Here is a 60,599-nt window from a genome sequence, read left to right as displayed (position 1 = left end):
CAGCAGCAGGTGCGCCGGGAGACGAGCGAGGAGGACTCGACAATGATGAGCGAGTGGAGGCAGACATGTGAGCGCGCATTTTCAATTTTCAATACATTCTCCAAACTGGCTCGTTACTTGAGCAGCGGAGGTTGGTGTCGCACGCCTCTACCCACGGCGCACCTCTCTCTCGCTCTCTCACTCGCTGCCCCCTCCCTCCTGAGATGTGCAGGTCCCGGTGGCGTGTTTGCCGTCGGGGGGGGCAGCGCGAGAGGTTGGTCTATCCCTCCGCAGGTTCACCTTCAGAAATCTTGTTACGACTTTTACTTCCTCTAGAATAGGATAAGAGATAGTGTCTTATTTTGTGTGCCTATAGTATAGTGGTTATACTGTGGTTTATTAATGTTCTTGGGCAGACACAAGAGGCACTTGTTTATAGTTAATTAGAAGTTCAGATGCACTGGTCCATTACTATTTGAACCTCAGCATCTAGGGTTCAAAATTGGTAAAATTATACATTATATGCATATTGTTGTTGTAATTTTTCAGTCAGTTGAGATAAATCTTGAGGAGAAACATTTTGGGTTGTTTTGTGTCTTTATAGACCTACTATAAAAAGCACTTTGCATTTTTAATTTTAGTTCTTGTACTTTTGATACTTAAGTACATTTAATATGAGCTACTTTAAGACATTTAGAAGACATAAGTTACGTCAATTTAATGGCAGATGTGCTCGGCTAATTATGTGGGCCGGTCTGAGCCAAAAAATGCCCGGGCCGTTTTGTTCTCCCAGTCCAGCCCTGCTCACACTACACCGCTCCTCCGCTCCCTTCACTGGTTACCAGTGGCTGCCCGCATCTGTTTCAAGACACTAGTACTTGCGTATACTGTGCTGCGAACGGATCGGGTCCAGTCTACATCCAGGACATGATCAAACCTTACACCCCAGCCCGTCCACTCTTTCTGCATCTGTCAATCGGCTTGCTGCTCCCTCACTGTGAGCTAACCACTCAACAGAATCACGACTGTTTGCTGTCCTGGCTCCTAAATGCTGGAACGAGCTCCCCATTGACATCAGTACAGCAGAAAGTCTACACATCTCTTCCAACTTCAGAGTAAGAGTAAGAAGAAGTCAAAGAAAAATAAATAAAATCTTTTTAGTTGCACTTACATGTAGCACTTTGTAGTTCGGCTTATTTGAAACAAACGTACGTACTTGATTCTTGTTGTTCTGGGTTTGTACCCTCATGATCTTATTGTAGGTGGCTTTGGATAAAAGCCTCAGCTAAATGTTACGCAATGCTGCAGAAACTCACTTCTTCCTCCTAATGTACTCAGACAAATTCATCTTTGCAGTTTCTGAGAAGTTGACGTACTCTCTGAGTTTACCAGAGCCATAGGTAAGATCCCTGCCACTGTTCTTCTGAGGTAACATGTTTAAACAGTGAGTGGAATATTTGGATCAACTTAATCAAAGCAGTGATCGAAAAGGAGCAGTTGGATTTATTATTGGGAAATAGTGCATATGTTTTAAATCAGTATTCTCAACATAACATTAATTTAACTGAAAAGCTGAGAAATGAGCGGCACACAGCATGGAGACATGTTTTTTTTTGTTTATGACTTAATTTATTTTTTCCATTCACTTGTCTAGTTAAAAAATCCACTTACTTTGACACGAAGCCTGATTATTTCATTTTAATTTGCTTGGAACATTGCTGTAAACGCTTATATAATAGTTGTTATTCATTTGAGCCTCGAGAGCCCCCTGTGCTTGGAAAAAATATGAATTTGAGGAACAAGAAAACCTGGCGTCTGCAGTCAGGCTGTAATGCCTGGACTGATGTGAATGATATAAACTGTGGAGCCGAACCCAAAACAGTAGCTTTGAGACTCTGTGTGGAATCGATCCAAAGAACTTTGTGCATTCCCTCTTTTTTTTTTAGCAGGTGGTGGTCGTTTTACCTCTTTCCATCCCTGGCTACAAAATGTTTGAATTTGATGCAAGTCTCTTTTTTTTTTATTCTTCCACCCCCTCATCTGCAGTTCCCGGGTGTAATGGTTAGGAAGCAAGGTTTGGCTGGCAGATTGGGAAGCAGGATGGATGGAACTACTGTGGTCAGCCTTGTGCCGATGAAGTCAGCGTCTGGGCCACATTAAAAACTCCACCAGGCACATGCACTCACACAACAGCCACATTCCAGCCAACATGTTCCGAACACATGAACGAGTTATCGTTAAAGCTGGTGTCCTTTTGCATTTCCTGGAGGCAGATATGTTAATGAGGGAGCATCGTGGGTGGTTGGCAGAGTGTGATTGTCTCGGTGACGTCATCATCGGCTGCGTATTCCACAGGCGGCAATAAGAAGCCTCACACAAGTCTGTGAAGGGTAAACATCAGTCCAACACTCACTGATGTTCTTGGCAAGCTGTAACCTCATGTGTGCAGGAAACATTGTCAAGCAAGCTGAGAAGAATGATGTCAAGGAGTATACCACACAATGTGCTCGTGTTTTTATTGCCCCTCTGAGAGTGGCGATAGCTGTGAGTGCGTCGCTTTAGCAGCGCTTCGTGTTTGTACGGATGTGTGTAATGCAAGTCTCCATGAGCTCATGCAACCTCCGACTCCTCCGCACCAAGTGTCAGCCTCTATTGATGCTTTTTTTTCACTTCTTTAACACAAATGTAAAACGTCAGAGCCCATGCATTAGAAATTACCAGCTCTTAAATACACAAAGTGCCCCCTATCATCGCCTGTGTGCCATGCTTACCTTATTCCTCACTTCCCTTTCTTTCCCCCTGGCCTACTTTTTTTTTTTTTTTTCTTTTACAGATTTTTAGATATGTATGTTTTCCCTGCTGCTATGGCAACAAGTAAATATTATCATCACACCCCTCTTCATCTGTGCACAAGTAATTTCCAGCAGGGCACAGGGTAAACCTCTGTAAGAGTTTACTGCAAGTGAATGTTGATTATCACATTTATTGGCGGCACGGCCAGATGAAGAGGGAAACTCGATGTGTCATCTGGAAAGTATACGCTTGTTTCATACATTCGTCTCCGTTCCTCGAGTGTGATGTTGAGAAAGTATGTGCTAGCAGATTCTGTTAATGGTTTTAAAACATGTTGCCAGCATCTTTTATATTCATACACAGTCACTCCAGTGTGCAGCCTGATTGCATTTGCATTTTTGGCACGAGGGGACCCTCACCTTGTTTGAATTAAGAAGGAGGTAGAGGTCAGGCCGGCTGGAGCACCAAGGAAGGTTGAGGTGATTGGATCAGTCTTACCATTACTCAAAGCTTCCTTATCTTCAGTTATTGATTCTGTGCCAAACGATTCAGAACACTACACTTTTCTAACAATGAAGTATATTTGTACAACAGTGTCCAGTATTTACTTATTGCCTTACTCAAGGAGTCCTGACAGGCTCTCCACATCCTCATTAGTTCACCATCACCACATCAAAGAATTACTCAACCTCCCCACACTTATTTACAGACAGTGGAGTTATGACCGTCTGAAGCTGCAGCATTACTCATATTCAATACTGGTTTGAATTCCAGTTTGTGTTGTTCCATCTCAGTGACTCCATGTTTGTGCAGTGTCAAAGAGTTTTCTTCGAAATTTAATATAGCTTTTTGGATGAGCGATGCATGATCTCATGTCAAGTTTTTTTAATAACATGTTATGTTAGTGATGTAACTTGGCAAATCAGTGAATCTGCTCTTTCGTAGCTTGACGGATACGTAAAGTTCGAAACACTGAAGATTAATTTGATTTCCAAAAACGGTTTACCGTGATTGATCCCCTGTAGGTGAAATTCAATTGGATACAGTAAAACAAAAATGGAGTATCCTGGGGGGAAATGTAATAAGAAATAAAATTTGAAACAGAACCCCAACTAAATAAGATCATAATAGGAATAGTATAAGGAGAGACGTATTCTATACATGTGCATTATGTCAGTGAAATACAGAATGTTAATGTATTTGTGCAATCTTGAGGAATTGTAAAAGCGCATATCAGCAACTGGACTTTATTTCCTCCTTGCTTTTCTATGTACACTAGACCTGGATGACTGAATGTCCCTTAAATCCAGATTCGGTTGTACATATGCAGAAGCAGAAGCAGAATTCTTTTAATTGCCAAGTATATTTACACATACAGGAAATTGCCTTGGTGTGGTTGGTGCATTGGACATAAAACAACAATCGGACATAAAACAACAATGTGATTACTGTGATTCTTGGTTTTACAACTTAGACTAAAGTAACATTGTGCAGTCTGATGGATAATGGCATGAAGGAGCTCTTTGAGGTGTGTGACTGAGTGAGTCTGTAGCTGAACATGTCTGTGTTGACTCAGCTCAGCACAGAGAGGATAAAAGGGGTTGTCCATAATAACTTTCAGCTTTTCTCTCATCCTCTATTATCTCAACTGCAACATCACTCACAAATGTGTTTTCTAATACAGATACCAACACTAGACATTAACGTTTGAAGCTGCATTAGTAAATTGTTTGGCAATTTGTGGTTGAATAGTTTTTTTTAATGAAAACAAGTAAAATGTACACACACAATATTTTCACGAATATCTGCAAACTTTACATTTTACACATTTAATTTACACATAATACATAAGTAAATTAACAGCTACAAAGTTTAAAATCATTTGTGAACACTTCATATGTTAAATATATATTTTTTAACCCAATTTGATAAACCTCAGGATGATAAATGCGTCACCTGACCTGATAAATGTAAAGCTTTTTTCCCACATCGAGTCATGTCATTGTTGTCTCTAAGTCAAAAGTCAACCCTGTTTGAATGACACAAATCTGGTACTTTTACAGTTTCACAATGTTCGATATGGATTTAGTCAGACTTTCCGAGACAGTTACAGAAAGAGTCATGGTATGTGTGTGGGATTTATCATCTGACATGTCAAATTAGACATCACAGGAATTTATACATAACAGGGTTCTGTTAAGCTGCTTGGTTATTATGTCTCCAGCGCGGATGAAGAACAGGTTTGTAATCATACCATTTGACCGATTTCCAGCTGTTTTTGCTAAATATGTTTTTCTTGTGTCGTTCAAAAAGCTCAAAACAGCTTCTCTTTGCATTCAAACCTGCAGCTGCCGAACTATGTCTGGAGTTATGTCGCAGCTTTTGGAGCATCACATCCTAGACTGCTGTGATTTGTAGGCACATTCTTTGTCAATACTTTGTCATTTTGTATGCACCTAACCATGGTTGTGACTGGATTTGCCTACTCTTGTAACAGAAAGGGGTCCATGTCCGATATACACGTTTTGTTCTCCGTGCTTCCTAAGGAAAAAATGTGGCTACATCAATGCTTTTACAAACTAGTTGCTAAATGTGTCTTTGACATTTGGTACCGAGCACTCTTTAGCTTTAGAATTTAGATTAATTACGGGTCAGAGGTGAAGGGAACCTCACATCTGGAGACAGTTGTCTGTGAGTTCATCAATAGGAGCGACACCTTTCGAGGTGCATAAAATAACTAGTTCCAGTCTTCATATAAAAATGATGCTTGGCACAGCTGGAAATGTTTCCTTTCTAAGTGTATATGGCCTATGAAGGGCAACAGATCTCAGACAGACTGGAGGACAAAGGGAAATGTTTGCCTTTGAATTGAAGAATTCTTTTGTTTGCGGTTTTAATTTGTGAATGATTGTTCTGCTCTGAGCTCCCTTGCTTATACTTACTAATAGGCAACAGTGTTGTGCTCATTAGTAAATGGAGCACAGCGAGTCCCCATTTCTCCTGACATCCTAACTGTGTAAAGCAGTAGGGGAGATGGTAGTGGGAGCCATCATGCAGCCGTAAGCATTCATTCCCACTAATACTTAGTGTTTTATAGAAGAGAGGAGAAGGCCTGCGGTCTGCCTTACAGAACACACATGTGTTGCAGGGAATCTGCAAAGCTTTATAAAGCGTTAATGAATGAGGAGCCTCCAGTTTGGTGAGCTGTCCTGCTGTTTCTCTCAGAAAGTAACACTTGCTTCTTTTTCCCTTCTGTTAATGCGATTTTTAAGTATTCGTTGCCACTGATTACGCAGTTACATCCTTGCATCTGTTTTAGTCCTAAAATCAGACCTGCTTTGATTATTGCAGTGATTTTATAGATGTAGATCAGAGTGTTCTTTATTAACTCCACATGCAGCATCATCCAGAAGGATTCAGTTTAATAGCTGTATGTTTAGAAACACCGTCATCAGGAAGTGGCTTTGGAATCCTGTCTGTGTAATGTTACTGAGGAAATGTCTGTCTGTCTGTCTGTCTGTCTGTCTGTCTGTCTGTCTGTCTGTCTGTCTGTCTGTCTGTCTGTCTGTCTGTCTGTCTGTCTGTCTGTCTGTCTGTCTGTCTGTCTGTCTGTCTGTCTGTCTGTCTGTCTGTCTGTCTGTCTGTCTGTCTGTCTGTCTGTCTGTCTGTCTGTCTGTCTGTCTGTCTGTCTGTCTGTCTGTCTGTCTGTCTGTCTGTCTGTCTGTCTGTCTGTCTGTCTGTCTGTCTGTCTGTCTGTCTGTCTGTCTGTCTGTCTGTCTGTCTGTCTGTCTGTCTGTCTGTCTGTCTGTCTGTCTGTCTGTCTGTCTGTCTGTCTGTCTGTCTGTCTGTCTGTCTGTCTGTCTGTCTGTCTATCTGTCTGTCTGTCTGTCTGTCTGTCTGTCCATCTAGCCTCATGATAGCAGTGGAGCATGTGGATGCTACTGTAGATTATCTGAGCAACAGTTTTTAACTAACAAGAATAATGATAACTGTTTTGGATGAGCTAATATTACATAAACAGGAAAAAACTAAACAACTCCGGGCAGCCTGAAGCATCAGCAGACACCCTCTCCTGACCCTTCTCCATTACTGACTTCAGAGAAACAAAGATCAAATATTTAACTTTTATAACAGATGCAAAACAGTTAAGCTCTTCAGCTTTCGTCTGTTAAAGAAATAAACAGGGTTTCAGGGGGTTTGAAGTTTTGTCATGAAGCTGCTCACCTCTTCTCCAGCAGCCACGTGTCTCTCTAGAAAAGTGGGGAATGTTGGAATTCCCTCCTGTAGAGATTGAGCTGTTAAATATTGTTTGTGTTTTTTCTCCTCAAGTCCAACAGTTATTACAACCAGCAGTGGCACATGGCACTGATGACATCACTGGAGGAAAAACCTAAAAGCCAGACCATGGTTTTACTGCAGTTAGCAAAGTCCAGTGATTCATGGTGATTTATATGAAGTCCTGTCTTGGGCGGAGGACGAGTCTTAAACAGTCTTGATTTATGCACAAGACCAGAGGCTCAGTCCTGTTCTAGGATTACTGTAGAAACACATTTACTGAAGCAACACATTGTCACTTCATATGAAAACAGAGCAGGTTTGTACTGATGTAAGACAGTGGTGATGAATATATTTCAGTTTGTCTACGTTTGGATCACTTCTTGTCTTACGTTGATGAGAAACCCTTAGGGTACATTTGAGTGGAAGAACAGAACCTCAAAAGATGACATCACTGAACAATTCCTGCGTAGATGAACTCACCAGATCAGCCAGAGAGACATCAGCAGTCACTGAACTTTTCATTATGTCCAGAGTGTAGCTCACTACCCAGCCTGCCAAGGCCTGACGGGTTGGGCCGGGTTTGGACAAACATTTTTGAGCGATTATCGGGTTCAGTCACGTCTGCTGACGCATCTCCTTGATTTTTTTTACACAGCAGGAAAACACCGGGCTCTGATCAGATACGGACATAAACAAATAGAACGACCTTTGGCTCGGGTTTGGATGGTTTTCTCTCGGGGTTGAACAGTGAAGTGCGACCTGACAGAGCCACATAGTGTAAATAGCATACATCCTCTTTAAGTTGTGTGACAGTTTACTGGATGTGCAACAAGAAGTCTGTTTTTCTGAAGGTTAGTGTTGAGGTAAGCCAAGGTAAAATGATCTAAAAGCATCTGGTTGGGGTTAGAGAGCCGTTCATCAATCTAACTTTGTGCACCCCCGCCCTTTGTTATATATCACGTTGGCAGCGATATTGGCAGCAACAAAAAGCTGATGAATGTTTAGTCAGGTTTTACCCAAGACTGAACCAAACTATTGTATACGAATAAAGTAGACCAAAACAAAAGTGTTGTTCATTTTATTTCTACAAATATTTGACACTCATTTACAGCAACAGAGGAATATTTGTTTAATCTGCAAAAGTAATTTAATCTGTGAGCGTGACATGGTTTTCAGATAACCTCCCTTCTCTGATTTGTATGATGACACATGTTTGAAGACTGAACAGCAGCTCTTCCAAATGTTATGTGTATCACCACGAATGCAGAGAAGCCGCCCTGCAGAATCTGTTAGTGCAGTCCAACAGTGTTGTTGTGTTCTCTTTGAAACACCAGCACCACTCAGAGCAGTTGAGTACATTCAGAATAGTTTTTTAAAAATATTTTTTCCACATGATAAAAAAAAAAACATTAGAAAATAGTACAAAATCACATATGATAGATTTAAACACTGTTGCTAACTCGACCGCTACAAGCCACTGTTACAACGTGCCACTGAAGGGTTGTCTGGCAGATCCTTGTAAGACCACACCGTCTGTGTCAGGAGGCAGTGTTGTGTTCAAATGACTTCAATAAATTAAAACAAAAGGGGGAACACCAAGCAATATAATAGGCTTGTATTTCCAAGAGTGGGCAGCGATCATACTTTCATATGAGAAGGAATCTAAGCTAACATACAAAATGACAGATAGATTTAGTTACCTGATGGAAACTAAATAACGTCAGTGCTTGGTTGATATTACATTTTTTTGGTATTGTGCATTTTCAGATATTGATGAAGAAAGATACACTTTAGGCATTTTCCCAGTTGGAGCATATGGTCAATAAAATATGAACAAAAAATGTTCATCCAGCATGTTTGTCAGTTCCGATGTCTTCAGTTGAGAATGATCTGCTCTATAATTTATTCACTTTTCCCACTGAAGGCAAAAAAAAGGAAGGTCTTTTCCCTTACTTTTTTCATTGACTTATAAGTCACAGAACAGGGGGTTACTCATCTTCATGAAATCCACTATGTCTTTCTTCTTCCTTTGCATGGCCTAATGTGTCCAAGGCACTGGGATTTCTTAGGGGAACTGCCTTGTGGGTGGCAGGTGACCAAGGGGCCACTGGGGGGGGCAGAGTCATCTGTAAAGCAGCACAGTGGCTCAGTAGGGGTACGATGAGATGGAGATGTAAATGATGAAGATGCTCTGGTAGGTGATGCGGCCCTGCAGCGAGATGGTGGTGGCCTGCACCTTCAGCCGCACAAGTCCCGCTCGGTCCAGAGGCCTCAGGGTGGAGATGATCCCCCTGCCGCTCTCGTCTCTGATGCCAAACACCCGGCCCATCACTCCCGTCTCTGATTGTTGCTCAAGTATGGTAAAAGACGTGCGATCTTGCAGGACGCCTGACTCCGAGAAAGCCGACAGTCGGACCACATTGTGATTAGCTGGAATGCCAGAGGGCACAGTGAGCAGCTTGTATTGCAGGAGCAGAGGAGAGCCGCCTGTGGCACAGTCCAAAGAGCAGGGCCTGTAACACGTCCTTTAAAAAAGGCAACAGGAAAGAGAAAGTTGTCACTGCCAGGTCAGGATTAAAATATCTCGCAGCTCCTAGTGTTTTTTTAAACACTCAACAATACACTGCAGTCATGCAATTTACCCAGGGCTGGCACCAGTCTGGAAGGAAGCAGGGCAGGGTGTATCCAGGCACTGGTATCCTCCTCTGGTGTTGAAACACATCTGATTGTGTCCACACTGGATGCCTTGTTCTACACACTCATCGATGTCTAACGGTAGAGACAGAGGAGAGGTTTGCTGTGATCATGTAAAGTAACAAACTTAAGTTCTTGGTTTGTAAAGGGTTTAAATAAGCTCTTACCTTTACAGCTCCTGCCGTTGGGTAAGAGCTGATAACCCGGGGGACACAGGCACTGGAAACTGCCAATGGTGTTCCGACACTCGTGTTGGCATGGCTTCCTGAGCAGACACTCATCCACATCTGCACAGGGAGTGATGAGACTTAGAATTAATATCCATTCTGGTTCGATCACAAATGGTCAGTGGGAAGTTTGCCTGTTCACACCTGCTATTGAAATGTGTCCTGAATGTTTCTCCTGTGACCACCTTCGATCGGATCTCACTCCCCTGCACTATATGCAAATAATCACGACTGTCATTTGTGTTTGTGAAGACCAGTGAAGAATATACAAATGTGTCAGAAGTCACCGTGTTGTGTGTCGGCATTAGAGAGAGAAGTCAGCCTGGGTTAAATGTATCTCATGCAGCGCTGCTCTGAAAAAAGATTTGACCAGTTCAGGAACCTAATCAATCAGACCACCTCAGGGTGATTGGATCTCAGGACTCATATTGGTGCGTTCACACACACAGACACACACACTTAGTGCTGACCACTTGTGATCGGATCACTCGGGACGGATGCTAGTACCACATCTGTACGGGTTCAATGACAGTACGATGATTGTTGGGATATTAAAATCTCAGCTTCTCTGGGTCTGTGAGTGAAAAGGATTATGGAAACAGCACTCTAAACAAATGAAAGGAGGGTGGGGGCAGGAGCCGTTTGGGCCAGATATAAGGCCTTTACACAAATTATTAATAATAACCTTTTTCTTCTTAGTGTTTAATATTGAAATTAGCTAGAAATGTGTGTGTGTCAAAACGCTGGTCAGTCTCACACCTGTCTTGATAAAAGGTCTGAGTGAGATTGTTATGGTTTAGTTGTTACAGCCGATAGAGCATGAACACAATAATCTTTACTCAAGGCTAGTTTATGAAACACAACATCGAACTACTAGGGTAGAGAGAGTTGCCTAGCAACTATCAGAGTAGGAGCGTGACTGGGAGCGGCTCCTTGTCACTTCCTAGATTCCAGTGACAGGAGGCGTGGGACTACGCCTTTGGACCAACAAGGGAGAACCAAATTGATTTGCGGTGACACCCCTCCATTATTTTAACCTATCACATTATACCTACTGTTAGATTAAGATTAAGATTAGGATACATTTATTTGTCCCAAACACATGCACAGACATGCACAAGCACACTCATGCAAGGAGGGAAATTTAACCTCTGCTTTTAACCCATCTGGTGCAGGACACACAAAGCAGTGGGCAGCCATGTACGGCGCCCGGGGAGCAGATGTTGGGGGAGTAAGGTGCCTTGCTAAGGGGCACTAGACTGGGTAGGGAGAATCCTCTTGGATTTTTGGACAGATCAATCCAGGTTCGTCTTTTTGTTGTTTCTCCGTTGAGTCGAACCAGAGACGAACCCGAGACCTTTTCTGCCCATAGTCCAAGTTTCTGCCACTAGTCCAAAGCCTTCTGTTCGGCGCCATTATTTACTCCCCCGTGCTAACTGATTTAGCCAAGGCTGTGCATGAATTCCCATAGCTATGCTTGTAAAACTTTCATTGCTTCTTAATAAATACTTGAATTAGACCAGTCCGGCTCATCTCTTATTTAGGATAAACGAACACGCCGACAACATACTCTACTTGTTTGTTTTGAATACTGCAAGTGTGAACTCGTTTGGATGCACACTCACCAACACACGTCCCGTCTCTGTTGGTGTAGCCTGCAGGACAGCTCTGTCTGGTGATGCGAGACGCTCCGTGAGAACGAGAGAGGATTGGCCTCCCCAGAGTCGACACTAGCTGCGGGCGGACTCTTGCCCTGACTCTGGTCCCATTGGTGAAGGTCTGCCCTCTCTCCAGCCCCGCACAGGAGCGTCCATCCCCGAGCAGCACAGTACCGGGGGGGCACAGGCACCTGAAGCTGCCAGGCACATTGCGGCACTGGAAGGCACAAGGGTTTGGTGTCTGCTGGCATTCGTCAACGTCTGGAAAGTAAAAAGAAACAACACTCATGTTGGTTGTGCTCTTCCTCAGAGCATCATTGTTGAGTTGTATACCAAAAGAAGACGCAGCAGATATCGTACCCAGACATGGAAGTCCTACTCCTTGTGTTCGATATCCTCTGGAACATACACAGCCGTAACCTCCGATTGTGTTCTGACAGATCTGAGTGTAGCGACACATGTGGCTTCCATCCTGGCACTCGTCAATATCTGAAAAAAAATGTAGTTAATAACAACTAAACAGCCAATCAACAAAAAACAGCATTTATTTTATCTCTGTAAAAAAGCAGTTGAGAACATTGTTGAGATGTCCCAGGTGCTGTTAGGACGACAGTTTCCTATATGTGTTGCCTCCTGTTATAAAGAGGATCTTTGTTTCGTCCGTCAGAAGTTTTGTCTCATTAACAACTAACAGACTTTTCAAAGCGTAGTGGGGGATCAGTGGTGACCTCTTGCTGTTTCGTGTGCTTAAACCATCCTGTGAAATCTGATCTGGTGTTATGCAACTTAAAATGCAGCTTGATGTTGTTAGAAGCTTCCAGTTTAAATCACCAATGGTCTCGTTGGCTTTTCCATTCTATGTTAATGAAAGGAAAAAAAGGGATGTTTTGAGGTTTGAGCTTCATAGGCTGAGTCTGGTGCTGATGTCTCTGATGGATGTGGAAATGGTTTATGTTTGGTGGAAAAGTACATTTAGCAGCCTGTATGAAAACAGAGTGGATGTATGACAGCTACTTACCGCTGCAGGCTCCATTGTCTGCTTTGGTCATGCCTGCCGGACAGCTGTCGAAACACTGGTATCCTCCCTCTGTGTTACGGCACTGCTGGTGAGCCGGGCAGACGTTTCTCATGCACTCATTGATATCTGTAAAAGTGCAACCAATAATTATGTTGTCAGGGATAATATTCCAGTTTGGATAAAATATACTCCGTAACGTACAAGTGTGGATTGATAGGTTTGAATTGCATATCCCTGACATTTGTATAATATCTTTAACATGTGCAAGTTTGAATATTGAGCTGACTGACCTATGCAGCGATGTCCTGACAGCTGATATCCAGGGTGGCAGATACAGCGGAAGGAGCCCAGAGTATTGAGGCACTGATGCTGGCACGGTGAGAGAGAAGACTCCTGGCACTCATCCACATCTGAAACGTACAATTCACACGTCAGGCTTAATAAATCTACTCTTGTACGTTATAAGAAGTGACGTTTTTCTACAAATATTACAGGGCAATAACTGAGAAAGGGACAGTGAACAACCTCCACAGTCGGAGATAAGTGGTTGTGCCTCCATATGCAGTGTTGAGCAGACGGTTTAACAGTGATTAACAGTGACTTGCCTTCACAGCTGGTTCCTGTGATGCTGGGCTTAAATCCTGGGCCACACTTGGCCTGACAGCGATACGTGCCCACTGTGTTGACACACTGCTGGTTGTAGTGACACATGTGTGAGCCCTGGGAACACTCATCGATATCTGCACGGTGGTATAGAAACAAGAAGTCAAATGTTGAGGTAGAGGATCAGATGGAGACGAGAGCTGAAACTGGGACAGTGTCATAGATAGGGTTGCAAAGGGGCGGAATATGTATATGTTTACAGACGATTCCAATTGTTTGGCTAACTATTTATATCTCTGGCATTGCATTAGTGTTTTTTTACAAACTTTTTTCTCATCTTATTCTACAGAACAATGCCACGTGCACTCTCTCATGTGTGGAGGCATTTCACCCCATCCAATGTAGAAGGAAAGGCTGTGTACATTTGAAAATACTGTGCAAAGACCTATGTTAAGAATGACACAACGATGCAGAAGCATATAGTCAAGTGCCCAAAGTTTCCTCAGGGCTCAAATCAGCCTATGACAAAACAAAATGTTTATATTTATGTCTGTATATGACAAGGTAAATACAGTTAGTATAAATTACCCACAACATTTCCAGTTTATTCCCGTATATTCCCGTATATTCCCGTATATTCCCGTTAATTCCCATGGAAAGTTTCCAACTTTGAATATTCCCGGAATTTTGCAACCCTAGTCATAGAATACCTGGTAATTATCAAAAGACAGGTCTTTTTGTCTCACCTTGGCATGTGTTGGTCTCTGTAGAGATGGTGAAACCAGATGGACAGGCGCAGGTAAAACCTCCCATGATGTTGTTACAGGAATGAGAGCAGGGAGTCTGCTGTGCACACTCGTCTTCATCTAATGAGAAAACATTTGATAATAATAAAAGTGGCACCGTGACAAATGTTCAAAGCTAAATGTTGCCAAAAGATAAATGAGATCCTAAAGAAAGGAAAGCAGCATACCAGCACAGTAGGAGGCGGTGTCGAGAGTGAAACCTTTCGGGCATGAGTCTCCATAACCGTCTGCAAACACAGAGTCCTTTCAGTGTCAGTCGTGTCAGCATTTTAGAACCAGGCTCTCATGTAATGTGGTCATAGTTTTTAAATGATTCTAATGTGTTCCACAGACCTGGTATGAGTAGGCTGGCAGTGATGTGGAAATCCAAAGTGAGAGTAAACATGTTGTAGACGCTGTTCATCCCAGAGACCTTGAGCAGCTGGAGCAGAGGGCCCTGGCGCTCCTCCTGGTCCTCGTAAATAATGGTGTGATTACAGCGGAGCACCATGGGGTTTCCTCCTCTCTGGTGGGTCTGCGATGACCACGAGTACAGCTGCCCTTGGCCCGTCTGCACGTATGACTCATCAAATTCCTGCAGGACACGAACAAATTCTGAGAATTAAGGACAAGTCAACAAATTCTCCATTCAGAAATATCTCAGGTCTCTGAGCCGTGAACAAACCTGGAGGCTCAGATGAGAAGACGACAATGAAGGAGGAACAAATCCGTTAACTACAATGTCGATGAGTAAAACTCCCTCAGAATCCACCCCCCGGGCCACGTGAGTCAGGCGTAGGATCTCACCTGTTTGAAGAGATAAAAAGGAAATAGTAAAAAGCTCACTGATTTACAAGCAGGGGAAGCATGGTGAAACTGGGGTAATAGCCTTTGTGTGTCAACTCATGCATATCAGGGGAAGTGAGTGCTGCCATCTGCTGGTTGTTTTGCTAATTACAAATAAGTATAAAACTCACCAGTCTCGAACTCCAGCTGGGACTCCTGTCTGAACTGGCCCTGAGTGAAGGAGTAGCCGTTTCTGGCATCTCCGCTCTGGAGCACAGTCGTCCAGTAGATGGGAGTGAACACAGACACCAGCACCCCCAGCAAAGGACCTGCAATACAACAGCTCAGGTTCTTTTGCAGCTCATGGACATACTAAATAACAGATGGATTATATCCCAAAATATATGTAATATACATAATAAACATGCTCTTACTTCTTTTGTAAATATCTATTACCTAAACTCTCTGCTGATCACATCTGCCCATAGAGGTAATTAAGAAGTGGAAACAAAACATGCTTTTACTTTAAACAAACTGCATGTCTAAGATTTATACCTCCGGAGGTTATAATCACTCACCCACGCTGGGAGGTATGTTGTCGAGGCGTGCCTGCAGAGTGCTGCTGGCTTCTTCCACATTGTCTGAGATGTTGGCCTCCAGGAAGGACACGCCAAACTCCCTCTCATTCACCATGCCGATCAGGCTGCCTCTGGTCTTGCGAGGAGTCTCTCCTGTCAGTCGGAGTTTACAGGCACTGAAGTCAGTCATGTAATTCTTTCTAGTCGAGTAAGTTTAATGTCTTCAATAAATTCAAATATTAGGCTACAAACTGGGCCTTGTTGCTCTATTTTTCTCTTCATCTGTAAAGATATATATTTAGATATATAAATTTTATTTTCTATTTTAAATTTTTGATATTCTATTTTATTGTTATTCTATTTATATTATTTTTTATTCTATTTTATACTATTTCTATTTTTATTTTATTTTTTTGGGTTGAAATTACTGAGCATTGCTTAAAGAGAGCCTGTGACCCAAGTACTCCATTGACAGTGACTGCTTCATGTTATCTCTGTGCATTTGACAATAAAAAATCTTGAATTTTGAATCTTGAATCTTAACGCTACTTGTGTTGTGTTTTCAAGAGAAATGTTATTGAGGCCTGTATATTTTGTAATAAATCCGTGTTTTCTTTCTCAATACAAATATTAGCACACTCGGTAGTCATTTGCGTAAGCTACACATTTGTTGTAGTTTTACCATACCACCTGATCAGAATTTATCTCAGTACACTTGCTTTGGCTGTGAGAATTGGCCGTGGATAACTCTGCCTGGAGTTTGAAAGATAATGTTTCCATGGTTATTTTGTCTTGGGTTCTTCATCTTATCTTCTTTTATGTTGTTAGTGTAAATAATTTTGGGAATGTAATATTCCTTCTCATTTGTCATACTTGATATAGGTCTTATAATTTATTAATTATGGTCTTAAAAAGATGTTCAATTATCCTAAATATAACTTGTTGAAACCTGCAGACACCTGTTACATATGAAGTAATAACAGCCATGGCTGACATAGGGTAATATGCCTTTAGTGTGTGTATTCTGTCTGTAAGGTAAAGCTCATAATGACTTATTTCATCCATACACACAAAAACATTCAGTCAGATCTTATAGGATATGGATAAGACTGTGATAATTAAATCATATTATGTAGTTACTCAGTTCTAAAACACACAAGCAATGAAATTGTGTATATAGACAATTTAAAGAACACAAGGACAAAAATGATTTGCACCTGGACAAAGACCAGCATGACATTTCCTGGAATCAACACTGGGACCGCTGCATGATCGGCCCCCATTGGCTGGTTCTGGCTTGTTGCATGATCTGATTCGTTCTTGGAAACCTTGTCCACAGGTGATGCTACATGGACTCCACTCCTGCCAGTTAGAGTAGCCTCCATTGACTGTGGAATGGAGAAGACAGCATAACAATCATTAGACTCTTTGAGAGCTACCGACTTGTGTGTATTGATTCATTTCACGTTTCGTTAAAGTTGTTGTTTGTGATTAAAAGCTCACAACTCACTCTGAACCTTGAGAGTAATGGTCCTCTCAACTGTTCCAGCTTCACTCTCGGCCACACACTGATACTCCCCTTCATCTGCAGCCTGTGGATCACACGAGGGAAAGAGGAGAGTTTGGCTTAATTTTTCACTCTGACAGACACACAAGCCTTTGATCATCTATAGTTTTATGTTTAAAGACAGTTAAAATCCAGGGGGAAAAAACTGACATTTTCTACAGGGCAGTTGAGACTTTAGTTACATTGAACTGTTTGTCATAATAGATATTATTGGACCAGGAAGAGGAAATTTCACATTAGAGCGCTCTGTGGGAAGGCCAGTCATCTGTCTGTGAGAAAGTCTCAGCTGCAGGCTCTGCAATTACAGCAGCAGTTAGAGACCTAACGAGGTTAGAGGCCGAGGAAAGAGGAGCAGAGTCTGGGAACATCCAGCTTGCTGTTCATCCCCTCCCTCTGTTGCTAATGCGGTTAGCCTCTGACTGAACTGAATCTGATTTAGGTGGAAGCTTGACGCTGCAGGACAGTCACACGCTGTGTCTCTGCCTGAGGGGACTGCAGATGAAGCTCAGAAAGGATGAGTGCTGCCCCATTGTTCTCCGAGACATGAAAAGAAACGGTGTGAGAAATGGGCTCATGGGAGCTTCATCATTCAAACTTGAGTGACTTGGCTGAATAACACTTGAGCTCTGCTGTATAATGTAGGGAAGGAAAGGAGACTTTGTATTTACAGTGATTCTGTAAATGACCAAGGATCCGTTGAGAAGAGCCTGCGTTCGGAGGGAACGCAGCAAGGCTTTTCCATCCCGCAGCCAGCGTAGCACAGGGCTGGGGTTCCCGTGGACTGGACAGTCGAGCATGGCCGAGCCGCCCTGTACGACTGTCTGAGACATGTGGGCTTCACCCTTCAGCACCGGAGGCTCTGCAGGCACACAGCACGAGAGGGTAGTACAACATATAATTAAGAGGATGTATCTGTTGAAAGTTAAATGAGCAGCCTGGACGGATCCTTGAAAAGAAGCTCACCTCTGATGCGGACAAATGACAGCGCTCGGATTGAGCCCACACTGTTTTCTGCAATGCACACATAGGTCCCGGCATCACTCGTAGTCACGTTGTCCATGATGATGGAGCTCCTGCCGGCCTCATCTATAGTGGCACCTGGAACATTTTCAATCACTAGTGTCAGAGGAGTGGTTACATTGGAATTCAGTGGAAACAAAACCCCACAGTCCTGGGTTACATACAATTCTAGTACTTCTCAATGTGGGCCCTTGCTTTCTAAATGAAGGGTACTTCCAAAAAGTCCACCGGCCAGACTTTCAGGGTCTGGCAACTTTACAAATATCTTGCTCAATGGGAAGTCTCACTCTCAAGTCTCGTGACCTCCCCTGCTTGTTGTCTCTCTGTCTCTGTCTCTTTGTCCTCGTTAGCTCTCTTCAATTTGTAGGAACTCTTTGTCTCACACAAGTAAACAAGTCTAGGAAAATGGGTGAGTGAGATTTGACAAAATCAGTTTGGATTTACTGAGCAACATTTTTCTGATGTTGAAGTGTAGAAGTGAAAGTGTTTTTTGACATTAGTTATCATTCAACCAAATGGATTTCACAATGATCTCTGAAAACACAATCCTCTTTCTCTGGTGTTGTCAGGAATTCCAGTATGGGGCGTCTGTGTCAAAAACATGATATATGTTAAGTTACTTGTCTCACCATGTGTCCATACAAGGAAACACTTTTTCTCTACAAAAATCTCTGGCCTTGACAACAGTCTGCATGGTGTGTGATCAGAGACAAATCGGTTTGAAGTTATTGGCTCCAAGAAATGCTATATAAGAAATATGTAACTTTTGTTATACGAGACGCTTGACTGACTTAACTGTGGTAAGATTGTCTCCATATATTGAATACAATATATTCTTGTTGAGCGAGACGTGTTTAATGTTGCCAGACTCTTGGCAGAAACCTAGAATAGCATTTTGAGCCTTTTTATTGGGGGAAAAATCCTTTTGAGTGGGAATTTCTTGGACTGTCACACATTTAAAAAATAGGGATCAGTTTGAAAAATTCTGGAATTCCACTTTAACTACCTCAGCACCAAGCTTTATGAACATGAAAATACTAAAGACGTGTTGCTGTAGAAGTGTAACATTGTAAAGCAATACCTGAGTAGGGGGAGTTGTTAACAGTCCAGGAGATGACAGGAGAAGGAGTTCCCTGGGCGTGGCAGGACAAGGCCAGACTCTGTCCTTTGTTCAGGGTCACGTCACCGGGCAGCTCCTTGAAGGCGGGCCTCATGTTGATGGACAGACGGATGTCTTGTTTCACTGAGCCCGCTGCGTTGGTGGCCACGCATGTGAACACTCCAGCATCCCCCGGCTGTGTGAAGAAAGTAATCGCGGCTTATTCTAAAACCGCAGACTTGGACAGAGATGAAGTTGTTAATGCAGTGAAGATTTTTGGCTCATACCTCAGCTCTCTCAATTATCAACTCTCCTGATCGCAGGACAGTGAATTTGCCAGGACGGTTGGCCATGATTGCACCATCCTTCTCCCACGACACTCTGGGTTCTGGTGAACCCTGAGCAGCACACGGCAGCAGAGCCTGAAATCCCTGCATGACTGACAGCTCTGTCTGTGCAGGAGGAATCAGGGGCGGGACTGAAATGAAATTTCATCATTAATTTAATGATATTACTCCTATAACTCAATTTAACTATCTTGAAGAGCCTCCACTCACTTTGAATCACTAGTCTCATGTCCTGGCTGGTTCTGCCTGCGAGATTCTTGGCAGTACATGTGTAAAGGCCGGCATCACTGCGCTGTGTTGAAGTCATTGCCAGAGTTCCATTGGCAAAGATACGTATATGTGTGCTGTCGACCACAGGCCTCCTCTCTTTGTGCCAAGTCACTTCAGGTTGCGGCTGCCCATCAGCTGCACACTCCAGACTGACTGGCTGGCCCAGCACTGCAGTGTACTCCACACGAGGAATGCTCAACACCGGTGGAACTGGAGAAATATGTGGCGAACAGTTATTCATTTCATTTATAAATGTGTCGAAAATGACTTTGAAGGGAGTTAGGAGCAAGTGGTTACAATATTTCCATGGAAATGAGAGTTTTGTTTCTGTGCCCATATGCCACTGTGATGTATAATTTCACCACTTCTTCACATCTGTGCATGTTACCTTGAAGGACTAGCTTGGTCCTGCCCACAGCCACGCCGGCTTCATTCTTTGCCAGGCACTGGTAAGTCCCCGCATCACCAAGTGTGACCCGAGAGAACTTCAGGGCTCCATTTGAGAGAACAGCCAGTCTGTGACCTGAGATAAAACATAAAGTTGCTGACCACAGTATCTTCACTCATCAGTTTGATAAAGTCGATCTTCTATGGAATGTAGAAAGCTCTTCTGATATTTGATATATTGTTACCTGCTGCTATTGGAACTCCTTCTCTTTGCCAGGTGATGGACGGTCTGGGGAAACCTTGAGCCTCACAGGATAGAACAGTCCCATGATGCAACACCACCTGTACTTCCTCTGCCATTGGCCTGATCTCTGGAGGCTCTACGGGGCAGGGGAGGAACAATTACATTACAACACGTTACCCAATGTTTTGTTATGATAATTCCAACACAAACGATTCACAGAGTGACCTGCAGCTGGTCCCTAAGAGCCCACCTTGCACTGTGAGAGACATGTGTTTGTGTGCCACTCCGGCTGGGTTGCGGGCTGAGCATGTGTATCTGCCAGCATGACTCGGAACTGCAGCAGTGATCTCCAACACTCCTGAATAGAAGAGTACAGATACACAATTGAATATAGTCCTTGCACATTAGTACATGATGTATAATAATAACAGATGACTAGAGCTGCTCAGACATGTTGTCTTACCCGTGGGAAGGACACGGTAAGTCCCTCCTCTGGCGCCCAGTTTGGTGCCTCCCTTCGTCCATGTGATGGTGGGCTGAGGACGTCCTTGCACGTGACACGGCAGCACCACAGGAGACATTTTCACAGCCGTCACAGTCGTGACATCGTCTTCAATAGTCGGTGGGACTAAAAGAGAAAATAGAACATGTATCAACTCAGCCAGCTGAGATTCTTTTCTGCAGTCTGCTTATAGTACAAAATTCAATACCTTGTACAATGACCTCAATGACCCTGCGCTCCTCCCCAACATCGTTGACAGCGGTGCACTCAAAGTAACCTTCATCCTCACTGGACGGTGACAGAAGAACAAGGGACCCCGAGGACAGACTCCTGGAAAAGAAGATAAACAGCCTCAGTTTTTACACTATTTACAGCTGAGTGAGTTGTGATTAGGGTTGCAAAGAGGCGGAAAGTTTCCGGTAAATTTCCGGAAACTTTCCATGGGAAGTTTAGCTTGGGAATTTTGGGAATTTTGAAAAAAAAAAACTACGCAAATTAAACGCTGAGCAATAAAAACATCATTCAAAACTCTATTTTAAAGATGTATGGAATGCAGCACACGCTGCACGTTGAGTTTCAACCCTCCACTGTGCATTCTTCCATCACATGCACAGATAACTCCCAGCATCCTTCACTCTACAGCAGGGCTATTGAGGCCTGCTGTAGTGTGCAGGACTAGTCAGGTACATTTCCATGATATTACTGGGGAAAATGTATTAGCATGCTGATTGAGGATTGTTCATCTGTTCATCTAGCCTATTTCCATACGATTCCAATTGTTTGGCTAACTATTTATATCACTAGCATTGCATTACTGTTTTTTTACAAACTTTTTTCTCATCTTATTCTACAGAACAATGCCACGTGCACTATCTCATGTGTGGAGACATTTCACCCCAAACAATGTAGAAGGAAAGCCTGTGTACATTTGCAAATACTGTGCAAAGACCTATGTTAGGAATGACACAACGATGCAGAGGCGTATAGTCAAGTGCCCAAAGTTTCCTCAGGGCTCAAATCAGCATATGACAAAACAAAATGTTTATATTTATGTCTGTATATGACAAGGTAAATACAGTTACCCACAACATTTCCAGTTTATTCCCGTTAATTCCTGTATATTCCCGTTAATTCCCGTTAATTACCGGTAATTCCCATGGAAAGTTTCCAACTTTGAATATTCCCGGAATTTTGCAACCCTAGTTGTGATGCACGCATGCTGTGTACACACAGTGGATCCAGCCATAGTCTTTACCTGTAAGTTCCTGGCAGCTGACTGATATCAAGTGGAGTGCCGTTCCTCTTCCAGGACACCTTAGGTGGAGGTATACCTGTAATCTCACAGCTCAGCACAGCTCTAATCCCTGTGGTCACTGTCATGTTGAATGGACCAGGGCTGATTGAAGGACCCACTGCAGGAGACAGGACAGCTTTAGCTACAGAGTATATCTGGGTTTAAACAAGACAAACTATGCTAAAATCAAACACAGGGACAGAACTATATATCTGTGCTATAAACATGGAAAGGAAACACCACATAAAGTCACTGTTTTCCTTCGCTAGATTTACCAAACACCCGTAGATCAATCCCCCGGTGGTCCGAGCCCGCCTGGTTGGACACGGTACAGTAGTAACGACCAGCATCACTCAGCTGAGCCTCGTGTACACGCAGTGACCCTTCTGATATCGTATACCTGAAACAAATGCACAATGACAAGATGCATGCATGGACAGACGCACCAACGTTTGAAGCTGTGTCTGCTTTTGATATGGCAGGTTGACCCATTGTTAATTGACATACTTTTTGTTATCTAAAGACACAGGGAAGCCATCTTTTCTCCATACGACTGTGGGTGATGAGTCATCTTCAACTTCACAGGGTAAACGGGCATCCTGGCCCAGATGGGTGGTCACCAGTGAACTGCTCTCCCTTATAACTGGCGGCACTAGAAGAGTAGGAAGTGACATTCATAGACCTGGCTTTAACAAGTTGACTATTGATTACTGACAGGTAGACTTACACAGAATCTCCACTGTGAAAATCAGACTGGTGCTTCCAGCCATGTTGGTGACCACACAGCTGTACTGGCCGCTGTCGTCCGGCTTGACTTCCTGTATCTCCAGGTACTGACCCCCTGCCAGCCTCTGGATACGACCCCCTGGCTAATGTCATGAGAGCAGGGCAAGAAAGAAGACAAAGTGTGAGTCAGGAGATGGCTTTTAGTTCAATACCTGTGGTTTTACCAACTCTGTACCTGCAGCTTGGCCTCATCCTTGTACCACTCTATATCAGGAGGGGGGTCACTGTCTGCCAGGCACTCCAAGGTCAGGTGTCCATTAACTGGCACTGTCAATGTCCTCACATCACCAGAGCCGAGGAGGGTGGGGGGGACTGAAACACAAACACAGATTAAGTGATGAACTTTTCCATGGTGAATTACAAACGGTTTTCCAGTGGTGAGACCAGAATTATTGTGATTAAAATAAAAATCTGATAGATTCTAAAGAAGACGTGTGCAACAGATAAACTTAAATTCTTAACTTTAGAAATGGAATGCAGAATTTATAAAGATGTGCATCATTACCCAAATCACTTAAGTGTATGTCGAGCAGTTTAATAAGTCTAAACACCACTCTTTCAAATTTTATTCATAGCAAATGTGCAGACATGCAACAAGGGGGCTGCATGATGTCAAATAAATGAACTCTGGCATTAATTAAACCACAAATGATGTGTGTGATAACACCTTAGCTGGAATTTGCTGCCAAACCAAAAATGTTTTATTTTAGTCCAAACACAGATTTTTACTTCTGAAAGCACGGATCAAACCACAGGTGTTCACAAACTCAGGGGCAGGAAGTGAGGATGACATAGAAAAGAACAGCTGCTGTCACCTTGGACTCTGACCCAGTGGTTTTTCCCATCCTCTCCAGCCAGGCTGCTGGCCAAGCAAGTGTACAGACCTGCATCCTGCACCTATAAACACATGGTAGTAATCAGTTTGAGTGGGTCTTGCATAACTGTGTGGTATTAACATGAGCTGATGCTGTTAGAATGTCAGTCTTTCATTAGTAAGAACATCTAAATTCTGGCTATTCAGACAAATGCTTGTGTGTTTGAAGCATCTTCAAATTGTGCTATCTATAATCTAAATCCCAAATGTAAACTGCATCAAGCATAAATGTCTTTTTGTCTTTTCTTTGAACAAGATCATCTTTTTAGTGTTTATCTTTGGCACAAAGTCACACCAGTATCATCAATTCTAAATTATCTAATCATTTGAACTTTGCAGTATTTTATCATCCCCTCAGTTTTTAATATACCTGAACTTTGCTAATCCTGACAAAGTGTCCATCCTGCTGAACAATTTCCGCTCCTTCTAAGGGGCGACCATCTTTGAGCCAGCTGAGGGTGGGGGGTGGGACGCCCACAGCCGAGCACTGCAGCTCCAGTGGACTGCCCACTGCTATGGTCAGCTCTGGAGGGCTGGAGCTGGAAATCTTTGGAGGCTCTGGTTTAGAGAAATTAATGTGTCGGGTCAGTTTTACAAGGAGTTCAAACTGTGACTTAAATTAAATATATGGGGGTTGTTTTTGGAATTACCAAGAACGGTGAGGTTGAAGCTCTTTGTGCTGCTTCCGGCCTGGTTACTGGCCACGCAGCTGTAGAGGCCGGCATCTGAGGGTCCCACGTCGGGCAGCTGCAGCCGCGTCTCCTGTCCGTCCAGCAGCAGGTTGCGGTGAAGGGACAGCGGCTGGCTGTCCTTCATCCACGTCAGTGTGGGAGGGGGAACGCCACGTGCCTCGCAGGTTAGCGTGACCAAGGATCCTTGGACGACTGTAACTGGCTCCACTGGTTCCACATGATCGACACCTGGGGGCACTGTGGAACAATACACACCAACATCTGTAGAAAACCTTCAGATCCAAAATGCCAAACTGTGAAAGCTCTCGCGGAAATCACTGGGTGGTCTGTTATGACTGCACCTTGGACCTGGACGTCATAGCTAAGCTCAGCTAGTCCAGCTCGACTGCGTGCCACACATGTGTAAACTCCAGAGTCTGACAGCTGCACAGGAGAGATCCTAGTTTATAAAGAAAAGGGGGACGTTTAGCATTACCTCACTTATAAACATGCACGTCTTTGCAAAACAACTACGGTTTCCTTCAGCTTTCCTTCAGTCTAAACTGACCTCAGCACAGAGTCACCAGAGAGGAGGCGTGCACGGGGAGAGAGGAGCAGCGGACGTCCGTTCCTCATCCAGCTGATTTGAGGTGGAGGGTTTCCTGCCGCCTGACACTCCAGAGTCACGGCGCTGTCCTGTGTGACCTGCACCTCCTTGGGGACAGTGGTCTCCCCAGAGATGGATGGAGGGACTGCAGCAAGTCATATTGAATTAAATGGAATCACTCAGAACTCACAAAGATGCACAAATATAAAAGATCCAACTGACCTAAAACAAAGAGGGTGTAGATTTTGCTCTCCTGTCCAGCCGGGCTGAAAGCCAAGCATGTGTATGTCCCAGAATCCTCAGGACTCAGCCTCAGTAATGTTAGCGTGCTGCCATCAGGGGTCACACTGTCGGGTTAAAAAGATCATTGTGTTTTTCACATTAATGCCATGTGTTGCCATTTGCCATCCTGATTCACCGAGCATTTTTCATGCGCCTACCCCACCCTCTGGATCTCTGAATCACCTTCCCATCATTATTATCATCATCCCACGATTTTCTCACAGTCACTCACACGCACATGTACATCCACATGCACACAGACATTTGTTGTGGCCGAAATGACCAAATAAGCTGCCGAACAGCTGTAAAGCAGCTGCGCTTATGTTCCTCATGATGAAATTAGGCAAAGAATTATAAACGACTCCATCTGTCCACATATCGCTCTGTCATGCACATTACCTTTGACGTCGATGATTGATATAGTAATTTCCTAAACCTCAAGGGTTGGGTGTTGATCGATTGATGCAGAACAATTCTTACACTTATTAATTCACACTGTCCCATGCGCTGGCAGTAACTGCTAATGACTTACGAGACGTGACGGCTGTCCGATCCCTCTAAAGTCACTCCGTCTTTCAGCCAGCTGAGGCGGGGGGTGGGGGTTCCTGTTGCTCTGCACTCCAGGGTCAGCTCCTCTCCCAGGGGTGCACTCAGGTCAGATGGGTGGGCAGAGTCCAGGATGGTGGGCGATACTGAGTAGGACAAGGACTACTCTTAAAGGGCACTTTCATAAACAGCATGTACAGTTAGCTCAAGGATAAGTGTCTCTTATTTTGCGGAGAGCTCTTTACCCTGCACTGTGAGTGTGTAGTCCTTCTGTGTGTGGCCCTCGCTGTTCTTTGCCAAGCAGGTGTAGGTTCCAGCATGTGACAAAGTGAGAGGCCCCAGCTCCAGTCGGTTCCCTCGAACAGACCACTGCCACTGCAGACTGCTCTCTGGACAGCAAACATATTGAAAGACACAAGCTGTCAGGCCCAAGTCCCTATTGTTCCCATTTCCTCTGTCATTCTGTACATCTTTTATCTGTAATCTCACCAATAGGTGCTCCATCTTTGAGCCAGGTGATGCTGGGGACGGGGACCCCTGTGGCCTCACATATCAGCCCCACATGGGAGCCCAGGGTGTAGTTTAGAGACTCCTGGAGAGGCCCAGCAAGGACAGGTGGCACTGTGGAAATATGTTTGTAGTATAAAACAACTGCCTTTGAGAAAACTTTTTTTATTTTGAGAACACAGCAAAGGTGTTCTCACCATGAACCGTCAGTCTGAATGTCCTGTCCACCTGTCCAGCCATGTTGGACACTTTGCAAGTGTAGGTGCCACCATCTGTCATCTAGAAGCCAAAGAAGAAGGTTGTTTTGGTGAAGGACCTTGTATTCTGAGAACAGGCATAGAAGGGACATGGCTCCTTGCTGCTTTGGTGCGTTCATTGAATCCGGTAAATTAACTGAGAACTACGTTACAATGCATCCGTTCAAAAAGAGTAATACGCTTTAAAATACACTGTTCCGCTTGTGGGCCACTGTTGCCCTGGTAGCACTATTTTACTTTGGGTCAGTACTGGACTCACGTATTTAAACAACCTTGACAACTTGTTTGAAAGCTCTAAATCTCCTGAGCAAAAACATTTTAGGATCCCCATATCTCAGTAACAGCTGTTGACACAGTGTAGGTTTCAGCTTGCGGCTATGGCGTCAAAATGTGTTCTGTACAAAAGGTGCAGGTCAACAGGTATTTTCACACTAAAAAGACTTGTGTGTCTATTATGTTTGTGCTTCTGTAACTTTGGTTCAGTATCTTTTATACTAACTCATTTTAAATTTTACCTCTTAAAGGCGACTAGGATCATGTTTGTTAATAATTTTTAAATAATAAGAGCTGTTTTTGTTATTGGTACATTATTTTCAGGCTTTTGCACATTGTTGTTGCAAGTAAAGGCTGGAAATCAAATGTGACCCCTGTCAAAAGGCACTCCCGAAAACTATTTTTATTGTTTTGTTTGCTGCCTCAAACGTGTATGATGTAACATTTTCCCCGACCTGAACTCCTGTGACCTCCAGCTGGTGACGATCCATCTTCAGTCCGTTCCCTGCAGCCAATTGCAGCCCGTTCCTATACCATGTGACCTCAGGCTCGGGAACACCATGGGCTTCGCATCTCAGTGTGACAGAGGAGCCCACCTGAGGGGTAACCAAGTCTGACTCAGCATCAAGTCGGGGCTTCAGGGTGGGCAGGACTGTTGGTTGGCAGATACACAGAGGACATGATCTCATTTGATTCATTCAGAGTTGGTATGATTCACTTCTGGACGATGCATGCTCACAGCTGGCCTGGGGTAAACAGATCTTTTGCCCAGACAGTGTTTTGAGATTTGATCATCTGTATATATATGTGGCGGAATTGTGCAGATGTGTCACCATGTGTTTGCTCACCGTAAACACTCAGGAGAATATTCTTCTGGTCTTGGCCTGCTGAGTTGGTGGCTGTGCAGACGTACTGCCCGGCATCCTCCAGTCTCGCCCGGGTCAACTGTAGCATCTGGCCGCCTGACACACAAAAGAACGATATAGGATTTAATATCAAACAAAGAAAATTCTCCTGTAATAAGGATTATTTTTCTGCACGTGGCCGAGCGCTTACCTGGCAGGATATTGATGCCGTTGCCAATCAAGTGGACCTCTCCATCTCTGGTCCAGGTGATCTCTGGAGGAGGGTACGCCTGGACGTCACACAGCAAAGACACCATGTGGCCTTCAATCACACTAACTTCCTCTTCCTTGCTGCCAATTATTCTCGGAGGCACTGGAAGAGAATGAAAAAGTTATGTTCTACAAGTATAGGGGAAGGAGTTGTGTACTTCTGCTTCCTCCCACAGTCCAAAGACCTACTGCTTTGGTTAATGGGAGCCTCTAAGTGGTTTGTAGGAGGCAATGCGAGCGTGAATGGTTGTTTGTCTAGATCTGGTATTGAAATCCATCCTGAGAGATCACAAGTGGCATTGAAATGACCTGTCCTGAGTGTTTCTCACTTGTCACTTCTATATGCAAATATTGACATTCATCATTTGTGTTCCTGACATTTTTTTATACACAGTCTGAGTTTACAGATGTGTCCGTTGTCACTGTGTTTGTGTCGTTACAAAAGAGAGCGGTATAGAGAGAGGGGAGTCAGGAGTGGCTGAATGAATCTCTTGCAGCTGTGTTGCTGTGAAGTCAGATTTTACCAAGAGGCTTATCAATCATTATGTAGTGGTCATTGTTGATATTGGGGGTGTGGCCACAAACAAATCAGTGTATGAGCACAGAGAAGAGTAAATATGCTTGATTCATTGTGAAACTGTGGTTGGTCGGTGGCCATCAGCGGAGTTGGAGGTCCCACATATGTGACCAAGGACACATTTGAATTCAGACAGCAAGAGAATGTGTCCACATGCGTCCCAGACCACCTCCAAATGTGGTCTGAGTGATCAGATGTCAGGACACATGAAGGACGCCTTTGGGTGCGTTCACATCTGTACTTAGTGCTGACCACTTGTGATCTGATCACTCAGGATGGATGATGGATGTCTGTGTCACCCCCATGATATGCTGACACCGACCTGGGTGTCCAATAGCATCTGGGATTGACTCCAGTTCCCTCACAACCCTCAAAAGTTAAGTAGTGTAGATAATGGAAGAGTGGATGATTACATGGGAATCAGAATATCCAGAGAAGGGAGTAAAGCTCTTTTCTTACCTTGCACTGTCAGACTGAACAACTTCTCAACTGTTCCAATCTTGTTCTCAGCGATACACAAATACCCGGCCATGTCGGAAACCTGGACACTGAGGAGCTGTCAGATGGGATTTGAGTGTTATTCTTGGAGGTCACACGTCACAGTTGGATCTGATACTGGTGATTGGGTACAAGTGAACAACAACTGACCTGGAGCTGAGTCCCATCCTCACTGATGTGGTGCAGTGTGTCTCTGTGCAGCGGTTGTCCATCTTTCAGCCAGGAGATGACTGGAGCAGGGTGTCCAGCAGCGTCACAGTGGAGGACCACAGTGCTGTTGACCACTGCTCCCATCTCCTCCATGAACTCCTCCAATGCTCCCGTGATCACAGGAGGGACTGAGGAGGCAACACATAAGAGAAATTAAATTAATTTCCACCAGTGTAAAAGTTGATTACCAAGAAAATCAACATATTTATCTCTGCTTATCCATAAATCTTAGACAGTTTTACAGATACAACTTATCCTTTTATTCAATTGAAATTATATACATATTAATTGTTTTCACTAAAATATTGTACTTTTTATCTTTGTTTTATTTATTCCTCTAGAGTCCCCTTTTGAACAGCCTTTAGCGTTTCCAAATTTCATATTAATGAGATTTACAATTGTTTTTCCTCAGCGCCTGTTAATATTGTCTTGCACTGCTCGTGGATGGTTGGTTCTGAAAAGCACTTTTTCTTTCATTGTTTGTATGAGAAGTGCTCCACAAATGAAGTCTGATGTATTGATGCACTTTCTTACCCAGAATCTCCAGTTCAAAGTGCATGTGGTCCTCTCCTGCCTCATTCACAGCCTGACAGGTGTATTTTCCAGAATCTTCTCTCTGCACTCGGGGGATTTGTAGCACGTGTCCACCTGACAGGACAAACCCATGCATGCATCAGCAGATTCATCCGTGAATATGACTCCTCACTCGCCCATCACAGCAGCAGGCTTTAACACAGGAATGAGACTCTACCTGGAAGTAGCACCACCCCATCTGCAGAGGTGAGTTTTCTTCCATCTTTATACCAGCTGAGCTTTGGTGGGGGGATTGCATTGCTCTCACAGGACAAGCTGATTGGATGACCCAGGACCACCTCCCGCTTCTCTACCATGTCCTCGTTGTTATTGTCATCCTCATGTCCCAGACCCCAGGCTGCTTCTCTGTTAGACAACCGGTGGAAGACAGGAGGAACTGGCAAGACAATGGAATGTTTGAGTCAGCTTGCTTTCTATTGATTCACAAGATTATTTTGTTAAGAATACAAATATTAACATCAAATGTAATGCAATTCCTCTACTGTGTTCTACTGCACCATCTCCTAATCCTGGTGAAATCCCATAGGGGTCTAAAATGCCTAAGGACTATAACATCACTTTCTGTGTGCATGCCAATAACATTGAATCGAAGTCTCTCCTGATTGAACTCTCATTTAACAGAACACACCCTGAATGGTGACATGAAAGTCTCTCTTGTCCTCCCCTGCAGAGTTGGTGACCACACAGGTGTAGTGGCCCTCATGGGACATCAGGGCGTTGTCTATGTGGAGGAAATGGCCGCTCTCCTGGATGCCAGCATGGACGTTTCCATTCAGCAACTTAAGACAAACAAAATACATCAGACACAAGGTGAAATACTGTGTGTAGAAAACACTATCTACACATTAGGCATTTAGATTTCCTTACTTCAAAAATTGGTATCAGTGGTGATTTAAATGTCTAGATTTATGACACCTTATTTTAATAATGCACTCACACATACGGCAGATATACAAATGACGGTGCTCAGACTGATACAGTAGCTCACCCACAAAAAGCTGTTTAAACAAAGCAGCATTATTACAGTATTATTACATCATGATGTTTAATCAGAGAGAGAGTGGAGGTGGCTTGTGCAAGAGGATGTAAAATCTGTTAAGCTTGATGTAATTTGCACTAGTAGAGGCTAACAGAGACAAGAAAACCAACCTGTCCATCTTTGAACCAATTGACCTTGGGCTCAGGGAAACCTTTGGACAAGCAGGAGAGAGTTAAGCTCCCGTTGATCCGGACCTTCTCCTCCTGACCACCGAACTTCAAAGATGTGGATTCGCCCTCTATCTGTGGTGGGACTGAATAAAAGAAAAATTATTAAAAGTTCTGTCTCAGCCACTTTAACGTGTGAGTGGTGCAGATGTCTCTTACCCAGAACACTGACAGAATAGTGCTTTGTGGCTGTGCCCGCAGGATTCGTGGCCCTGCAGGTGTAGAGTCCCGTGCTGTCTCCCTGTGCCGAGCCCAGTCGCAGGGCCTGCCCACTGCGGGTGTAGGTCTGCTGGGGACTGGATACTATGGGCTGGTTGTCCTTGAGCCAGGTGATGCTGGGCGTTGGTGAGCCCTCAACATCACAGGGCAGGACTGTGGGGAAACCCAGCACCACTGACACCTCCGAGGTCTCACTGGGGCCCTTGATGGTCGGGGGAGCTGAGGTGAAACACAGACAATACATGTATGTTTAACAGCTAGTTAGATTTTCACTGGCTTGTGGCACAAACTGAACAGATCTTCTGGGGATTGAGCTGTTTTTGCAGGAGAATTTCTCAAACAGAAATGCAGTGTGCACTAGTTTGGGAGCTTGGAGCAGACACTCTATCGCTGACACAAATCCCCACCGGCCTGCACAAAGGGAATTCAGTATGCGCTCATGCACCAGGCAGTGTGTCATGCTGTAGATGCTAACTCTCAACATGAATTAAATTTGATGTTCAGTGATTTTATTCTGAAAAGATCACTGCTCCTACAGCCCCATTCAGACGTGGAATTAACATCACAAGTGCCCAGTATTACTTAGGTTTGTTCACACCTGGTATTAAAATGAGTCCTGAATGTGTGTTTTGCGACTAGATCTCACTCACCCACTATATATGCAAATAAATGCGTCATTTGTGTTTGCAATGACCAAATGTTGTTGTTTTTACCCAGTGTGAGTTTACAGATGTGTCAGATGTCAAAGGAATGTGGCCACATGCATCCAAGACCTCCCAATGTGGTTTGAATGATCACACCTCAGAAACCATTATCACATTTGGGTGAGTTCAGACCTGACCGCTTGTGAGCGGATCACTCAGGACAGATGTTGATACCAGGTCTGAACATTGTCTACAAGACCTTTGGAAATTAAATCAAGTCAATATGCAGATCTATTTCTTTCTTTTTCTTTCTTCAGTAGAAAGAATACACAAGCTGATTTCAGGTCATAGTGGTTGAATGTGCTCTATGTGTCTTAGATAAAGTCAGGAGAAAAGCAGAGACCTTGCACTGTGAGTCTGAACTGGCGCATCTGAGTTCCTGCGTTGTTACTGGCCAGACACTGGTAAATCCCCTGGTCCCTCAGTCTGACTGACTTCACCTTCAGCAACTGGCCATCTTCCAGAAACTCCACGTGGGGGTCTCCGTCACGGGACAGGACCCTGCAGAGAGAGGAAGGAATGGAAGATCAAATCGCTGCCAGAAAATTGTCCATCCTCTGTGTGCCGATGATCAATTGTGAGTCCAAGTGATGCTTACTCTCCATCACGGCTCCATTCCACTCTGGGTGGTGGTTGTCCGCTGACTCTGCACTGAAAATCCACCTCCTGTCCGAGCACCACGGTTAACTCCTGTAGTCGGGACGTTCCTGAAATCACTGGTGGAGCTGGGAAGAAAAGATGGAACTGGTCAAGAAGAAGAAAGGTGGAACTATACCACAGATGCACCTGTGTGTATATAGTTTACATTAAGAAATGTATGACAATACTCAAACTACTGAATGAAATACAGATCAATTTAAATTCATTATTACTGTTGCGAGAAAAAAGAATCTCACATCAGTTTAGCGATTAATGAGGACATGAGCACTGGCATTAATGGTTAGTATTAGCAGATTTGGGATGTCGACTTTTGGAATATTTGCTACATCGAGTATTACAGTTTAATCAGAGAGTTTAAGCTCTTTGGAGCTTTAAACTGCTGTTCCAGGCGATTTCAAGTCCACTGATGACAAGACAAATATCCCTTTTAATTCTCGACTTAATGTAGTAAGTATTCTTGCATCTGTCTTTTCCTCCACTCGGTTCTTGTGTCGTTCAAACACCGGTTTGAAAGCTGTTTGACGAGCTCACCTTGCACCACTATATTATACTCTCTCCTGGCCTCTCCTGCTGAGTTTTTAGCCGTGCAGGCAAACTGTCCTGCATGATCAGGCTGAACTCTGTAGATTCTGAGCATCCTGTTTCCATTCTGCAGATACACCCCAGGACTGTTCACCTGCAAGCACAGAAAGCAGCCACATTGTAATTACAATGACAACCACTTGGTGGCATTATATAGCTAGATTTCAACAAGATAGACTGTACAGTGTTACTGTTAATTTGGAACGACAAACTCACAGGATGACCATCTTTAGTCCAGGAGATGGTTGGGGAGGGGATTCCGAAGACATCACAGCCCAGAGTGAGAGGCTGCTTCAAGGTGACAGTGAGGTTCAGAGGCTGGTTATCCTTTTGGATCTCTGGGGGAACTAAAACAGTACAGGAAAAATAACAGGCATGACTTGTGTTGTCACTATGCTGCTTTGTAATTGGTTAACACAACAGAAAACACCAACATTCTTACCATTTACTTTCAGCCTGGTCTTTCTCTCCACAGAGCCCGCCTCGTTGGTTGCCATGCACTTGAAATCCCCGCTGTGGCTGGCAGATGCTTTGCTAATTACAAGCGCTCCATCCCTCGCCACAGAGAACTCTGATTGTTCCGGGTGTATCTCCAGGCCGTTCTTGAACCAGCGCACTTTGGGGCGAGGGGAACCTGCAGGTGAGACGACAAAAAAAGTAATTCTGAGCAAGTGTAAAAGGAACTTTTTTCATCACATCTGACAGAAAGAAAGAGTTACTTCCATCTCTGTGCCTTGCTACAGTAGAACCTAATGGGCAGGCGGCCAAGACGAGAAAAAAGCCAGCTGTACATATATCTGTGGGACAGCAGGCAGGACGCTGCCAAAACGGTTAGAGTCAATGTAACCTGGGAGCTGAAGATTCCAAGGTCAGAGTCGCATAAAAAAGTAGTTCCCAGAATGCTTCAGAGATGCAAGATTTAAAATACTGCCATCAAGATTTATTAGCAAACACTCAGGTGAGAGTCTTGAGTGTTAGGAATGGGAGTGGTTGACGGAGCAGTTCAAAGACACTGGTGCTCAGGAGCCTGAAACAGATGTGTACTGTGGATTACTGGGTGGACGAGAGCTGGTGGAGAAGGGAAAGGTGGAATGGGGGCAGAAGGTGGAGGATGCTGTTACCTAACATGTTGAGGTCACCACTGTCTGTGTATTTACAGAGGTGTGACTAACAGAAACACCAAAGAGGAGGTAGGAGAATCGAACACAGCACCCTTCCCCCTATCCAAAACACACTTAAACTACAGGAGATGCTGCGTAACCAAAGGTGAGGGTATCCTCTGTTGAGTCTCTGAACACATGTTCAGAGTTAAGAAGCTCTGACGAAAATTCATTATCTCATTTCAGGGAGGAAATATGGACAGATGTTGTGATTTAGATGTTAACAGATCTTATTAGCAGACTTTTAATTTATTTTCCGGGGCTCACAAAGTGGGAGATTATCTCTGTGTGTTTCTCAAATGATTAGCTCCATCAAATGCATTGCGCTCGTTGGTGAATTAATAATATCCTTCTGGCAGAGGCTGCGCTTTATCTCCTACATACAGACAGATCTTGAGAGAACAATGAGGGGGTCCTTGTTTCCTGGTGCAAGCTCATATATTTACTGTTACTTTTTTACTACTGTATTACCCCGCCTATAGTGTATTTATATTTATATATATTTATATTTTTACCCTGCTCATAGTGTATTCATCGTCCTTATATCCTACAATTCCTGTTAATACTGTAATGTTCCATATATATTTCTTACTCTACAGATCCTATTTATTTACATTTTCACTTTAATATGCACAATACTCTGCACTTTTACTGCCTTTTTTTTTGCACTTTTGGTTAGACGCTAAACTGCATTTCGTTGTATAAGTACTTGTACTGTGCAATGACAATAAAGTTGAATCTAATCATCTAATCTAACCTAATCTCTACAGCATAGAGAGAGTCATGCATTTCTACGTGGCGACCTCTGAGGTCCGCTACAGCCTGCCTGCCTGCCTGCCGGTGTGACCTGGATGGAAGGTGAGGCTCATGCAGCTTCATCTCCCACTTCCTGTGCTTCATGGTGCACCTTAACCATCCCTGTCCTTTATCTGCCAGCAGCAGCCTGTAATTAGGATTCCTCTCCCAGCAGGCCCTGACGCAGAGGAAAGCAGATGTGGCTCACTGAGGCAGCAGGCGGACTGATGTTCCAGCTGTTGCTCCACATTAGACACAGTCTTCACCTTCTCTCGCCAAGCTCGTTACCATGGCACGGCTCCACACAAACATACCTGTACGCACAGGCTTTCAGAGGGTGAGTATCCATCGGTGCAGGTACAGACACACACCAGCACTCACTGTGTTCTGATAAAACAACGAGTCCTCAACAACCCTCCAGGATGCCACCGTGTGTGTGCACTCAGATGTTAAAATAGATAGACAACAGCATATCTCTAGGTGCTGCGATCAAAAGAGGCTCATCCTTTCAAGATGGCAAGGCTGTTTTTTCCCCTTTCGACAACTTAAAGTTTGCGGTGACAAAAAACAGTTCTTTGATGGTGCACAAATACACCTCCGTCCTACATTTCAGATGACATTTTCTTTTGCTGTGTCATGAAAACAAACCTATAAAAAGACATATCCCTTTCTGGCTGTTCGTAAAACTAAAAAATAGTCACACTGGGTAAATTGCACCTTTTCTAAACACCAGCCCTGCCATCACCCTTTTCTTTTCAGTTTGACTGAGGCTGACTCATCCATGAATCATTTCTTACCTTCGGCGGGGCAGAGGATGATGACCTTGCTGTTGGCTACTTTCTCCATGACGGCATCTCCAGGTTCTGCAAACGATGGGGCCTCTGTGAGGACATAAAAAAACTATGCTAAATGCTGGTTCAAAGAGCCAGGCCGGTCGAAACACACAGCAGCAGTAAATTGAAAGGATAATGAGTATCAGTTATTAATAAACGTTCCAGTGTGGGTATTTACTGTAAGTATAAGAGCTCAGGGTGTGAGGGTCTGCTGTGGGTGTCAGATTAAAGACTTCTCACAGGTACAATTACACATCAGTTAATATCAGCCTGAGGCTAAGCATGAGTGAAACAGATCACTTTTGTGATTGGTGGAAATCTTTCTTATCCGTCCTCAGAAAATTACTCTTGGTTTCACACTGTTCTGCCTCAAATCTCTGAATCAGAAGTCAGACTTGCTAAAATCAAATCCTTGACCATAAAGCCATGATAACCTCTGACAACAAGAGAGAACCTAGATCCACATCTAAGACTAACAGTCAGGCTGATGTCTAATTAGTTACTGTTTTTTATATCAAGATCTCCTTCCCTCCGACGGAAAACAGAGGTTAATGGAACAAATGAAAGTCTGGTGGACAACATTTGAAATCTTCATTTAAGTACAAATGTATTTGATCTGATGTAAAACAAGTTCATGATGAAGTATGAACAACTGGAAAGAACCAGAGGCGGTCTGGGATACCAGAACTGCTTATGTTTATCCTTTCTACAAAAGTGCATGTTGAAGCACCCATTAGCAAGAATAATGTTATTTACAGTTTTGAATAGTGTAAATATGAATGGACCAAGAATAGAGGCCTGCAGCATCCCATAACTGATATGAAGAAGGTTTGATTCAGCACAGCTGGACACAACTGTCTCGCTGAGGCTTTAAGTGCAGCTTCAGGAGGAAATTACAACTGCTTATCAGATGGTCACATAACTTTGGACAATGTCTCCTCCCCTGGTGGCCGAACGCTTCTTTAACTTCCCTAAACTGAAAGGGAGATTCCCCCCCATTTCACACTGTGGTTTACCAGATTTGCGAAGGTGAGGAAGGCGCAAGGGTTTGAACTCTGAAAACTCTCTAGCTCCCTTTTGTCATTCCCTGTCCAAACTATTTCTGATACTTTTTGTTGAACAAGCTATGAATGTCTTCCAGAAGAGACTGTCTGAGAATGTGGGTCACTATCTCTGTTTTGACACAGTATCACATCTGCTTTGCTTTGTGGCTGTCAGAACAAACAGTTATTTCCTGGTATAACAGGCCTTTATCCTCTTGCAGCATGGAGCTACTGTACCTCCAGAGAATACTCCTCTCCTGACAGAGAGAGCGCCTAAAACTGGGACACTGTAAGTGAATATACATGTTCATATGGGCTCTGCTAGATAATGGTTATACAAATAGATGTTACAAATCATGACTACTGTATATACTGCAAGGGTTTGTTCTGCTTATTCTTAAAGGGAACATCCGCGATTTGAAGAGCAGAACTGTTGATATTCACCAAGAATTTCCAGCTTGATCTCCAGGGTCTCCTCTCCTGCACTGTTCCTGGCCACACACTGGTAGGTGCCCTGGTCAGCGAGTTTGACCTGCTGGATCCTGAGGGGCGTCGTGTTGACCCCAACAGGAAGCCCATTATGAAACCAAGTTACCTCAGGCCTCGGCTCTCCCTGGACCACACATGGCAGAGTCACTGTCTGACCAATCAGAGCTTTCAGGAGGGAGGGAGCCGGCTGAATCCTGGGCTTAGCTGAGGACAAAAACAAACAACGTAAATGCACCGCTCCCCACATCTGTTACAAGCCTACATACATATCCCACATATTTAACATATGTTAGAAGGGATGTATTCACGTGGAGTCGAGCAACATTACATCCATTTGAAGTTGTAAGGTTTTTAAAAAGTTTAAAGTTTGTAGTAAAGCCCTGCAGAGTTACCTTGAATGTGTAAATTGTAGCTGACGGACACGTTGCCCGCTGGGTTTTCTGCTGTGCACGTGTAGAGTTTGCTATCAATCAGGCGCACGTCGGAGATCTTCAGAGAGCCTGAAGGCAAAACGGTGAACCTGGGGAGTGGTTCGGGGTGAAGGGCAAAGAGAGGGAGAAAACACAACAAGTCATGAGTCACTGAAGATCTACAACCGCTGTGTTTTGGAGAAGAGGTGCTCCTGTTTCCAATCAATATTTTCCTCTAGTCTGCTATTTACATGGTGAAGCATGTTTACATCTATATGAGAGAACAAAGAGGGAAATATTTACAAAGGCTGTCCGGTGTTTACAGTACCGGGGAGCCAATATTAATGTGTATTTGTCACCGAGATGAGGATGAGTTTCAAAATGCAGTTTTGTTTCCGTTACTTTTTGTGGTTGAAGATGAGTTTATGAAACAGGAATATTTTTTATATTTTTTTGTTTGGTAGCATTAAAATAAAATGGATCTGTGATGGATGAAAGTTGTCAACAGCACTAAGTGGAATCTGGACCTCAGCCAGTGACTTGAAATCTCTCCTGTGAGTTTTTACTTAAACAGTCATTATTGTCCGAGGTAATTATGGAGTCAAAGGGCAGCCAGAGTTTGGCCTGATGTCAGTGTGGGAAAGGTCGTAGGCCCAGAACCATCAATGTGTGTTGTCCTGTTGGGAACATTGATGTTTGCAGAAACTACGTATTTATTACTAAGGAACTTTGGGTCATTGAAATTCTGAGCGCCTGCCTGATTGTGGCGCATAGGAAAACAGTTAATGCAAAACCAGACATTAGTAACTCTCTAAGTTTGGCACAGACAGGGACAAGTGAACAGATGTAGATATGACCATCACATCCACGGCTGTCCTCTCCAGACACAGCAGTTACAAGTAGGCAGAGGTGTAAAAAGTACTGAAATATTGTACTCAAGTAAAAGTACCTTTACTTTGATGAAATTTTACTTAAGTACAAGTAAAAGTACCCATCTAAAAATCTACTCAAGTAAAAGTAAAAAGTAGTTAATTGAAATTTGTACTTTAAGTAAAAGTTACTTAGTTACTTCCAACAACTTGATGGGGGCCGCTCTTATACAGTGCAAAAAAGGACAAGGGGTCATAAATCCAATCCAAAAACAGTTATTTTGAATTAAAGGAGAATCTTTACAAATTTAAGTGCAATGACATTAAACATGTCAACACAACATTTAAGAACTTTTGGGAGGACATGTCAAGTTCAGTTCCCTGAACTATGTTTTTTTTTTATTCAGTAACGGAAGTAATTTCCAATGTAGCGAACTACAATACTTCAGTCAAAATCTACTTAATTAAAAGTAAAATTACCCATTTCAAAAACTACTCAAAAAATTACAAAGTACACAAAAAAACTACTCAATTACAGTAATGTGAGTAAATGTAATTCGTTACTTTACACCTCTGCAAGTAGGGTAAAGTATTTAAATGTAGGTCAATGTTTGAGGCCTGCTTGGTCGCCTGAACAGCACCAGAGGCTATCCAGCTGTGTAAATTAATAATATGCACAGATATAAACACGCCTCTATGATTTATCCTAGATAAGTGTGTCTGCTAAGTAACCGAATTATAACAATAACATGTTTGTGTGAGTGGAAATGAGCGAGAAGCACAAAGAGCTCTCTATTTCAGCCGCACATGTGGTGTAATGCCGCTCCCCCGCTTCCTCAAACAAGTCTGAGGAGAGGCAGCAACATTCAACACCGAAAACCAAACCACTGCCTCTGCAGCGGTCAGCCTGCCACGCCGCTAGACCAACACAACAGAACAAGCTCGAGCACACGAGACGTAAACCCCCCCCCTCTTAGCCATCCATCACTCCCCACTCCGGTGTCAGGTCATCTGTGTACACTGTCTGACACAAAGACTAACAGGGAACAAATTGGCCTCACCAGGATTAAGCCTGAAGAGACCCAAGCTCGGTTTCTCTTTTGCTATGACTGGGCTAAATGCATGACGATGACAGAAACCTCACCACCCACTGCTGTTCGGTTATTTCAACAATCGCTGCCCTCTGGTCACTTCCTCTGACCCACACCCCTCTGAGTGTAGCTGGAGGGAAGGACTCTCCCTTTACACGGCCCTGCCTATATCCGCCTTGTCCTGCATATGCAAAGCACGGGGCTCATGTGGGGGTTGTTCACAGAGATGTGTTATTCTCATCAGACAGGACCAGTAAAGAGTCAGCATGTTGTTTTACTACTGGAGCCCCCCAGGGAGTCCAAACATCAGGCAGACTGGGGCTTGTATCTCTCCCTCTGTCAGTTCGTTTTCCTCCCCTCTTCAATCTCCCCCCACCTTTTCGCTGGACCCGCACTAGTAATCCCCCCCAAACACCATCTTTCTTCTATCAACCCAAAACCATTCAGTCTGGTGTCTGCCCCAAAACGTGTGTCTGTCATCCATCCTCTGTGTCTGGACTCAGGCGGCCTGTCTGCACCCACAGTGACCACACATGAAAGCCAGGAGTCGGTGAACCATGAGGGACCAGATGTTCCTGCTCGGTTGAGGCTGCACTCAGCTCAGCGACAGACTGTAGCTGCCTCTGTCTAACTGCCCTTCACCAGGCATCAGCAAATAAACTCCAGACCTGAGCAGCAGCTCTGACTTGCAGCCAGCTTCAGTCAGAGGCTCTTGTGAAAAGCTGAGTCAGACGTTAGGTAAAGTCAAAGGGAAGACAAGGTGACAAGTCTGTTGTTTTACGTGATGTTTTGCTCATTTTACGGCGGCGTCGCCAGAGTGACGTAAAGGCCGGCGCATGCTTCTGCAACGGCGTCTGCGGCTTTTCACGCAGTTGTGACGCAGGACTCGTTGTCATTCATGGTTTTCCAAGCGTTGCGCGTGTTGCCATGCAATTCCCCGCCAGAACACTAGGCGGACTAATGTTTTTTGTCGAACTCGTTTATTTACATCGCCACAGCGGCTCCTCAGAGCCTTTTTTCTGGCGGACAAATCCGCTGGTCAGTGACGGGTTATACTAGTGGTCATAGTTTCGGATCTCTTCTGCCAAGTGCTCTTCTATTTGGTCCATATTCGTTCTTCTATTTCTTCCGTGGTTTCCGCCGGTATTATCGGGCATGAACCGGAAATGCGACTCCGGAAATGATGTAGTTAGCAGACCAATCACAGCCTTGCCGGCTACGTGACGCTTGCGGAGCTTTTCTGTCTAGTTAGAAAAATTGGGCGACGCACGTAAGCACGTAAGAAGGGATACGTAAGTACTTAAGAGGCCAGGAAGGGCTATTACGCTTCCGGGCCCGTGAAAACGCAGAAGCATGCGCCGGCCTTTAGACTTCCTCTTACCCAGCTGTGACGGGGGGGATGGGATGCCCGTTTCTGCTCCATACGACGAGTGGGGATGGACTCCCCTGGGCCTCGCACGGGAGAACCACCTCTGTTCCCACCTCTGCTGTCATCTTCACCTTGTTCTCATGGTCGCTCACACCCATTATCGTGGGCATGGCTAGGGAAGAGGGCAAGAAGTTGTAAGAAAACCCCAAAAGGCGCATTCATCATACTGCTTTGTTTCTCCAAACAGGATTTTTTTGGTCTGTGAATATTAAAAGACAGAGGTCAAGGTCCTGCTATGTTTGGGTGACTGTGACAAACATGGATTCGTCCTTACTGTTGACACTGAGCTGGATCTCCCGGCTGGCGTAGCCCACGGAACTGGTGGCAGTGCAGATGTAGATACCTGCATCCTCGATGGTGGGGTGGGGGATGTGGAGGTATCCATCAGGATCGTACTGAAGCGAGGAGCGGTCCCTGAGCACAGGCTGCCTTCCCTGTAGAGGAACAGCAGAAACATTATACTGCAGATAAAAGCTGTTTATACAATAGCGGAGGCACAGCAAGTTTAGTTTAAGGTTTACAGCCCGACCTTGTTATGTCTAATGTAATAACTGAGCATCACTCTGTATCCCTGTTTACGTGCACATGAGACAAGGTCTGGTGCACACACATTGTGAACATGAAATAGCTTTTATAAAAAAAAAAAAGCAAGGAAGAAAAATCGACAACAGCAGCGTGATGTAATGTAGCAGGGTAGCGTGCTGTTTAGTTCTTTCTGGAAAAATCATATCACTGCTCTTAAAGATTGCACTGCCTCAATTTATTATACAGTTATCTATATATGGCCATTTGGAAACAGCTACTTGCAGAGAATGATCATATTACTGATTATCTGGTCTCCAGTTTGCCTTTCTTTGAGTTTCTTATGATAAGACCTTTCTCACTCAGTCTTGTACTGGAAGGTGCTGCGAGAAAGGTTTTAAATAGATTTCTAAGTCACAATAAAACACTGTGATTTCTCACAGTCAGGCAACAATAAAGTAACGTTGCCGTGGTTACACACGTTCATGTTCAGTTTAATCAAGTCCTGATTGCAACTGTTCTTGTTGTTTTCTGAAATCTGAGAAACAGAAGTGTAGGAGGAAAAACTTGCTATATATATATATATGTGCCAAAAGTCATGCAAATAATCGTATTCAAAGTGTTACGTGCTACAAATGTTTGATAAAAGTGGAACGCAAGATAGTTTTTAGAGCCTTTAATTGCACTTACAGTAATTTAAATAGTTAATTTTCATCTTAATGCAATTTTGCAACCTAATTTGCCCATTTGCCAACACGAAGATCTCGGATATAAACAGAGGGTCTTGGTGCTAGACTTTAAATAAAGACGGATGACATGTCTCCATTTCGTCTCTCTGTACAAATATGAAGCCAGAATATCCATCTGCAATCTCTTCATATCTTTCGGAGCCAGATTCTTCACAGTAGTGAACGTTAAGTTGAGCGAAGGTGTTGATTTCCCACCGATACACCAAGATTATCACTATGAATATAAACATGCTCATTACGTTAATAGTTAACTTAAATCTACATTCCCTCACTAGTACAGCCCTGGACATTGATCTTAGCTTTTGTTTGACTATACATGTTTTTTTTATCTGAGCAGCTATTTACAAAATCGTAATGATGATTCATGTTAAGATGAACAGATGCCAAACGTGTTCCTCTCTCAAGCTGTGGGAATCAGAACTACTCATTTAGTCATGCATGAGTGTCTGGCATGCAGCCAAAAATAGATCATTTAAATCATTTAAATGATGATCTGCACTGCAAGTGTAACATCTTACCTTGGACCAGACAACATTTGGCTTGGGAACGCCACTGGCCTCGCACGACAGTGTGATGTCCACGCCTTCGTTGGCTATGTAGTGGTACGGGCCGGCGTTGATCTCGGGGGGCACTGTGGAAGAAGGAGATCACAAAGCACACAGCTGTCTGACTGGACATGAAGAAGCAGACTCACGACATTATCACGGGCCACAGCCGGCTGGCGGTATTGGCGCTCGAGGCATTTCTTCATTACAAACCTGATGATAACTATAATCTTGCCTGTCTGTCATTACGTGTCTATGAACAAAATGTCCCTTTCATCCAAGCCTGCAGTAAATGAACCCTCTCACTATGATGACAGCAGGTGGTCAAGTCATTGACATATTGTTGTTTCCAAGCTGAGTCAGCACATAGTTGCCTGACTGTCCATAGCTGTGGTCCACACCTGCCAGTGTCTCTTACATAGAGGAACTGTATTCAGAATGGAAACTATAGGAAGAGCTTGATGTTTTACCTGAAGGAGGTTATGTTTTCACCTCCTGTCCTTTGGTTTGCTTGTCTGTTTGTTTGTTGGTTTGTTTTCAGCAGGATTATGTAAAAGCTATTGAACAGATTTCGACAAAAGCAGAAGAAGGATGGGACATGGGCAAAGGAAGAACCCATTAAACTCCGTTGTAGATCTGCTAAAAACTTTTTTTCACTTTCATATTAGATTATTGTCGTGCCTTGGCAGTGTTTGCGCTGTACTTGGTGCCATTCTTGTTTTATTTATAATCCTATTTAGATGTTAGATAAGAAGAGAGAGCACTTTTATGTCAGTGTGAAGACTAAAGGCTCCTTCACATAAAAAGAGCTTTTGCATGTGTCTTCTCATTATTGGGTGCGTGGTGTGTTGCGACAGCTGTGCGCGGCTGCCTGTGTTCAAATTTGTCAAACGTTGTCAAACCCCAAGCTGTGATGACGTGCGGGTGCAGCCAAAGTGCTTCAGCGGAAAGATGTACGAGAATCACTTATGGTTTTGAATTTCCACAATATTTATAATAAGCTTTTATCCACAATTAGCCACATATTTAGAGCAGGCACAAAATCTATCTCCTTGCTGAAATAAAGGCACGTAAATGCAGCTGATTTGTGTCACAGAGCCTCAGTGAAATGTAACAAACTGCTGCTAGCAACATTAGCATTGTACCTTGGTAGTTCTGAAGCAGAAAATACTGAGTGGAGCAACAGACCCATCGACACCTCAAGTTCACTAATACCTTCTACATAGGGTTGCAAAGGGGCGGAAAGTTTCCGGTAAATTTCCAGAATCTTTCCGGAAACTTTCCACATTCACAGATAATTCCCAGCATCCTTCACTCTACAGCAGGGCTATTGAGGCCTGCTGTAGTGTGCAGGACTAGTCAGGTAAGTTTCGATGATATTACTGGGGAAAATATATTAGCATGCTGATTGAGGATTGTTCATCTGTTCATCTAGCCTATTTCCATTCATTTATCAATCAATGGTAAAAAAAAATGTACAGACTATTCCAATTGTTTGGCTAACTATTTATATCTCTGGCATTGCATTAGTGTTTTTTTACAAACTTTTTTCTCATCTTATTCTACAGAACAATGCCACGTGCACTCTCTCATGTGTGGAGGCATTTCACCCCATCCAAAGTAGAAGGAAAGGCTGTGTACATTTGCCTATACTGTGCAAAGACCTATGTTAAAAGAGACACAAAGATGCAGAAACATATAGTCAAGTGCCCAAAGTTTCCTCAGGGCTCAAATTAGCCTATGACAAAACAAAATGTTCATATTTATGTCTGTTTATGACAAGGTAAATACAGTTAGTATAAATTACCCACAACATTTACAGTTTATTCCCGTTAATTCCCGTTAATTCCCATGGAAAGTTTCCAACTTAGTATATTCCCGGAATTTTGCAACCCTTCTTCCACAACAAGATTAGCAGATATACACAGGTTCTTCAAACAAGGGCAAACTTTTACCATTCCGTTTTTTTTCTCCCGGTGTTTGACGTCACTCTCACTCTCGGCAAGAAAGTGTATAGGCTTTCGAAATGTCTTGTCTATTCCTCTAACATCTTGTCTTACCGTGGACCTCCAGGGTGACTGTGATGTTCATGGAGCCTGCTACATTCACAGCAGTGCAGACATACGTCCCAGTATCCTCTGGGTTGGTTCTTGCAATGTATAGACTGCCATCGCTCCTCAGGAACATCCTCCCATTTAGCTGAACCTGTGCAGAAAGGTAAAAAGACGTTCTGTCACACAGGAAGACAAAGCTTATCTGAGTGATGCACAGTTAAGTTAAAATATTAGACTTACAGGTTTTCCATTTTGGGACCAATGTCTTTCTGGCAGAGGTATTCCATCCAGCAGCATGCAGGGAATACTCAGGGACTGACCAACACCAGTGGTAATGATTGGTGCACCATGAGCCAAGACTGGGAGCTCTGCATGAAAAGCAAGTGCAAAGACACATGTAAGTAGTAAACAAGAGCAGGGAAGTATTTAAAGGTGGATTTGTAGTTAATGCCACTGTTTGTAAAATAGAAGAGAGCCTTTAAGCGTACGCAGTCCAGTGACAGTAACTCTGGCCTCAGTTTTGCTGGTTCCAAACTGGTTCTTGGCCTCACAGATGTAGAGCCCCTCATCATCCAGCCAGACACCTGCAGTCAAACACAGTGAAACAGCCCTTACAACATCACTCTCTATAGATCTGACAGCACGCAGCATGTCTTCACTCACTGACAAAGAAAAACACTTAATCTCCCCCCCAAAAAAATCCATGCTAATAGCAGTTAAGTCCTCTGCTCAATAATAAGAGGTATTATTGGTTTGACTTGGCTGTAATTAAGAGTTAAAAATAGAAAAAAAAGGGATTAATGGGTTTGGCTCAGCTGCCGGCCTGCCGACACATATGTCCCACTCTGTAAATTCCCCAGGAGATCACATGTCGGAGGATGTACACATCATTCAGTTTGTGTGTTTTGATAGCCGGACATATGTTTAAAGAGGTGGTGACAAGACATTAAGCAGAGACATTGTCTTAAACAATGGCAGGTAAAACAAAATTCTAATTATAAAGCCATCTGCAGCAGACGGCAGCCTCAAATGGAAACACTCACAGAAGCAGCACATGCAAATATGTCTGTTACTCTCCTATATAATGTTACGCCCTGTGTAAACATTGAGTCTCAGGAGCACAAAGGATCAACTTCAGCGGACAACATTAGTCATATGCAGGCTGAGCGGCCTCGCAGTTCACAACTTGCACAGATGAGATTCAAATCTCACACTTAAGGACACTCGAACGGAGGAAGAGACACTAAGCTGCTCCTGCAGAATGATTCATGTCTCGAAAGCCATGTGACATTTTAGTCTTGTGCAGAGTAGATGTGGTGCAGTTAGCAGGATGGATATTACATGTTTTGAGACATATACTTGTACAGTTACTCTGTAATTGCCCCCCCCACACACACACGCACCCTTTTTTATAAAAAAAAAAAAAAGTTATTATTCAACCACTCAGTGAGTTATGTCAGTTGAATGCAACCAGTCAGCGGTATTGGACTGAAATTCTTCGCTTTGGCAGTTTTTCAGGGATAACTCACTCTGGATTAAAAGATGGCCGTTCTCCAGCTGCATGGTTCTGCTGTGGTCGTCCATCGTCGTGACGATCTGTCTGCCGTCCTGCCTGTGCCAGGTCACCGTTGGCTGCGGGAAACCCCGGGCCGCACAGGGCAGAGTGATGTTCTCTCCTACGTTAGCTGCCACGTCGGCCGGTGCCTCAGAGAACAATGGCTCCCCTGTGGAGGGAATGGTGGAAGATGGATTTTCCCTTTGCGAATATTTGAGAGAAAAATAAGCTTCATGAGTAACATTGACATGTGTTCTAACCTCCAACCTCCAGAGTGACAGTGCCAGCAGAGCTTCCAGCAGAGCTGCTGGCCACACAGCCGTACTGGCCGGCGTCGACCTCCTGCACCCCCCGGATGTGCAGGGTGCCCCGGTGAAGGTCCTGCTCGACGAAAGGAGCAGAGCCCACCTCAAGCTCACCTGGAAACGCAAACAGAACAAGCCTGTCGGTCTCTAACATGGACATTCCCACAGTCATGTCGATGTGTGCACACTCTCTTTGACCTCAACTGACCTTTGAACCAGTGCACGAGGGGAGAGGGAACGCCCGTGGCTCGACACTCTAGAGTCGCATCGCCGCCGACAGACACAAGTACAATCTGCTGTGTCACTGTTATCCTCGGCACCTCTGGAGTAAAAAAAAAGAAGAGTGAAGGTCAAATTCATAAGGATTCTTTATTTATAGAATTAATTAGTTTTTCCTGCAGTGTTAGGATAGACCCTGAAAACTTACAGTACATACACATTTTGTGTCAACAGAGCGGGGATAGATGCTTTTGGAAAAGGTAGACAGCAGAGCCGGGAGAAATTAATTATCTCTTTTACCAGGCTCACGCTGCCTTGGAAGATTAATGTTGTTAAAAATGACATTCAGAGACAAAAGAGTGTATAAAACCAGCATGCCCCAGGAAGAGGCTGCCACAGTCCATCAGTGAGGAAGTTTCTGTCAACCACTAACTGACAGCCATGACTGAAACTTCAGGCTTACAACTGTCAGCACTCACAAAGCAAGGAGAGAAATATCCTATTGTGTGAGACAAGGTAACGTGTGGCCACAACTCGCTTGTGCTCTACTCAAAGCCAGAGCTCCACTCACAATGGATACTATTCAGGGATTAATTCAGGACAAATGTTGCTAAGGAATAGACAATACAGACAAAACAATACTTTTCAGGACAGAAATCGACATAAATGAGATTCCAAACTGTTAATTTCAACAAAAGCAAGTAATCTCACAGGCACCATCTGTCTTCTACAGGAATAATGTTGACTTACCTGCAAAAGTAAGTGACACGGATTGAGAAGCAGTTCCAACCTCATTGGTTGCCAGACAAGTGTAGTTCCCAGCATCCTCTGGGAGGGCCCCTCCAATGGTCAGAACTCCATACTGGTTTATACTCAGCCTGTATTATACAATCATGAAAACTCACGTTTGTTTCAATTTAATTCTTGGATATCATGGGAGACGTGTTTTTTGAATATATCAACTTTTACATATTGAGACATAGAACACTTGTGGTTTTGGAGGAATACAAAAAAGACTTCAGATCAGTAGATGTAAATTTACAAAGTGATGCAAACAAGATGTGGACGTCGATGTTGTTGAAGTTGAATATAATGACTCTCCGACTCCGCTGCGCCGGAGGTGTTGAGTGGGCTGAGAGTTCCCTTACCTCGGCCGATTAGTGAGTAACATGTTTCCATGGCTCCAGAACAGCTGGGGCGGGGGGGAGCCGGACGCCGAGCAGACGAGGCGGATCTCGTCCCCTCGGGAGAAAGCCTGGCTCTGTGGGTGAACCACCACAGAAGGAGCCTCTGCAAGTGGAGTCAAACAGAGGCAAGTGACTCAGGGTCTCGTCAGTGCTGCATGATGTCATTTACAACTTCCCCATCAAGCGTTAAGCTCCTAATGATGTGCGCTTCCATGCAATTACCAAGCACTTCATGTCTGACATTATGACTCCTGGATCACAGGGAGGACAAGTTTCACATGTATTTGGTTATTTTTGAAATGAAGCCACTCTTCTCAACATGCATCACTTGGTTTCTGATGGGAAACATTTTCTGATGAGGAAGTGGCTCGATCTGACTGCGAGGAGGTTGAGCATATAATGGAAAACAGATGACGGGCGCCTGAGAGGAGCCATGAGGCCCTCAGTGTGTTAAGCGTTTCAGCAGATGGCCTTCGGGGTATCGTCCTAACGTACCTGGGACGAGAAGCCACACATTGATTCTGCTATCTCCGTGGGCGTTGGTGGCCACACAGTGGTACTCCCCAGCATCCTGAGGCTGCACCCCAGTGACCTGCAGGGACGAGTCCGACAGGAGCTTCACTCTTCCTGCGCGGGCTCGAATGGTACGACCCATGTGAAGCCAGGTCAAGTTGTGGCGCATGGATCCCTCGACCTGGCAGGACAGCACAGCGACGCCTCCCACCACGGCAGTCACATTGACTGCCGGCTTCAGGACCGGAGAAGGCTCTGTTTGAAACAAAACCAATACCTCAAGCTCGTGTTATCAGCCGTGATACAAACAGTACGGATAAAGTTTACTTTGCATCCAAATGTTTGTACTGGGCTGCTTTGTATCACCTTGATGTTTTCGCCATGAATTTAAGAAAAATGTTTGGAACTGATTTCAAAGCTTTGCTGCAACTGTGATAGATTTGTGCAAAATGTGTGTATGTGTGCGTGCGTGCATTAGTGTTCGAGTGTTATACCTCGAACAGTCAACTGGGTTAAGGCACGTCCCTGTCCTGCGCTGCTTTGCGCAATGCACTCGTATAGGCCCTCATCCTCGGCTGAGGCGCGGGCAATCTCCCATGATGCTATGGCAGAGTTCCTGATACAAAGACACGCTTGGTTCGTTATGACAATCGCAACAAGAGCCCATTTCACATCACATTCAATTAGTATATCTGGCGCTCACACACGCTGGAAATAGTTTTCACTGCACGTCAGCTTAATTTCATGAGTGTAATTCAAAGCAGAGTGTCAGAGCCACGAAAGAATAGGCACTCTGTTAATTTTGGAGATGACACAACCGAACATGTAATGATCACAAACTGTACTCTGTATACCTGTTTCCTGACAGATGAGCCAATAAAGCTTGAGTCAAGCAGCACTAATGCTCTACAGACGTGCTAACTGACCTAATTGCTGTTTTTACTGCAGGTAATGGGCTCATGAAGCTGCGGCATCTGGGGGAATCTAAGGAAGAGTGAAAACACTCACTGAAAGGACTTCTCCTCTCCCAGTGTACTCCCACTTCTGCTAAATCTTAGCCTGTAGGGAACGTCACTCTCCACGGAGCAGGCGATCACAGTGGGCTGCATGTAGAAACCCTTCACCACATCAGGCATGCTCACAGCTGGGGGATCTACAGGAGAGGAAGGAAAGGTTAAAGGTCGTAGGAGAGATTGATGAGGTGTGAGAGACGCTGTGGAGTGGCTTTGGTAAGACGTGTCTGCAGGGAGGTGGTGGGGGTGGGGTGTCTTGCCTGGAATGATGTTGGTGTACGAGACACTGGACAGCCTCTGGAAGCGGTAGCTCTCCTCGTCTTTGCCCGTCACCTTGATGAAGAAGCTCTGAGAGGGAGTGCGGAACTCCGGGAGACTCCACAGTCCTTGTTGGCCGAGGTCAGAGGGCAGCGGGACGGGGATTGTGCGCAAAGTGCGTCCTGAGCCTGACATTAGCTCCACGTGGCTCAGCTGACCAGGAGGCTTCAGGCCGGTGCATTTCAGTAGAACGTGGGCTGGAAGTCCTGGGGGAGATGAAGAAAGGTCACCATGAGGTCATCTGCTGTGAGTATTCCCAGTGAAATAAGCATCAAGAAGCTAAAAAACTACTGATAGAAGATACTGTACAATAAGGAAAAGATATAAAAACATCATCGCTTTTACAACACTGCTGGCACGTAGAAGAATTTTATTACATTGGAAATCTAAAAATCCACCTAGTGTGTCTCTGTGGTTTAATGACCTTATGCAGTTCATACAGTTAGAGAAAATAAAATACACTCTCAGGGGGTCCGGGGACAAATTCTCTTCAGTCTGGGATCCAGTGCTGACATATTTGGGTAAACTTAAGACTATGCCTGCTTAGTACCACTTAGCAGCCCTTTAGCATCTACAGTTGTGATATTTATCCTTGTGAGCTATAGTGTGTAGTAGACAACTTGAAAAAAATGGTGAGCCTATGTTAAGGTATGTGTTTTGGTTTTTTTTTCTTTGTTTTTTTTCCTGGCTGGATGTCCTGTATGTTCGGGGAGGGAGGGGGGGGATAATTTATACAAAATAATGTGAGCATTGGTCTAAAGTTCTTTTGTGAATGTTGTATCATGTACAACTCCTGTGATATGAGTGCTCAATAAAAAATATATATATAAAAAAAAAAAAAAAAGAAGCTAAAATAAATATGCTAAGGCACCTTTTACTGGCCTTTCCCTGGTGTGGTTGAATTCAGAAACTGGTACACTGGAAAAGCCAGCCCGGAAGTCCAGATTGCTGACTCCTGTGACCCTCAGAGTATGACGCCCGCTGCAGCTCACCTTTAGAAATAAAGGAAAAGTATTCAATTAGGCAACTGTCATAAAACTGTCAAAGATACAAGATTTATGAATTATTCACCAAAGAGGTACCTTCAGTTTCCATGCTCCAGGTCTGGGAAACTTCAGGTTGACAATACGTGCAGAGTTGGGAATGTTCAGCAGCTCTTGAAGGCCCTGCTCCACTCCAACTACTCGACCTAGAGGAACAGGAAGATTTCAGTGTGAAATATGTCTTCACTTATGTTAGGGCAATGTTAATTAATTTTGGGAAAAGGATATAAATGTGGTGTCTACCAAACGGATCGCTGAGCTCGATTTGTGGTGCTGGTCCACTTAGTGACACGGTGACCTCTCTGAGGCTGGGGTCAAAGGGCACTTCCCACTTGTTCTCTTGTGCACTTTCATGGTTGGAGGACAGCAGGTGGACCTTCAATGCCTGAATTGTCTCCTCAACCCACTTTAAAACCTGGAAGGAGGAGATCAAAAAACGCCATTACAACCCGTAGAGGAGAAATGTCATGCTGGTGGAAAACCCATTTGTCGGTGGCTGAGACTGGAATCTTTCAAACTCAAACTTCCAGGGATCCTCTTTCAACTTAGAAAGACGGAACAAGCACAGGAAGGATGCCGCTAAGACCTTTGACTGAACCCCTGTCACCCCCTTCCCTGCCCAGACAGCAGGCTGCTCTTTGTCTCCGGACTATTCTTTCATTGTAGAAGTATCCCTCAGAGGGATTTTGCCTAAACAAAGGAAAAGTGAAACAGCTCAACTGTCAAACTGATAACATACAGTTTTCTGCACTCTCAAGCATGTATTCCCAGAAGAGTGTCTCTCGCAGTGGAAGTCTGTCAGCCAGCCATCCCCCTCCCGCAGCACAGCTTTCATGAATCATGAGGCTTGTTCCTCGGAGTAGAAAGCAGCGGTGAATGCTGGGACATGTGCCTTTGTTTTGGAAATACCCTTAAAAGTTCATATTTCACAGAATCAACCTGACTAATTTTAGGATCAGTTGTGGACAGAAGTGGCTGTTTCCCCACTTTTCTGCTGAATCGGTTGAAATTCAGAAGCCAGATGAGGTCAGAAAGCAACACATTAGGGATGTGGGAGGCTTTCATCTTACATGAGTCCCTTCACCACGTCTGAAATATAAAATAATGTTGGACAGTTTGATTATATATAATGCTAAAACCAAACCTAACTGAGACCATAATATATACCTTGGTGGATTTCCAGAGAAATATCAGACGCTATAGAATTTCAGTCTTGACAGGTGCTTCACCCACTGGGTATTATCATCATCATACTTCTGACTGAGAACACAGTTTTCCTTTTGTCTCCTCTAAAAGGAAACAGAAGCAGCAAAAAGCTATTGGCATTTCATGGTATCATTTCAGTGGCCACAATGGACCAAATGTCTTCCATCTTTCTAACGCTTAACAAGCAACTGCTGTCTAGTATTTGTTTTGACCTTGTGCTGAGAGGCATTAAAGCAGAGCTGCGTCTGCGATGAAACATCTCTGCAGCGGGCGCTCGGAGACCAAGCCAATGGCAACACGTTTTATGCAAAAACTGAAGGGAGGTAAGCCTTTGATAACTTCATTATTAAGCCTCAGCTTTTTGTCTATCAGGTCCGCTCGGCGCTGAGAGCAGCTGGTTCCCTTCGCCCCCTTTTTTTTTTACAACTGGAAACAGCTGTAATGTCTGCCACATGTGCAGCCATCACCAGCAGGGCAGGAAACTGCTCAGGAGTGACCTACATCTGCCTCAGGACAGCGTGGACTTAAGCAAGAGAGCGGAGAGCAGCGGGCATTGCTCTGCCCTTAGACCTCAGATAAAAGGAAGTGGAGCACGGAGGTGGGGACGATGAGCTGTCCGGGACACGCTGGGTCTCCGGGAGCACGCTGAGTTCTGCAGCCACTCCTTTCCTCAACCACAGGGAATGCAGAGGATTTTAAGTCCGGTGAAACATCATCCGGCGAGTCTTAGCTCAACGGGCTGCTATAGGAAAGAGCCCCCTTTGCTATTTATAGAAGCATGCCTGACAGATGGGCCAGAGAAAGCATGGGGCTGGAGTGATGCTGTGTTCTCCCTCACTGGCCCAGGTACGTCGCCAGCAGAACAAATAGATGGTCTGCGGTTAGGCAGAACAGCTTGACTCCAGACCTCCCGGTGAGCAGGGTCAGCTTAGTCCTCGCCCGGGTTTTTAACACTGCAACCGCTGGCCTTTGCAGGAAGATGTCCCACAGCAAATCAAGGTTGTTAGAGCAAATCAGTCACAGATGGAGGTCCTGCTGCTTCTCAGTGAGAGTTGGGACACACCTCTGTATTTGAAAAAGGTTCCTACACTTCGAATGGTGCCTTTTTGTTTAACACACAGGAAGACAACTGAAGATAAATGTTACCTGTGTTTTATTTTATGTCTGACAAGCTTTACCAGCCCCTGAACGCACAACTGCATCCAGATAATGAGGAAAGCATGAGGACGATGTCATAAACGACTCTTCCAGGCATTCGAGCTGAGCGCACAGAACAACATGCATTTTCAGTTACCTGCTGCTCTAAAAGCATGTTTCAGAAGGCTAAAACATTACAGCCCTTATTTCCGATCAGCACTTCAGGCTACCGATGACGGACGGCATCAGCGCCGTGAAGAGCACAGATCCTATTCCCAGTTTGACAGCACATAAAAGTGGTTTTCTCTTCTCGTTAGCAGCCTCTCCGGTTAATCAGAACCAGTCAAACATATAAAGGGTGTAAAGAGTGCGATACGTCAAGGTCACAATGAACTGTTGTGTGAGGCCTTGGAGCCAAACACCACTGGGCAGCTGCGTTGGAAGGAGGGAAGCCATGACAGATCATATCCTGGGATTAGAGAGTAAAATAAGCAGTCTGTTTTCTCTCCGCTCTCCCCCTGGAGACTGCAGAAAGACTTTGTATATTTGATTTGGCCCCACTTTATTAAACTGCTATTAAGGGGGAATATTTTTGGTTAGATCTGTAGTGCTTCTGAGGTTTTTAAGGATTAAAGGATTTGCATTAATTTGGTAAAGGCACGCCACCCAAGAGCTATAATCACACAGGTCTAAAAATGACTGACATACAAGTAATTCAATGTGGATCCAAGACATTTTTTGGTCCATAAGTATGCACATGTTTACATGTAACCGTATACCACGAATACGTCGAAATACCCCAGGCTACTTTAGCACAAAGCCATCTGGGGTCGAGGTGTGACGGCTAGAGTGAGTTTCTTATTCCCTTTATACAGCAAAAACTAAATTACTTTCAAACACTCTCTAAACAGCTCTAAGGATTATGGAGTGATAATGAACCGAGCTGCCACACACACACAGCCTTCATCTGTTTAAGCATGAATTGACACAAAACAGACCCCCCCGCCCTCCACACAAACGTATCAGAGGTCAGAGGTTCAGTGGGCCACCAGTGCACGGAGCTGCTGGCTCCAGCCCCGGTGCTGCCCGGCCTGCACCTCCTGTGTTGACATGCAGGATACCAGTGTCTCTTCCAGAGGAAACTCTGGCTTCTTTTTACGTCTGCCTGGGAAGTGAGCCCCCCCCGTCTTTGGCTTCTCAGACTCGGCTCCTGTTACACACTGCTTCCGTTATAAAAGGGTCGCTCACCCGTATCATGTGACCAGGAAGTTTAATATCGCCGTTGGAGTTATTTGATAATGAATGAAATCGCTATTATTACATCAGTGGGTCAGACAGTGTTTTCTCTCTCCAGCTCCTGCTGCTCCTCATATCCACACACACCACTGAGCTCTACTGGTTTATTACAAAGTCGGTGAATGTAACTTTCTCCTCATTGTCGTGTTCTCAGTTGCACTGCAGCGAGACTCTTGTGCTCTCACCTCGTTAACCTGCTGCTTGTCCAGGTGAAAGATCTGTCCGGAGGAGGTGGCGGCGATCTCCTCGTAAACCCTGTAGCCGGGCTGGGAGCGGTCCCCACAGTCCCCGGTCAACACAAACACCACCTGGGAATGGAGGGGGGCAGGAGAGTTAAGAGGATTACCACTGTGTCGTGTTTGCTTTCCACCGAATCACTCTCGGTTTTGCTTCAAAGTGACGCTAATGCTCATTGTCATGCTTAACGTAGGGGCTGAGACCGAGCGACTACTGAAGAGACTTTCTCCTGCTCAGCTGACCATCGGGGGAACTTCATTGGAATGTAGATCTTTCACAGCATGCCACTGTATTCCTTTGACTGCAGCATGTGATAAAGGCAAAGATACTCTCAACCTTTCAGAGGAATGAAATGCTTATTGTTACATTTTTAACATGATTTATATAGGACTGAGGAGGAACCTCCATCGTACAATTCGAATGACTCATATGTTTAGCATTAAAAGGCTGTCATACTGTCTGACTCTAGCAATGATCTGTGAGGTCCCCTGAGTGTACCTGTGACTGACGGAGCTGCACCAGCTGCAGAACATCTCTTTTCAGGCGGAAGTCTTTGGCTCTGGCATCAGTGAAGACATAAATGAAGGATCCAGGCAGAGACACCTCCAAGGCTTTCTTTATGGCTCCGATGCTCATCTCAGGGCAGTCGCCCCCCCCCTTAGTGACAGAATTACACACGATCAAACACAGATGGACGAAATAAACTCTATGTATCACATCGTACACTTCACTCAGACTGTTTTTTTAATCTTGAATAACTCAAGCATAATTCTACCATTTGATAATATAATTTAAAATTTAATGAAACAGCTAAAGTAAAATTGAACAGGAAATATAAAAAATATAATACTCATTAAAGTCATTTTTACAGGGGTAATAAAACAATACACCTTTTGACTTTTACATAAAAGCTTGTTTAATTCAGTATGGGACTCGCCATTCCTGAGACTCTGATTCTTCTCTACTGTTTCACTACATAATAGTGTATATCATTATCACATAATCAGTCCTTGTGGCTATAGTGGCTGCTTCCCGGTAAAAATTAAACATGATAGTTTCACGCAGCAGCAGCCCACATGGAAATGATTGAATTTATATGGAACTAGAATGGCACTCAGTACAGTGCATGCCTCTGCCAACACTAAACCACATTTAAATTGACTAGATCCAGATTTTTATTTGGATCTGCACCAAATGCCACAAACTCATGGATATGGATTTTTGAATCAAGATCCATGAGTTACTCTCTGAGAAATCAAGGGAAATGTTGATAAGGGTCCAATCTCACAAAGAATTCCTGGATCCAGATCGGCACAAACATTTGATGGGATCTTTTCTAAGTCATGCCCCACCCCTTCAAAAATTGTGATGGAAATTGGTAGAATATTTTTTGAGCAATCCTGCTTACTAACTACACAAACGAATGCTGATGAAAACATAGCCTCCTTGGTGGAGGTCACAATACAGCGTTTCCTCTCTCATAGAAGAATCATTCCACATGTCCTTGTTCCCACCTGGACAAACAGCTCTTGCAGATCTTGCTGGAACTTCTTCGGGTCGGTGGTGATGGACACTGGGCCGATTTCTGCAGGTTTACAAAAGCAGAATTGTCAAATCCCAAACTGAGACTTCTAAAGTGAAGAGTTTAATAAGAGGTGTTCTTGTTGTTAATACATCCATCACAACCAAAGAATTCTTCTTCAAACTCAAACAGAACATGTTTATCCACACAAGAGATTTAGTTGTTCTCGCTCAACCTCTATGAACGAAAAAGAAAACGCATCTATAGCATCAGAATCAGACCAAACTAACAGATCAGAACCAGAGTGACGTTCTGTAGCGTTTGTGCAAGACATGAAAATCATTCACACACAGCACAAGAGAGGTTAGACTGGTTCACGGACTAAATTAAATTGTTACGCTTTTGTTTTGCACAAATTGCTGAAATGTGCTCAGCGTTTGGAAGATGACGGAACAATTATTTGTTGCAGCTGCCGTGACCTCCTCGGGTCTCCAGCAGCCGCAGACCCCTGCATGATGGATAAGGGACACTTAGTCGGACGCCTTCTGGGACCAAACCGATGGAACAATAAACATGAAGCAATACACAGAGAACGTATTGTTTTTGCTGTAGAACACTGCTGTGCACAAGCTTTTTTGCTTATTACAGAGAGGGCCCCTCCTCATCAGGTTAGGGCGGAGCCTCGTGATCTCTGTGCCCCTGCTTGTTATTCCAACCGTCAGATATCACTTTTTGAAGTATCTTTATGGGACTAATGACACAGGGGCTCTTGCAGACGTGCGTCAGCTGATTTCATTTCTGACTCATTTTCAATCTATTTCCCAACAGCCGAAGCTTTCAAGTCGCCCCCCCCCCCCTACCACCACCACCCCCCTCTCCTGTAAAACACTGACAGCACTGTCACGCCTCTTTGTCAGCCACTGTGGCCTCTTTGCAGTCTTGGAAGTTTACAAGGTCCCCAGGGGCAGGGCACATTAAACACAGAAGACAAAATGTGTGGTGTTAGTGAAGACCCACCACCGCCTCACCCCCTCACCCCCTCACCCCGACCCACCCACCACCACCCCCCCCCCCTGGCTGGCTGGAACTGGGGGTCTGTGAGGGTTTTTCCGGAGGCTCGGATGGAGGAGAAGGAGGAGCAGGGTGGGGTGAGGAGGGGTGAGTGAGTGAGTGAGGGAGGGTGATTGGGGTAATTACACACAAGCAGACAGCATATGCTTCTCATCAGTGCTCACACACCCTCCCCCCATAGGGCACTCTTATTTTCAAGCTGCAGCTTTCCCAGATAGCAGGAGAGATGCAGGAGGTGAGTGAGGACCCTTACCTGTCCCACTCCCACTCCACAGACCCACATGCTCCTGCTTGGAGTTCCCTGTATCAGCTTGAGTTGGTGACGTCCCCATATCAGTGGACTTTTAATGAAGCAGCTATAGGAGCTGCACCATGTGCTGCAGGTTCTGAAATGTGTTTGTACTTTGCTGTTTGTGTGATCTTTGCCAGTAAAATGTTGCAAGTGAGAGAAAACTCAAATCACATGATGGCACTTAACACTACATTACTGTCGTGTTTGCCTGGGTCTCACCAAGTCGGTGCAAACTTTGGCTTTGGAGCTGTTTAATGTTGCGATGGATCATAATTACGCACAATAATTCAGTGAAAATGTTCAACATTTCGAGACCACCGCTGTCACAGAGGTTGATTACTTCAAAGTGTGTTTGATGAACCAGTACCTGGGTCATGGAAGGGGACCAGCACAAAGTTTTTGATGGGTCTCGTCCTCCGGCTCAGCGTCTTCTCCAGGATCCGCGAGGCGCCCTCGATCACCTGTTTCAGATCGTCGTACATGGAGCCGGTCACATCGAACACAAAGGCCAGAGTCGAGGCACTGTCAGCGGATCCATCATCCTCCTCAACCCGGGGCACTGCCAAGAGCCTGTGCGCGCTGATACACAGCGCCAGCACCAGGCACTTCAACACACCGCTCATGTTTTCAACTTGTCTTTAGATTCACTGCATCTGTCTGCTGGAGTGCGGCTTTTAAACTATAAGAAAGTTATTTTTTTTTTTTTAAGATTTCAAAGTGGGGGAAAAAGTACTCTGGGATTGTTCCAATCGGCAGAAAAGATCTCAGGAAGAAGACGCCTCAGCTGAAACGCATCGGAATCCAGAGAAAAAATCCTTCCACAGGAGAACCTCCGTGCGTAAAGTTTGGAGGAGCGTGTGGACTGTGGCTCCGCGCTCGAAAGCCCCTGGAGAGCTGGTGCTCTGACGCTTCAAACGGGGGCGGAGATGGGTATTAAAAGGTTCCCGAGACCCAACCTGATTTTTTTTGTGAGTGTGTGTGTGTGTGTGTAACTCGACCCCACTGTGACTTCCAGACTTTAACCCTGTCCAACATTCCCCCTCTCCCTCGATCCCTTTTTTTTCTCCAATCCAGTCCGGGCCCCTGGAGACGCGGTTTCCAGCAGCTTTACGCACATTACCAGTGAGGGGTCTGAACTTCGGACACGGCGATAACATTGTCTCAGTAACAGCCCGGTTCTTATAAATAGCCATCGTTTATATTCAGTCGACACCAATCTAATTTTAAACGTAGAAATATCCCCTTGGCATATGAATGGGTGCATTGGTGACCTGACGCGCCTGACACAGAAATGTCACTGTCCCTTTTTATACTTTGTTGCTGATCTGGACACAAGTGTTATGGATCATTAAACGTTATTCTCACGCACTTGACGTTTCTCCATGACACATCTTGTCCAAGGAGATAAGATCTCACAGTGTGAGCCAGCCCCAGATCTTGTGAATCTAAATAATTCAGTGTCTTCTTCCAAAGTACAGTGTGTGGGTTGATACTTTGATCCTCTGGCTTTTGTGCTGCACTAAGTTGCAGATGCTACATTTATTTATGCTACATTATAGTGGATCCCATCTTGATGCTGGACCGTGATCTTGCTGGCTGCTGACCAGAGACTATGATTGCAGCAGGACTGAGTGACATATAGTATTGAAAAATGTTTACCCTCATCGATGCTGCTAAAAACTTTAATCCTGATGATGTATTCCTACACTTGACATCTATTGCACTTCTGTCCGTCCTGGGAGAGGGATCCCTCACATGTGGCTCTCTCTCTGAGGTTTCTACATATTTGTACCTGTTAAAAGGGTTTTTAGTAGTTTTTCCTTACCCTTGGTGAGGGTTAAGGACAGAGGATTTCACACCATGTTAAAGCCCTATGAGACGAATTGTGATTTGTGAATATGGGCTATAAAAATAAAATTTGATTGATTGATTGATTGACATTTAAAGCCCATATAAATTACAAAGCTAATCAGAAGATGTACCCCAAAGGACTGAGCCCTTCCGTCCTCCTACTTCCATCTGTCGCTGATGAGGAGAACACGGAGAGCAGGTCTGAGCAGGCCCATGTGAGCACATGCACAGAGCCAGTAACCTCCACACACTGAGCCTCATTAATCCCCCCCCATCAACAGCAAGACATCACAGTTTTATACACCTCCTTGTTCATTATACAAGGGCACAGTGCAGGCTTATACCGCAGAGCAAGCAGGCATTTACCATTCACTTTCAAAGCATAACAGGCACTAAAGCTTCACGTGAAATACTTCAGTTTTCTTGTAGTGGCTCAGTGCGATATTGGATTTGAAATGTCCATGCAATAGGACGCAGGCAGTGGTGGATAAGTGACATTCCACAAAGCAGCTTCTTAAATTATGCAAAGAATGGGTACATTTTAAATG

The 60,599-nt window shown here is 44.3% G+C and overlaps 1 protein-coding gene across 1 annotated transcript; it reads right to left on the bottom strand.

Moving 5' to 3' along the window:
- Positions 1-8,127: 8,127 nt before the first annotated feature.
- Positions 8,128-58,823, bottom strand: hmcn2 (hemicentin 2). Its single transcript, XM_061071588.1, has 81 exons — positions 58,568-58,823; positions 56,830-56,900; positions 55,814-55,972; positions 55,264-55,386; positions 51,683-51,854; positions 51,479-51,585; positions 51,268-51,388; positions 50,339-50,602; positions 50,074-50,218; positions 49,560-49,681; positions 49,048-49,320; positions 48,514-48,655; positions 48,116-48,243; positions 47,355-47,468; positions 47,102-47,260; positions 46,816-47,010; positions 45,775-45,870; positions 45,527-45,654; positions 45,293-45,437; positions 43,206-43,318; positions 41,691-41,850; positions 41,369-41,528; positions 38,010-38,137; positions 37,573-37,821; positions 36,050-36,133; positions 33,740-33,931; positions 33,514-33,644; positions 33,247-33,391; positions 32,654-32,780; positions 32,399-32,556; positions 31,292-31,570; positions 31,076-31,218; positions 30,555-30,705; positions 30,084-30,302; positions 29,867-29,980; positions 29,273-29,460; positions 29,084-29,180; positions 27,989-28,150; positions 27,781-27,894; positions 27,388-27,584; positions 26,600-26,681; positions 26,385-26,516; positions 26,141-26,284; positions 25,882-26,041; positions 25,290-25,414; positions 25,029-25,212; positions 24,823-24,920; positions 24,440-24,718; positions 24,160-24,347; positions 23,731-23,812; positions 23,091-23,227; positions 22,857-22,998; positions 22,637-22,781; positions 22,405-22,529; positions 22,091-22,247; positions 21,044-21,165; positions 20,797-20,961; positions 20,584-20,691; positions 20,335-20,469; positions 20,091-20,225; positions 19,643-19,912; positions 19,373-19,563; positions 19,068-19,281; positions 17,930-18,064; positions 17,635-17,825; positions 16,910-16,991; positions 16,617-16,787; positions 15,400-15,552; positions 15,013-15,150; positions 14,721-14,842; positions 14,390-14,630; positions 14,224-14,283; positions 13,997-14,116; positions 13,253-13,387; positions 12,938-13,057; positions 12,648-12,773; positions 11,990-12,118; positions 11,597-11,890; positions 9,912-10,031; positions 9,693-9,819; positions 8,128-9,575 (listed from the first exon to the last, which is right to left on the bottom strand). The coding sequence occupies exons 1-81, from the start codon at positions 58,821-58,823 to the stop codon at positions 9,197-9,199; spliced, it is 12,594 nt and encodes a 4,197-aa protein (XP_060927571.1). The 3' UTR covers positions 8,128-9,196.
- Between the last annotated feature and the right edge of the window lie 1,776 nt (positions 58,824-60,599).

The sequence above is a fragment of the Limanda limanda genome, chromosome 5 (assembly GCF_963576545.1).
Source record: "Limanda limanda chromosome 5, fLimLim1.1, whole genome shotgun sequence".
NCBI lineage: Eukaryota > Metazoa > Chordata > Actinopteri > Pleuronectiformes > Pleuronectidae > Limanda > Limanda limanda.
Note: the sequence above shows the minus strand (reverse complement) of the source record. Positions and strands in the feature narration are given on the sequence as shown.

What these genes read in the sequence shown, in the direction of transcription:
- hmcn2 (XM_061071588.1), bottom strand. Translation starts at nt 58,823, where the DNA reads ATGAGCGGTGTGTTGAAGTGCCTGGTGCTGGCGCTGTGTATCAGCGCG. An exon ending in CGGCCATCTTTTAATCCAGA is followed by an intron (nt 45,871 to 46,815) that starts GTGAGTTATCCC and finishes GTTTGACTGCAG; the next exon opens with GTGTCTGGCTGGATGATGAG. An exon ending in TGGAGGTCACAGGAGTTCAG is followed by an intron (nt 26,682 to 27,387) that starts GTCGGGGAAAAT and finishes TTTGGCTTCTAG; the next exon opens with ATGACAGATGGTGGCACCTA.